The sequence below is a fragment of the Urocitellus parryii genome, chromosome 8, assembly GCF_045843805.1.
Source record: "Urocitellus parryii isolate mUroPar1 chromosome 8, mUroPar1.hap1, whole genome shotgun sequence".
Classification (NCBI taxonomy): domain Eukaryota; kingdom Metazoa; phylum Chordata; class Mammalia; order Rodentia; family Sciuridae; genus Urocitellus; species Urocitellus parryii.
The window spans coordinates 141,838,316-141,910,404 of record NC_135538.1 but is presented as its reverse complement, the minus strand read 5'-3'; the positions used below and the strand labels follow the sequence as shown (position 1 = coordinate 141,910,404).

At 39.7% G+C, this 72,089-nt stretch overlaps 1 protein-coding gene across 2 annotated transcripts; it reads right to left on the bottom strand.

The window, feature by feature from the left end:
• Positions 1–20,278: 20,278 nt before the first annotated feature.
• Tmem170b (transmembrane protein 170B) lies at positions 20,279–55,961 on the bottom strand. Of its 2 annotated transcripts, XR_003300388.2 has the most exons (4): positions 55,813–55,961; positions 36,745–36,915; positions 27,458–27,843; positions 20,279–22,406 (listed from the first exon to the last, which is right to left on the bottom strand). XR_003300388.2 is itself a non-coding variant. In XM_026384596.2 (3 exons), exons 1-3 carry the CDS (start codon positions 55,907–55,909, stop codon positions 27,713–27,715), a joined length of 399 nt encoding a protein of 132 aa, XP_026240381.1. In that variant the 5' UTR covers positions 55,910–55,961; the 3' UTR covers positions 20,279–27,712. The 2 variants fall into 2 exon arrangements, 1 of the variants encoding a protein (XP_026240381.1); XM_026384596.2 differs by having other exon boundaries at positions 20,279–27,843.
• Positions 55,962–72,089: the final 16,128 nt, after the last annotated feature.

Here is a 72,089-nt window from a genome sequence, read left to right as displayed (position 1 = left end):
GTATCTAATTATAAAATCATTCTTAATATTATTTCACAAGTAAATATAAATACAAATATCTATAGACTATCATTCTGCGAGATGACGAATGTGTGTATATATGTGTATATATACATACACATAAATGTATGATATTATATATAAATGTTAGGATATATGTGTACGTATTATTTATATATACATGTAGGTATGTGTGTATATATAGACATACATCTCCTAACATTTGTTTACTGGTAACATCCATTCTTAAGAATAGAAACTCTCTCTTGGGCCTGTAATCCCAGTGATTCAGGAGGCTTAAGGCAGGAGAATCACAAGTTCATAGTTAGCCGCAGCAATTTAGCAAGGCCCTGAGTAACTTATCGAGACCCTGTCTCAAAATAAAATATAAAAGGGGCTAAGGATGGGGCTTAATGGTTAAGCACCCCGAATTCAATGCCCAATACCAAAAAAAAAAAAGAATAGAAACTCTCATTTGTCAGTTTTCTCCCTGATGCAGTAAAATAGCAATTGAAAATTTGATTGCAATCCTCCCTCAGCAGCCTCAACTACATGCTGGATCCTCTGTTCCTGCTGGGCTTTCTTCCATGGCACTTTTAACATCTAATGTACCTTGCAATTTATCTAATGTTCAATGTTTACAATCCAGCCCCCTCTTCTCCCTCTCTCCCTTTTAATGTAAATTTAGAAGGTAACAATGTTTCATTACTATTTCCTTATATAATCCAGAACACAGGTGACTAGTACATACTAGATACTCAAAATTATTTTGAAAGAATAAACACAGCTGCCTTCATTTCCAAAACTCAAGAACACCACAAGGCGGCGTGGCGGGCTTCAGTGGTAGAGAGGTCCTGAGTTTGATCCCCAGCATCACATTAAAAAAAAAAAAATACCAGATATTTACAGGACACCAACTTCTGGTGAGTATGGACCTAAATTGAAGATTGAGTTGGGATTGACAGGGTACTTTCTGGAAGATAGATGGCTCAAATTCAGACACATAACTAAGTTGTGAAAGAAGAAGGCTGCAGGGGTATTGAACAAATAGACTGCCACAGGACAGACAGGAGACCTTGGACCACTGGGGACAAAACAGGCAAGAGCCCCTGTACACGCCAGGGTGTCTCCACCGTGAGACATCTCTGAAGCCAGACTTCACATCGAAGACAGAGAGCTCTCCAGAATCTTCCAGTGCTCTTGCTTCTCAGGGTTATGTGCATTTTGCTGTCCATCTCCTCAGGGGCAGGAATTCACACCACATCAAACCTCCTGACGATGCTGGCCTCACGGCTAACAAGAGAGAGGCTCTGGACTTGGACCAAGGAAGGATGGAGAGAAAGAGGTTAAGGTCAAAACCATGCAGGAAAGCCTGGAGAGAGAGAGAGAGTCAGGGCAGAACTGCATAGCTCACCTCTGTTTTAGGAAGGCAAGTGGCCAGTGAGAACTTTAAACAATCCTTGGGTTCTCTGAACAAGATGGACTTGTAGATGCAGATCTTCATCTGTCACAAAGACACGTGCACACGTGAGGATCACTGTTGGCATTGCGGCCAGGGGTGGGACGTGCTACCATGTGTATTTATCCTTAAGAAATGTATCCTGTCAAGAATGAGAACCACTCCTCCTTAAATCATAACTCCACACCCTCACCAGCTGCAACAAAAGAAGTCAATACAAACCAATTTATGATCAGAGATGGCCTGAAATCAAACCTGGAATAGAATTTGAGGAGGAAGGTCATTTCTGGTTTTCAAAGCCAAGCCCAGAATGAAGAAGCCCTACTTCCCGTTGGGGACACTAAGCAGAAGCAGGTAGATGACAAGCGTTTAACATTTAAACCATTTTGCTTGTGATGGGTGCTGATCACAGCATGTGAACCTGGCACACAGGTGAAGAGGTACTGGGCTGGAATCTGGAGCTAAGGACGTTTGTTTGGCAAAGTTAGCAGGCCAACCCAAAGGCCTTCCTAATAGACATAACAACCTAATTATTACTTTAATCAGAAGGCTGAGGGGTCTTAAAGGGCAGCTTCCTGCCCTTAATTTTTTCATCCAACTGGCTCCACGTACAGCTGACCCATTCTTCACAAAGTTGAGTCGGCTGTCTTGGTTACCAGAGGGCAGGTGGCCAACTGGATCTTCTAAGGCACCAGCTCTGTGCCCTGTAAACAAGATGTACTCTAATTAAAGAGGGTGGGTGGAGGAGCCTGCAAAGGGTACAGACTGGGTTGACTCAAAGGTTAACTACCCATTGACATGGAGTCTAAAAGGAGAAGTCGACCTTTCCCCAGCCCAGTTTTCATTAGGTGCTTGATCTGCAAGGAACAGAGATACCACGTCAGCTAGCACTCAGGGCAAGCCATCGGCCTTGACTCGGTGCATTGAGTCTTAGCAAGCTTGCCAAAAAAAAAAATCCAAAGGAGTTAGATGAGAGTATGTGCTTTACAAAAAGAGACTTGAATGTAAAATTAATGTACCAGATCCCACTTTAAAAAACAATCACCACATAGCTGCTATTCTGCAGTCTTCCTGCACAAAAGGTTAGCATGGCTCATTTCCAAGAACCATCTACCCTCCCACCTTGACCCAGCTACACTGCATTAAGCCCAGGGCAGCTCTTGAGAAAAAAATGCCAATTTAAGTAACATGGTTAGTATTTGTGGCTTTGTGTGTGTGTGATCTTAGTAAGAAACAAAGTTTGCTTTTTTTTTTTTTTATGAGGATTTTGTTTTACAAATTGCCTTACTTAGGCTACCTTGCGAAAACTTGAGAGTAGTGGCCTCCCCTGTCTCTGCTGCTGGGTGGTTTTCCTCAACAATGGATTTTGCAGATTGGATTTCACCCAGCTCTACCCAGAGCTTGCTTTCCTGGGAGGCTCAGGTTTTCTTTGCAGATTGTTCCCTGGAGGCCTCTGCTGCTTCCCTGGTCCTGATAGCGTCAAATTCTATTTTCAGCCACTGCACACGATAACCCTTTTGTTCTCCTGGAGCCCTGGTGCTGACACAGCATCTTTCTGTATATTTATCTCTGCAGGAATGTGGCTCCAAAGAAAGAAAAGCCAGCCACAGTGCTGTTCCTGGCAGCCCTGTGGGCTGTTTCTGTCTATACCAAGTGCCAGGGGCGAACGTGCAGCTCCAGGCCTCCCAGAAATCAAGCCAACCCACGTCAGGCACCTGAGTCAGGCTCACAGGGAACTCACAACAGATATAGTTTTCCTTTGTTTTCAAACCAATGGTGCCCATAAGTGCCCAGACTTGAGTGAGGGAAACAAAACATGAGTGTAGCGATCCTGTCTTCTTCCTTTCCCAGGGCTCCCAGGGCTCCCCCTGAACCCCAGCCTGGGAGCAGCCAGGCCAAGGGTAGGAGGTGACCCTTGAGTGTGTCCTGACCCTGAACTGGAGGACTCCAAAGGAGACCTGGGTTTGGCTGTTGTCATTCTGCCCTCGGGTTCCGGAGGTGGTGGTTCCATGCTTAGCTTTGATACAGAAGCCCTGTCTGTAGCTTTCCAGTGGTGAGCTCTTTGTAGTCTGATGCATTCCAAGCCCCTAACATAAAGTTGATGCATTGCTTAATAGGATGTTCCAAATGGAAAGTTCTAGAACAGACCCAAATCCATTGCTGTAGGCTCAGAAGCAGAATGGAGTTTTAAACCATTCTTTTTCTCCCACAGAGTCTTTTACCTACATGTGATAAAACTTTTAAAGCAAGGCAAAGTTGAGTGAGTGTAAAGAAACCAGGGCTTCCTGCCTCTAACCATGACTGAAATCAAGTGAAGCACCCACAGCACAGCTCCTGAGCCATCTGTCCTCTCCACTTCCCATGTCCCCTCCTGATTGACAGCTGCACCACAACCTGTCCAACCCCCCAAAAGAGGCTGGGCCTGGCTTCAACTTAGGAGGGCAACTTCTTGGTTTCGCTGTTATTTCTCTACTCTATCTGCTGCCATCTTGCTCAGTTACAGGTGCTTTGGCCAAGCTCTCCAGGGCAAAATCCTCATCCAAATGTCTCTTCACCAACTCCCTGGATGGAGCAGCCAAGACTTTGCAAACTTAAGGCCTGGCCACTACTAACAGTCCCAATAGCACCGCGGACAAGCAGACACTCATGGGCACCTGGAGGCTACTCTTGCCTCAGCCTCAGGGAGGCCATCAGGAAGTGATTTCAGATTGTTGGAAAAGATTTCAGAAGGAAAACTAGATCTCCCATCGCCATTTTCTCTTCCAATAAAATAACTTCTGCTTCTGAGATCCCTCTGTAGAAAGGCCCAGTCCCTGCATGTGACTTTAGAGCAAAGAGACCCCAAGAAGCAATTCTGTCATTTCTAAATGGCAGGACTAGCTTCAGGGCCCTGGTCACCGTTGCCTGGTACCAGAAGGGAGTCACTAGCTACATGGCTGCTGCTGACAGAACTCAACACGGGTGTCCTCGGAGTTGATCGATGTTGCAGGGAGCTGAGACGGGTGCAGGATGCAATCCAGCCAGCACTGCCTGCCACAGCGGTCCAGGTTAGGGGAATTCAGGGAAGCTGTATCTTAGGCCTGTACCATGCAAGAATTTGTGGCCATCACTAAAGTCATTGCAATGATAAAGATACACCGCAAATAACTCTAAGAAAGGATAGAACGTTGAATGATAATAATAACAACAACATGTAATTACAGACCCAATAAAGTTCTATGGCAGCACAAAGAAGGAAGACTTGACTTCTGTTGTTAGGGGGGCATAGAACAACAGTGGGCAGTGGGTTTCTTTACCTCATGAGTAGTCTATTGAGGAAGGGATTCTTACTGAACAAACCAAGTGAAAAGTCCTTTAGGGCGGCCCTGGCCCGGGCTACTGGCCCAGATCCTCTCTTGAAGTCTGAAGTAGTTTAAGAGGAATTTACCCCGTGAATGTGGGTTTCAGGGTTTGATTATGGATTTTGAACTATATAGGAGGAACAAGTCCTAGGCAGGAGTGACGTCCTCAATGTCAAACAACAAGTCAGTGTGTCCACCGGAAATGCGCCTACCAGAACCAATGGATACCAGTGGGCTGGGAGCCGTCCACCAAGTCCCCACTTCCAGGGGTGCAGCTGTGGGTTCCTTGAGAACCAGCCATCTATGGGGAGGGGGTAGTGGAGTTGTGCTTAGTGATATTACCACTACTTTAGGGCCTGGTTCTTCATAGCTTTTGTTTTTTAAGACAAACACTGACTTCATTGGAATAGGTATGTCTTGTTTTATCTTAAGTAATAAGGATCCCAAAATCACTGCTAATTTTAAATGAACATAAAGGTTTCAAAAGGAGAACATGGAACCTCCTCGCATCTATTAGGGTGATCACGATTTAAAAAAAATATAGGTAGCAAGTATTGATAAGGATATGGAGATATTGAAATCTTTGTACTCTGCTGGTCGGAATGTGAAGTGGTCCCACTGCTCTGGAAAGCAGTCTAGAAGTTTCTTTAAAAAACAAAAACAATTACTATATGATCCAACAATTCCATCTCTGGGCATATAGCCCCCAGGATTGGGAGGGGGACTTACCGAGAGACCGGTACACCTGGGTTCAAAGCAGCATTATCAAAAGAAGGAAGGGAGGGAGGGAGAGGGAAGAGAATGGGGAGTTTGGAAGAGATGAGGTCTAGACTCACCACTGACTTGTTATTCACAGAAGCGACAGATGAGTCAGTAACAGAAAAAAATAATAATAATAATACAAGAGCATACGCAGAGGAAAGGGATCCTAGACCAGGAGAGGAAGGGCGAGAGGAGGGGACACGGGGACACAGTAAACAGGGTGAGCTCAAGAGCAGGAGAAAAATGAAGGCAGAGAAGTGCCAACAAAATTTGCAAAACAGGAAGCTTCTAGAAGGGGATGCTAAGGAGGGGCAGGAGGATGAGGATCAGGATCCAGAGGCGGTGTTTTGGACTCATTACCAGATGGCCAAGGTGGCAGGAATCAGGGTGAGAGAGGAGGAGACCTTTGTGAATGTAGAGACTGTACTTCTAGAAGTTCCAACTTCTGGGAAGGAGAACGGGGATGTGGTGGCAGCTCAAAGGAAGGATGGTTGTGGACTTCTTTTCCAGGGTAGAAGTTTACGGAGGTGTGACACCATCCAGGAGAGATCCACAACTCACATGGCCCCACTTACCATGGCTCGGCTGGGTTTTTGACTTTACAATGGTGTGAAAGCATCACGCACTCAGCAGGAACTGGGCTGTAGGTTCAAATTGGGTTCTTTCCCTTGGCCAGCAAGGTGCCGTCTGATCCTGTCTCTGGGAAACGGCTGGCCCTCCGCAGTGCACGCTGGGGCTCAGCCGGGGTGTTCTGTGGGTCAGGTATACCAAGAGCATTTCCACCTTATGACATTTTCCATTTGCGGTGGGTGTAACTCCTTTACAAGGCGAGGAGCATCCATACAAGCAAGAAAGCACGCAAAGGATGAGACAAGGTCCATGGAAATTGCAAAGGACTCAAGGTCAAGGTCAGAGACAAAGCGGGCATTGGCCTCTAAGAGGAAGTGGAAAACACCACTCCTTGGAGGCAGGAGAGGCAGCTCTGAGTCTTGCAGGAGTGAAAAGGGTTTGGGAACCACTTTCTGGTTAAACAGGAAAGACATTACTATAGACAGGAGACCTGGACTTCAGAACTCTTGAAATAACAGCCTGTAGTCAGTCCCCGGGGGCCTGCAACAGCACAGCCTTGAGCCATCTTGTGAACTCAACAAGACTTTCTGGGAAGTGGACTTTGTGTCCATTCCAAGAATTATCCCAAGCAGCAAAGTTGGGCCACTGGATTGTCCCCTGCAGAGATGGCCACGGGCTCCCCATCTCGTCTTGGTGATCTGCCAGACCTCCCCTGTCCAGCGTTCAACCCTACTGCCCTGCCCCCATCCAGCCATGGGGTCATGACCCTGGCATGGCTGGAGGCAGCCTGATGGAAAGGAAGAGCAGGAAATTCCCTACAGGGTGGGGATAATTGAGGATGTGCTGCTTCAATTGCTTATTTCACCATTAAGAGATCTGCCCTGAGACCAAGACGGAAGAAGTGGTAACCAGGTGCGTGATGGGGTGATAGGCTAGCTTCACGGTTGTAATCATTTCACACTGTGTCTGTGCGTTGAAATTTTAGGTTGAACACCTTAAACGTATATGATTTCTATTTGCCAATCATACTTCAGTAATAATCGGGGCAGAAGGTAATCAAAAGCGGGGGAGTAACACAGTAAGGGAGGCTGGCTGACCCAGGTCGGTGGATTTCCTCCACACTACGCTTATTCCTAAAAATTCAACCCCTGTCAGCTAAGCCAGGGAATGGGAGCCGTGGAAGATCCCTGGAACAGGTCATTTTGGAAAACAGAAAAAACACACTGCTGTACTACGAATTTCCAGCTACAAGACCCGGGGTATTTGGGATTTTAGGGTGGAAAGGAAAAAAAATTGAGATGAAGCCTACAAAAAAGAGGAGGTAGAAAGAAACCCAAAGCAACCAGACCCTGCCCTCTGCAGGACGTCACTCGCAGTTGACTGGGTTTGGGGGACAATAGACCATGTTGAGAAAGAATCTACCGTCAGGGAATGTTGCAGAACACAGAATAGAATCAGCTCTGGGTTTTTTCTGGCAGAGCACTCTGCCCAGGTGGGATGGAATAAAGTTCAAGTTCTAGAAGGTGAGAGGAGAGCTAAGAGGGAAAGAGAGATGGGAATGGGGGGAAAGAGGAAGGAAAGGAGGGAGGAAGGAGGAAGGAAAGGGAGGGAGTTGTGGGGGACTATTTGGGGAATCCAGAAATGGCTCCCCAGACACGTTCCAACTGGTGGGGACTTGGTTACCCAAGAGCAAGTCCCCATAACATCAGTTCAGAGAGACCAGCGGGGGGTACCGAGGCCCCCAAAACGTACAACACCAGCTTGGCTTATCCTAACCTCTGACCTGCTCCCCCTCCTGCCTCTCTTCCAAATATTAGTCACAACATTCTTTTGATCATTTTTCCTTTTAAAGGAGATGCTACTCTTACGGAAAGGTCAACCAGCTAAAAATGTGTTGCTCGGATTTTCCATGGGCTTTTCTGCATGAATCCTTTGCTTCCAGTCTTGCCCGGAAGAAATGAGGGAATCATTTTTCCACCTGCAGGGATTCATTTTCCAGACACCAGTGCCAATGTTTGTCTTTTTTGCCTTACCCCCTTTGGTCTTATCAGTGACTTTCAGAAGAACCAAAAGAGTGATTTTATTTTTAAAGGAAGAGTCAAGCATTTCTTTGAGTTTTGAAGTTAAAGAGTCCAAGTTCTTTTTTAGTAACTCCCCTTATGATAGCAAGGCCAAGCACTGTGGTATGTGTGTTATTGGAATGACTCTCCCTTGGGCAGGATCCCCCAGGCTCAGTAGAGCACCCGACTGCCCACGGATAGGCCTGGAGGATCTGCACCGACCATGCAGTGTCCTTTGAGGGTGTCCCAAAATGGTGCCTGGAATTTCTACTTGGCAAATCACTAATCTGGGTTAAGACATGGAAGATTCCTACTCAGTGTTGTCTTCCAGGAATATCCCTTCCTCTATCAGGCAAAAAATACCCAAGATAAAGAAACTTAACAAGAGAAAGGTGCATGTGCTTTGGCTCATGGTTTTAGGGGATTCAGTCCATGGGTATTTGATTCAGTTGCCTTGGGATCTGTGGCAGCATAGACATCATGGCAGGGTGCACACTATGGAGAAGGTCACTCACCTCTAGGCATCTCTGAAGCAAAGAGAGAGACAGGAAAGGGTAAGAGCTACCCTTTAAGGACATGCCCCGCCCCCAAAGACCTAACTTCCTCCCACCAGGCTCCACCCCTTATAGGTTCTACCACTTCACAGTAGTGCCACAGGCCCGAGACCAGGCTTTAACACATAGACCTTTGAAGGACATTCCAGGTCCAAACTATCGCACAGCACAGAGTTTACATGCTCAAGAGAATGGTTCTGTCTTCTAGATTCTCAAAGCAACTGACCCCTGCTGCTCTTTCAGTAATTATTTATTTATTTGCATGCCTGTCTTTCCATGGCGCATCCCTCTTCCCGTTGGATTCTTAAGTATCTCCAGGCCTTGATCAGTCTTCTTATCTGTTAAAATCAACATTAGAACCTAAAGTGTACTATTAAAGAAAAAAATTATTATAACATTTGCTAAAATGGCCAGGAAAGCTATATTGAGTCCACTCAGTGGGGCTATTGATCAGAGGAAGAGAGAGAGAGTTCAACCAGAGAAATTGCAAAGTCAGTGTGGATTTGTGGCCAAGGAGCAGAGTGAGCAAGGGACACTGAATTGGAAATGAGGAAGAGGAGACATCAAGAGAGAGCAGGGGATCCTCACTGAACCGACAGCAGGGTCCTTGGCTAGCGCCAAAGACCCTGTCTCTAAATAAAATATAAAATAGGGCTGGGGATGTGGCTCAGTGGTCGAGTGCCTCTGAGTTCAAGCCCTGGTACCCCCTCCCTCCAAAAAGATTAGCTCATTTATTCTTGACAGGTCAAAACTTAAAAAGAAGAAACAGGAGATGAAAGAAGAAAAATGAGAAAAGATGGGAAGAGAAAGGAGAGAGGAGACAGTTTTGTAGGCCAAGGCAGAGAGGAGCAGGTATTGCTGAAGGCTCCAACCCTCTCCGGAGACGGGGTTGGATGAGAATTCTCCACGTGTCAGAAGGAAACCACTGGGCATGGTTGGTGGGAATGTAAGTCGCCACATCTATTATGGAAAACAGAATGGAGGCTCCTCAGAAAGCTACAAGTAGAAGTACCACGTGATCCAGCTCTCCCACGTCTGTTGGAGAGACCATGTTGACTGCAGCACCAGTCATTCCTGATAGACAGACATGGGAACAACCTAAGTACCCACCAATGGAGGAATGGATGAAAAAAATGTGGAAATGTTCACCACTGTTTTATCAGCTTTTCCATCACTGTGACCAAAAGACCTGACAGGAACAATTAGAGGAGGAAAAGTTTATTTTGGCTCACAGTTTCAGAGGACTCAATCCATACAGGGCCAACTCCACTGCTCTGGGCCCAAAGTGAGGCAGACATCATGGTGGAAGGGTGCGGAGGAGGAGAGCAGCTCAGGACATGACAGCAGGAAGCCGAGAGAGCTCCACTCACGAGGGACACATATAAACCCCAGTGATCTACCTCCTCCAGTCCCCTTGCCTTCCTACAGGTACCACCCAGTCAGTCCTTATCAGTGGTTTAATTCACTAATTAGGGTAAGGCTCTCCTAATCTAACCATTCCACCTCTGAAAATTCTTGCATCATCTAACACATGGGCTTTTGGGGAACAGCTCATAACAAAACCATAGCAACAATGGAATAGTATCCAGCCTTAAACAAAGGAGGATATCCATCTGACATTTACGACTACATGGAGGACATCACGTGAGTGAAGTAAGGCACAGAAATTCAAATGCCACGTGCTCTCACTTATATGCAGAATCTGAAAAAGAACAGGGAAAAGCAGAATATGGTCCCCAGGGGTTGGCGACAGAGGCAAGGGGGTCTTGCTGAGATGCTGGTCAAAGGCTATAAAAGTCCTGTTTTATAGGAAGAACATACAACATAGTGATGTATACTTGAAGAGAAAGTAGAACAATTATTCTTGCTACAAATACACATGAAGTAATGGTGTGTTAATCAAAGCATCATGCTGTGCACCATAAATATGTATCATTTTTATTTATCTTTTTGAAAAAGTTAATTCAAAAAGAAAAAGGAAAATCTGCACTGCAGAGCACCCCTGACTCCCCAGAAGTCACCTCTCAGACAATGTCCACATCAGGACACTCATCAGAATCCCGAGGTCTTGAAGATCTGTCCTCACAGGAGTTTTTATTGTAAAAAAATTATCTGCTGGTTGTCTTCAGCAATTTGCAAATGAGCTACTTAGCTGAAATCTTGCAGAGACCCAGAGAGGGCACTCTCATTTGCTCTCACTTCATAACTATTAGGTGGCACAGGGAGAGATGGTAACTAAGTTTTGCTCGCCACAGGGAACCCAGGAATCTACCTCAAGACTCCCACATTTATAGAAGGCAGTCATTCAAATACTTCCTGCGATTTCAAATAAACCCTGTGCTAGAATCAATGAGCTTACTTAGATTTTTTTTTTAACTCTAAATACCAACTGGAACTATATTATAAATGTGGGTGTACATATATATTTAATATTTTATTTGAAATAATTTAAAGTTATTGTATGTAGTTACATGCTAACGTAATACAAAGAGCTCTCGTATACTCTCTTACAAAGATACACACAATTTTAACGTCAGGCCACGTTTGCTTTATACTTCTCTGTAGCTACATGAACGGATAGATAGATATTTGCATTCTCCTAAACCATTGGAAAGTAGGTCACATACATGACTCTCCTTTATTGCTGAATACACCAATGTTTGCCTGAGGATAAGGCTTCTCAAGTTCAGGAAATTTAATGTTGATACAACACGATAATCTAATCTGCGATTCATAAAATATGGCCACAGTGTATCCCAATAGTGCAACTTTAGCTATTTTATGTCTTTAATAAAACAAAGAAAAATGTTTTACTCATTGCAGAGATGATCATGAGAACTTTCCCACCAATTTCATATTAAGAATGAATTATTTGCTCCCTAAATTATTGATTTAGTTTTTTTTAGTTTAGTTTGCTTATTGCTTTATCTCTGGAAGCCTCTAAGTACATATTTATAAATCCAGGAAGACATTCTGATAGTCCCACTCTCATCAGGTGGACGTGGACGATCCAAGATCTTGCAGCGGATGCAGTTCATCAGGAGGGAGGCTCAGGTCTAAAGGCCTTGGCAGGCATTGGGCTTCTGAGGCGTGCAAGACGTAGAGTGGGGGAGAAAGGCTCTTGGGAGAAGTCTCACTGTCACTTTAGACCAGGAAGCCCCGTGGACAGGCACAGGAGCCAACAGCTTCTCCACCAACACCCTGGCTCATGGCTCCTGCCTTGGGACAGGTCGGTCCTCTCCCTGAGTGCGTCCAGTGTGCATCATCATCTCCTAATAACACCGTGTCACTTTGGTGTGTTGATACCACCTATTCACCCTCAGCCATGCTCCCTCTTACCTCCCCTGTTCTGTGGCACTGGAAGCTACAAAGGGACTTTTGTTTGGGCCTGTAGGTAAAAATGGACCGTGAGGAGTCTATCAGCCAATGAGTTCTTCCTTCCTCCTGACTTCGTCCTTTGAGACTTGACCCCAACGGTGAACCAACCCATCAACATTCCCTCTTTTCTCTCACTGTCCCCACCTTCCTTCCTGGTCCATTGGCCTCTTTCCCCTTGACTCAAGTCTCTCCCAGGTGACACACAGGGTGACACTCACCGGAGGCACTGGAGAGATGACTCATACAAATGTAGAACAAAAGAAAGGTAAACCCAGGATGGGATACTGAGAGTATGATAAGCTACTAAGCAAACAACAAATGTCAAATGAGGCAAGAAGAAAATCTAAAGAATCTGGGATGATTTAGTCCAAGATAAAATAACAAGTCATCCTGCATACAGATCCTGCATACATGAGGAGAGAGTGAAACAATGTCCTCCGTCCAGAGAAAGAGAAGGTCAAATCCACAAGAGAGAGGGTAGGACAGAAACCAGAGATAGAGGGACATCAATATGATTTGACCACTTGCTAATCGTCTTGCAGTTTAAAATAAACTCTCCCTTCAAGTCAGTTTATTTTTACTTCTTTTGCAACACCTTGGGCCCCAGGTAATGTTCAGATAAGAGACATTGCAGAGAATTCCCATCAGGCTTTCCCTCTCCCAATTAACTAACTTGAAAAGGAAGAGAGAGGCTACAAAGGGAAGTTTTGTTTGGAGGCTCTAGGCAAAAATTGACAGTTTGGGGTCAATTGGTTTCACCTCCATCTGACCCACTTTTTTGCACCAGCAGATAATTGGACAGATTGGGTTTCAGGAAGTCAATACTCCTGGAGTCAGCCCAGGTGGCAGCTTGTGTCCCTGACAGCAGCTAATGCTACTGTAAATGAAGAAAAGAGAGATAAGGCCCCAGTAGCCACCAAATCAAGGGCAACTTCAGTTCCAAAGAACTACTTGAAGAGCGCCATTTTCTCTATCCTGTGCCATCAGGGCAGAGGGTGCTCAGGGGGTCTGGAAAAGACCAGCTGATGACCAGGTAGCTCATCTTTTGGGATATGGCACTGTTCACAGAGCAGGCTAGAGCTCTCAGCAGCAGTAAGTATATTTGTAGCCCTGTTTAATTCCAGGATCACAGTTTTTCCCAGTTTTGTCTTGGTCAAGCCTCCAGCAACCTGCTGAGGCTTTGAAACCATTTCCTACTTGAGCAAATTGAGCTTCAAGGAGATGAAGTTCTCAAGATCATTCAGCCAGGGCAGGGGTCAGGAGGCTGAGGCAGGAGGATGGAGAGTTCAAAGTCAGCCTTAGCCACAGAGAGGTGCTAAGCAACTCAGTGAGACCCTGCCTCTAAATAAAAAACAAAACAAAACAAAAATGGCTGGGGACATGGCTCAGTGGTAGAGTGCCCCTGAGTTCAATCCCTGGTACCCCCCCAGCCCCCCCCACACACAAAATAGGTCAGCCAGCCAGTAAGTGGGTTGAGGATTCTGACTGGGAAGTCTTTGAGCCTTCTCTTGAAGACCTAGAACACAGACACTGAAATGAAAAAGTCCATGTGTTGAAACTTAATCCCCAAATTCACATATTAGTGATCTCTGTGCTTTGGGAATTCATTAGGGATGGATGAGGTCATGAGGGTGAGACCTTGTGGCAGCATTAGTGGCCTTCTGAGAAAAGGACCTGAGCTGGCGCACTTGCTCTGTCTCACCATGTGACACCCTCTGCTACGTCAAGATGCCACAGGAAGGCCCTCACCAGATGCCAGTTCTGAATCATCAGGCTTCCCAGACTCCAGAACCATGAGCCAAATAAACTTCTCTTCTTTCTAAGGGACTTGGTCTCAGTGATTTTATTATAGTAACAGGAAATGGACTAAGACCCTACCCGATCCCTCACCTTCCCTTTAATTTGTGATAGAGGTATACTTTTCTTTCTCAAAAAGTTTCAATGGTTTTCTTCTGCCTATAAATAAAATTCAAGCTCATTCTCCTAGTTCCCTAGGCTCTTATATCTGGTCCCTGTTTACCTTTACATCCTACCTTCAACAATTGCTCGCATCGGCATCTCTTATCTATAACTCGCTTTGCCCGTGTTGAACCCCACGCATGGGTTTCTGTTGCTCCATCACCTGAAGAAGACAGCCATGTGCTCTTCCTCTTCAACGGGGCCCCCTGCTTCTATAAGCTCATCTTCCAAAGCCTGTCCTGTGGCCAAGTCATGTGGGAAGCCGTCCCTGATGTTCCGGCCCCCAGCGACTTGCCCCTTCATTGAAATGTCCTCACATGCTGAGAGCCACAGCCGAGTCTATATGGCTCCTGGGCATTTTGCCAACAGTATTGATTGACAGGCGAGGCATTAATATCCGCCTCTGCCGCTACTTTTGCCTTCTCGTCTGATTTTGGACTTCTTGCGCTATTTTGAGTTCTCACGGGGATTCCCCGGGGGTTCCCATTGGTTGGCGAAGGGCAGGAGGAGGGATTTCCCGGGGGAGCTTTTTCCAGCTGGGGGTTCCTGCAGGAGCCACATGGCTTTCGGGAGGATTCCCCAGGAGCATGTGTGAGGTTTTTTCTTGCAGTAAAAAAATAAAGTGTGTTCCTGCTTCAGTGGCTCATGATTTGTGCCCAGCCAGACTGCGGCACTCACATATAATCTGAACCCCTTATTTGACATTTGCCAGATGCAATCTTGGGTGTTAGGAGGGTCCCCTATCCACAGACTACCAGGTTTGGACATGAATAAAGAGTGCCAGCCTCAGGGCTTGGATCCAGGAAGTCTCAGAAGGACACACAAGTTAGGAAATTCCAGGCCTAGATTTGCCAAGCATGGAAGGTACCAGAGTCCAGGGTCCAGGCAGGATGATGACCCAGGAGGGCTATCAAGGAGCGGCACTGGGCCCTGGAGAGATTAGAAACCAAAACCCTGCTTCAGGTTTAGTGTGGCAGCCCAGAGACTTTTGGGTTGGGGAGCAGTGGCACTTTGAGAATATGATTGCAAATGCTTTCCAGAGAACCCCAGAATGAGTTAGGGAGATTTTCCTTATTGCTATTGACATTTTTCAGAGAATTCACGAAATTAAACAAAGCCAAATAGAGTCTTAACTCAGAGTGCCAAACTCTGAAGTGTTTAATATGCCATGTGTGAATTGTGACTAAGACAGGAATACAGAGGCCAGAGTCACCAAACTTTTTTGGACAGGGGATTCTTCTTCTCAAGAGCTTTTCTCCCTCTAGTGTTCTTTGGAATATACTTTAAAAAAATGTTATTTGCATTTAGTCTGACCCACATTTCTTTGTGGCTTAAAAGCGGGAACATTTTAGAGAGAGGTAGGAGCCTTACTTTAGCAGTTTTTATTATGTTAAAAAGGTAGCAGTTTGGGCAGTTTTGAACAACGAAAAAATGAGACCAGATTCCATTCAAAACAGCCGAGAGAGCCAAAGAGTTCTTGAGGAGTCCATTATAGATCTGGAATCCTGATAAATGATTTGATCCTTTTTTTCAAGTTGACATCTGGTATTTTCCAGAATCTATATTTAAGAAGAAATCATTTTTTACTAATTTTCAGCTTGCTGCTTCACACTTTAGCTTAGGAGAAAGCCCTGCTTTCCTGACAGAACTTATTTTGAGGGCTTATTTTGTTCATTTTGGGGACAGTTCTTTGGGGAAAAAGAATTTTACTGTATTCCTGTCTTAATTCTTCATCTATGTTGCAATTAAAGAAATCCTCGAGCACTTCCAGAAACAGTGAGGGAAGTCAAAGTTTATCTGCATCTGAGATAGGAATATTTTTTGAATAGCAACTAGTATGTGTAAAGTGGTTCAAATTCTTTATTTTTTTATCAATATATTATCTCAGCCTCTTGTCTCTTCTATTGTGAAGTTGACAATGTCGATCTGCTCTTTTTTATGGACACCATTGTAACTCTGAATTTCAGTTCAGGCTTTTAATAGCTTCCCTGGTCCAGTCTCTAGTGTGACAATGACTCCTGACGTGGTGGGTGGATGTTTCTGCTCCAGCTGACTCTGGGGCCACAGTCCCATCCCAGGCGACAAGCCTGCGGTGGACATTCTTGAGGCTCGCCTCCACTGTCCCTAACACTCTGTGCCACTTGTATGATATCAAAAGTGAGCCATTTTTCCTTTGCCTGTTTTGGACTCAGTTATCCGAGAAAGCTTACACAGCTGTGCTTGGACTTGGCAGCTTTTCCCCAGATAACTGGGGGTGTGCGCTGAACCAGCAACAGCGAGTCCAGATTCAGACAAGAATGTTGTTGAGGGAGTGAAAGAAATAGTCTGCTCTGTTCAGCCAGATCTTGAAAAAGAAACAAAACAACCTTAATTAAAAATGGGGGCGTGCCAACTGATTTGAGCATTACTGGTAAGGAATTTTTCACAAGTAAGATATTCCTGAAAACAGGTTAACTGTCTCCCCAAATAAGGCCTGGTGTGTGAACATTAGAGTCTTTGAGTCTTTCTGGATTTTTGTTTGTTTGTTTGTTTGTTTGAAGTGTTGGCATCAAACTCAGGGCCTCATGCATCAAGATGCCAAGCAAGTGCTCCACCTCTGAGCTGCACCTGTCTCCTTTATAAAGACTGAAAGCAAAGCTTTGTAGCAGGAGGCTGAGTTAGCCCCAGGACACCCAGGAAGTGCTCCATTTCCAAGGGATTCCTTCAGGCCCCCGAGGATCATCAGAGGACCAGCAATGGGTTGCTGGGTTGCTGTGGCCAGCTCAGGTCTGCTCTTGGAATTGACATCTGTAAAATAGCTGTCTAGTTTTCAGGAAAGACCTTTTTTTGCCCTCCCCCCAAAATATATATATTTCAGAAAAAAAATTGGGGCTACTGCTGTAGCTCATCTGTCTAGCATTCACGAGGCCTTTGGTTTGATCCTCAACACTGAAAAATAAAAGGCATTTTACTTCCCTCCAAATAAGAACAGAGTATGAGGATAAAAATGAGATGATAGATTGATAGAGTTGAATGCCAATTATTGATAATACAGGATTTACATATTTCCTCTAGATACTTGCCAACACACACACCACAACCAGAAGTTATGGTTTAGATTGAAAAGTTTCTTCCCTTCTCATTCACCTTGCAACAGATCCCCAAGTTAAACAAGTTTCAAGTATGAAGTCTGCAGGCTGATCAAAGAACACAATGGACATGCATGTATCAACTTCATGAAGCCCAGCTGGTCCTGGTCTAGGTAGGGTCCAGAAAACAGGCCCATGCTGATGCTGCCCCACTGAATTGGCAAATTCTATTTATGAGAAGACAGGAGGACTCATCTATTTCCATGTTTATTTGAAAAGAAGTTGGCACAGAGAGATGGTTCTATTGGGAGGTCTGTGTGTTCGAGGGGTCAGACCCAGGAAGATGACCGGATCCCATTCCTTCAGCACTCAGGTAGCATGCTCAGGGCTTGCAATTCCTCAGTCTCTTAAAATTGTGGTTGGCCTCAACCTGACAACAGCCCTTACTCATCTCCTGTTTTCCACATCAAAGGTAACAAGAGTGTCTTCTTATATCTCATTTCCGAGCTGACCACTGACACCAATTCCCAAAGAACGTGAAAGGGGCAGGAAAAGTTTCATGAAAATGTTTGGTCCTCTTCTCTGGTGTCCTAAGGTCAGTCCTGATTTAAGACCCAGAATGGATGGGCTCGTTTGTCTCCACACTATGCAATGGAACTTGGGCCCTGAAAAGATCAACCCTTCTTCTCTGAGTTTGGACTACAGCTTGTCTACAGAATGGTAAAGCAGAGAAGCTCACTGGCACCAGGATCTGAGGGGGCAGATGATGATATGCAGTTGACGGGTGATTCAGGACCAACCGCAGACTAATTATGTTGGCTGTTTTGACTTCCTCATCCTGTACATATCTGGCTTAGGGAATGCCAGGAATTTGCTAGATGAGCAAGTTTATCCATTCTGCTTTCTAACCAGGCTCCTTCCCGCTGAGGTAGGTTTCTAAAAAAAATTCCCTCATTAGGCTCTGTTGTAATAGTAGCAGGCCACGGTTCAAGGGGACAGTTGAAATCTGAAACAAATTCTTTCTAAAAACGCAGAACACATTTCAGCTTACTACCAAAACATGTAGAACTGTGCTGTATCAGAACACATTTCAGCTTACTACCAAAACATGTAGGACAATTCTAAAACCTCATCATCCCTCTATGTTTTGTGCAGACAAGACACGTAAGACCAAGAGGACAAAGTGGAACATGTAGGGGGTACTCACTACTGCAACATGAGATATTTGTCCTGTTTCCTGACATGAAAACTGAAGATCACACAAGTTGATTGACTTGGCCAAGCTTAAAATCAACTCTCAGGCTACTATTCAAGACTGATTGTTAGGTTATGTACCTGTCCCTAGAAGTGCCGACTATTCAATGTGGTAACAAGTCATTATGCATTAATAGATAATTCAAGAAAAAATGCATAAATCAAGCCAGAGTAATGCCTTATCAAAAATCATACTAGTGATTTTCTGACTTGCAAACAACCCTGAATCTTAACTTTCCTCAGTAAAAATCATTAGTAATTTTGCTCATGTTTGGCTTATTCTCATATATTTTAGGAAAAAAAATTGTTAGATGCATCCTACGGGAGTGAGTTCAAAAGTGCAGAGTTAATTTGTGTTCCTAGGGAAGAACTAATGCCCAAGAGCAAGGAGAGAAATAAAATAGGACTATTGTGCCATCTAGTGATGGAACTGCTGCCTTGCAAGTAGTTCACCTGATGGAACTGTTTTGCAATCAGTCTCCAGAATTTCCTGTCTGAAGAATATTCATAAACTTGGCCAAAAGAAATATCTGGTGGCAAAAAATAGTGGGAAACTAAGAGCAAATAAACAGGAGCAGTGATATGGGATAGATTCCTTCTTCTTAAGGTTTCATTAGAAGCTGGAGACAAACCCAATTTCTACTCCTGGAGGATCTGCCCTGGGTGCTTTCTACTTCCCTCTCTGTACCCTACAGCTTTTAGGTTCTATTCTGTGAATTAATGAAGGTTCCACTTCCTGGCATCAGTACCTACTCAGCAAACCTGACACATTCTTCCTCTACAAGTCTGATGAGGGGCTCAGCTGCCACCCTAAGACTGTGACAGAGGCATCATCATCCTGCATGGGGGGTAAAATCTGAACCGTGATGCCTGCACCTATTACCAAAACACTACAAAAGTATCACTTCAGGAGTCAAAGATAAAAATCAAAACAGAAAACTTGTGATCTCAAGATTTTTTTTTTTGATCCCAAGAATTTTGTGCAAGAATTTAAGATTCACGGTCAAGGAGGAAACATATTCAGTAATTTTATAACCTTATAATTGAATGAATATGTTCCCTGGGAAAAAAAAGAAAATATATTTCAATTTGGTAATGATGTGAGATAGCCATGTCAGTGTTTGTGAAAACATGTTTACTTCCATTATACTTGCACAATTTAAAAAGTTAAGCTAGTTTTTATTCCAGCAGGGCTGAGTATGTTTACAGGCACTGATTGTTGGCTCTAATCTCCTCAGGCAGGATGAGTTCTGGGCCTACTTAAGTGTCTAACACTTTCCTAAGAAATCTAACAAAAATTCAAATTATGCATAAATTTGACAATTCAACTCTCCATAATATTATCTGGTCTTTGTATATCTCATTATACACAAGAGCTTCTAGAATATTCTGTAGAAACCAACTCAGAATAATGGGGAAAAACACAGGTAACAGAGCAGGAAATCCTCAGCTCAGTAGTTGTTAGCTGTGTGGCTCTGAAGAGATTCCTACCTTCTCTGAACCTCAAAATGTGGATGGAAACCTGAATAACTACCTTTAGTGTTGAAGAATATACATGAAGTATCTACAAGATGTTAGGTAATCAAGAAATGGTTGTGCATTATTATGAAAAGTGATGGCATGCATCTTAAAACAATAATTCTTAGAACGAGATACTTATGTGGCCCAGGAGTTGACATAGGCAAATCTATAAACGAGGTCTACATTGTCATTAGATTTATTACATACCTTTTCAGCACTACCTCCAAAATCCATACATAAAACTGGCCCAGAAAAGTGACAAGAGGGCATGGAGGACACCAAACACCCTGGGTGAGTGGAGACGGTACGTCACCAAGAGTCAAACACTACATAAAGCTTTTAAAGACAGGTTTATTTATATATAAGTGCATGAAATTGAATACAGAAACTTTATTAAAATACTGTATATTACAAATTTTTAATCCAATAAATTCTGTGTAATGACAGTTAAGTGCTGGATTCACTTTTAACAGATGTTTTGTGTGTCGGCAGAGTTCACCCTGTATATTACAAAGAGGAGAGCTACACGTGGACCTCGGAAAGGGTCCCGTGATCAGACACTGGATGATATTAATTGTGCATCTTTTCTTTAAAGCAATGAACTGGAACCTAGATCTCTGTAGACCAACTTTCTAGAATCAAAAATAACTTGCGTATGTTTATTGCTGCCCTTTGAAGAAAATGAGTGGTGAAAAATAATTTAAAATGAAGATCAACATCTCTAAGGCTGACTTGATGCTTTCTGCAATTAAAATACTTAAAATTCACTGCAAAATTTGTGTTCTCCAGGAAATTATGCTATATACACAATGGGATTTGTACATGAATTGGGAAATAAAAAATTGCTTATATAAAATTAAAAATCAATAGTATACAATATTTACAGCTTGTTAGGTATTATATATAAACATAGTCTTTAAATAATCCTTCAAAATTAAACTATTATGTAAACATGCAGTACACATACTCATACAGCGTAGTTTATACTCTTGACAGAAGGGGGGAATTGTGTTCACATAATGTCAAATATGTTTTTGTTCTGTGTACTACCCCTCCAAGGTGGATCCCTCCCGTCTTGAAGCTTCACAGTACATTTAGTATTTCTATAGTAAAAATAAATCCCTGATGGTCAACATATTTCTAAAGGTTACATAAAGTGTCTGCCCTTGTACTACAATATAAAACTAACATTGCTCACACTAGAATCTCTAGTTTACAACAAAACTAAACTTTAAAGTCCCACATTTAATTTGCTTGACTACACCCCCCCCCAAATTTCATACTTGGAAAAAGAAAAAAGTGGAGGAAAATGCCACATCATGAAAACATAATGAAAGCAGCTGTCATCTGGCGCTCACACCACACCATAAGGAGTCGGTGGCCAACACCCGTGTCAACAACACCCTTCCTGAACTCTGGATTCCCATTCATAGGTGACGTACCCCAAGCCAACTCATCGGTGCCAATCCTGAATCTCTAAATTCACTTTGCAAGAGTATCTTAACTTTCAAGGCACTAAGGTATCATTTAGCTTTTACGAACGGTACTGTGATTTAACTAAATGATTCGTCAGTGGTCTGAGAGTTAGCACAATTTGAAAGTGAGTCTTAATACCTGTCAGGTAAATTGTACTTTTACTATTTAAATAAAGACATTTTAGTAGTTGCTCCCCTCATTCCAGAATGACTGGAGTCAGGGGCTAATACTCAAGAGTAAAATTAGATGAATTTTACCAAGTTACATAGCTAAAATGAAAAACACTGTGAATTTTCCTATTTGTTCATCTAAACACGTAGAGCTCATGTCAGAAGGTGCGTGTGCTGAGGGCCAGGTTGTTCTTCAGCTCCTCCACGGTCATTTGATGTCACCAACACCAGGAAAGGGCCAGAGGTCAGACTCCCAGCTCACCTAGTACTAAGGGGAAGTCATTTTCACTGCCCTTGAACAGGGGCCTCGACTTATTGTCTATGAAGAAAACTTCAAAATGTTCTATCCCAAAGTGACTTAATGATTGAGTGCACCCACTTTAATTTAAAAGGTGAGGGGTAACTTTTCATCATTAGTAGTACTCTCAAGCTAACATTCATTTAATGGGGCTCTAAAAAATAAGTGATGTTTTTTAGTGATCACAATATGTGTTTAAGAGAAAAGGCATCAAAGTGATGGGATTCAGGTGACCATGCACTACGGTGACTCTTCCTGTGTCTTTGAGTCACACTACTTTCCAGTTTCGGTTTAAGACCTAAATTCCCCAAAAGGGAACAGTCAAGTTACTACAAAGGAGGGATATACTGTGAATGTGTACAGTATAGAATCTTAAAAAAAAAAAAAAAATGTGCAGAGGTTCATGCTATCCGGACTTGCCCAGTTATTTTTCAGTAACAGTTGCATAACCACAGGTGTGGAAAATTCTCTTCTGAACCAGCACTTCCTCTTCCATCAACAAGCTGTGCGTGTGTCTAAACCATGACATATGGCATCTGTTTGGGAAAAGGAGGAAGATTTTAAAGAAACTGCTAAATAAGTTCTCAAAATCAAGGAAGGGCTATTATGTAAGCTCAACATATGTTCAAGGGATGTAAAGAATGTCAAAACGAACCCCCTCAATGAGGGAGAAGGGATCAGAGTTCACAGCTCAGCTCAGAGACTTGAGCATCGCCACTAATTTAATCAAGAATTAACCAGCATATCTCCACATTTACTGAAAATACTTCATGTAGTATTGCCCCAAACAAATTCACAGATGTGTGTTAAGATAACTCACTCAACAACGTCCTGAACAACACTGTACTGCCCATGACCACCAGACCCTCCAGTCGGAGGGGTGACCTAGCACCACATGCTGCTTCAGTGCAGCCCACATACAAAGGTACACGTGCTGTGTAAACAGGTGGCACACACTCTTGCACAGGGTAGCTCCAGCCTAACAGAAGGAGGGAGCTAGAGTCACGTGTCACAGGTTTGTCCTGTGGCCCCTTAATATTTCCTATCTTTAAACTTCCTCCTGCTAAAAAGTGGTACCACATATTTTAAAAGCCATAACTCCTAATCAAATGATGTTCCTTCTACCTGGAGAGTTTCAGAAAGACGGGAAATTATGGTAGATAATGAGACATTCAATGACTCGTCCATTTTAACCACGGAGAATCTCACTCCTGATTATCATGACAGGACTTTACCCAGCTATCCAACATGTGTCACCAAACTTCTCGGCAATCTAAGTCTACTAGAATTTCTTCAGTGACTTTTTGCATGTTCCTCTTAATCTTGAAAACAAAATAAATAAGGATGTTTAAAGAAGTTGTTTGAGACTTTCTGAGAAAACTTGGGGACAGTAAAAATGAAGTAGTTTGAGAATATTTCCAAAAGTGCTCTTAGTATCTTGTTACTTCCTGAATTATAAAATGAACATACATTTAAAATAATGGTCAAAACCAACAACAACAAAAAACCCAACCAGTAAACAAAACAACGACAACAGCCAGGACCCCAATCCACCGTGGTCCATGGAAGAAAGGGTGACATATGTGACAGAGGGGATGACTCTTACCCACTTTTCTGTCTCCAAAACCAGGATAATAATTTGCATACAACAGAGAGTTAATGAATATCCTAAATGAATCGGAGGAAAAATGCTGGTCACCTCCATTCTTGTCCCACTTCTACCTGTGGCACTGAACCTGTAACTCAATCCTGCTTGCCCTGGCCACTCCCACCACCACTGAAGCCCAGAGGCTTTCTCAGATAAATATCTGCTGATTTTAAAAACAAAGGGGTAGAGAAAATGTGAAGGACTAGGTTTATAACCTAGTCTCTTATAAAAAGACTTTTTTTTCTTCTTTTAGTTTTCATGTTAAAAATGTAGGTAAAATGTAGAAATAAATGAAAATAGGTGAATTTCATAAAACATATGCAACTGGGTTTTGCAAAATGTTAATTAAGAAAAATTCAGGCAACTACCTAAGGATCATTTACTGTCAAATACATATTACTTTGCCTGAATTTGTAAATAATCTCACATAATCCTCACAAAACCATAAGCAGTATTGATCACACTTCACACTGTATGAACAGAAGCTCAGAGATGTTAAGTGATTTGTTCACATCAAAAAGTCGACAAGCTACAGGGCCTGGACTCAAGCCAAAGTCGCTGGCTGAGAGTCCAGTCCTCTCCTGCACCACGGCGATGACAACTCAGTTACTGAAATTTCTTTTAGTGGATGAAGTGGGAAAATCAGAATCACAGCGCAGGCAACAGGATCAGACTCTAACTAGAATCAGGAAGCCAACAGTCCCAACGTTTTAGGATTGGCAATTGTCTCTAAGCCAGCTCTTGGTGGACTGGAGGACAGGAATCCCCTCCTGGTCATCTCTGCTGTACAGCAGACAACACTTGGTCCAGCATTTTACATACCCTAGATCTGCAAAAAGTCTTTACAAAACTGCATGAGCTGGTCGTGAGCATGACCCGGGCATGTTAATGCAGCAGGCCCACCCCCTCATCTTCCTCAGGGTGCTCCAAGACCTTTTCCAAAAAACTCTTTGATTTTAAATCATCCCTATTCCTTTATCACCAATAGAAAATATACAGGCCAATTCATTTCTTTCTGTCACTTAAAATACAAACAGAAATGATATGGGTTTGGAAATGTAGCAGTGAAAATGTGTGCTACAAATATGAGGAAAGGAGATGGGGAAACAAACTACCACACTGTTTGGTAAGCAGTATGATCTAAAATAAAAATTAAGCTGTGAGCAGGGAACATGGCCATCATTTAGGACTTTCTCAACCCTAGGTGACCAAAGAACTATGCCAGGGGACAGACCACTTGTACCTCCCTTCTTCTAAAGTTTCTAAATTGGTAGCTTGCACGAGGCTCCTGGCTAACACATCTATGGCCATGTCTAACCAGTATGTTAAGAAATAACTTTGGGTTTGTAGAGTTCCTTCTTTGGGGAATTGATTTACTATCAGCAATATTTTACTGAACATTTTTAAAATAAAGGAGTGTCAACAGCAGAGGATTTACCCCTTCCTTCTCGAACTTTGTCACAAAGAAAATTTACTGCTAAATCACATACAAATCTTAAGAAATTGTAACCCAACTATGTCAATAAGGACTTTTGTCATGTCCCAAACAAGGGTCTCCGGCACTATTAAACCAAGAAAACTTTTCCAAAATTCACGAATCTCAAACATCCTCTATGTATAAGATCATTCAACTAAACAAATATATCAAATTCTCCACTAGAACATGAAAGTATTCATTAACAAAAGCTTTCCAGTTAGACTGTATTCATATATAGCTCTCTATATATGTATATAATGATATATATGTGTACACATACATATCATTAAACATCTCGTCTCTATAGGAAAACTACTCACTTTTAAAAAACCTTAGCATATAAATAGCTATTAAAACAATTTCATAAATTCATACTATTCAACTGCATTTCAAAACATGAAAAGAGTGCCAGTTCTACAAAATCCCTATGGGAATAACTGAGAACAGCAACGGAAACAAAAATATCCCCCCAAATTAAAAGTGCACACACATACACACACATATACACCCAAACCTTAATGTAAGTCAACTTGATAATGAGATAGCTGCAGGACAACTACAGACTAACTATTAACCACTGAGTTATACTTTCATTCTAGAGTACAAACAAGAGTTCAGATCTCTTTGGTCCACATATTCATATATTCAATGTCCATGTTATTTTCTGACTAATTTTGGATTATGAACCATGTGCTCCATATTACCATGGTAATTTTCTTAAATCATAAAATTGCCATATGTTTAAAAAATTCATTCTGTACTTCTAAAACAATATTCACGTTATTGGTGATTCCTCTAGAATACAAATGCTTTAAATTATTGATAGGATAGCCAAAGTAAAGAAATAATACAATTCAAGTCCAACAGAAAAGGAGAAATCAAATTGACCTGGAAAAGTTATGTCTAAATTTAATTTGAGGAAACATTAGAAATAAAAAGAACACATAAATTAATAGTAGACTTGTACAAAATAAAAAGAATCAATTTTAAAATTTATTTCAAAGATCTTTAAGATTGAATATTTGCTAATTGGTTGTTGCTGTCTGAACAAATTTCTAAGCTAGTGACAGTAAACCCTTAAAACTGGCTTCCATATAGGTAAAAGTATCCTCCTTCCCAACTCTCACATTAAATTAATATATTCTTTTTGATGGAGGAAAAGTAGCATAGGTAACAGGAGTCTTAAATTTGAATGGGATCTAAATTGAACCTACATTTTTAAAAGTCGACTTAAATAAAGAAGCGAGGGGACTCTTTTGTCTGAACTGTTCTCTATATTCTCTATAATGGCTGCTCCTTTGAGTTAGCATGTTTATAATTGGAACTGGCCAAAAAAGTCTCATTAGGAGATTCAACCAGACTAGGGTCTGTGTTTTCTTACTTCTTGTCTTCTTACAAACAATTATGTATTGACAGAATCTCTTAAAATGCTTTACAAAGGATAGTGCCACTTTTAATACATGTGATCTTATTTCAGTAAACTTAAATTGTAACTTAAAAACTGAACATCTGAAATGAAATCACTCAAATATATATATATGTATACATATATACACACATATACATATATGTACTTCACTGATTTAAGACTGCCAAGTTTTAAAATTATTTATTGTATTCCCCAATTTTTACTTAGCAGAATCATGACATTGCCACATATCCAAAGTAAGAAGAGTTTATTATTCTTCCTAAATAACTTACTTGGTACTTATATACAAACGAGCCTTTTTATTTCCAGAGCCTAATTTAGGCCACTCTTTCAGTATAGTTAATACTCCAGAATGAAAGATTGTTTTGTCAAAAATCAAGACAGATGCAACAAGTAATATAATCCCACTGCTGCTAATGACAAAGATGTTGTCTCCATGAGATACAAGGCAAACTTTCTTTAGAAGGGTCAAAGAATGCAACATGCATTTCAGACTTTTTCTTACAAAATTCATAAGAAAAATTTCAAATCATAGTTTTATGACACATAAGTGACAATATGTGTGACCCATAAAGTTTTTTAATTCATATAAATAAAATATTTATGCATGAGGAAAACTATTAAAAGGGTGTCCAGTTAGTGAAAAGTATGCACCCTACAGGTCTACTTTGAATCCTTAAAACAGTTTAGCTCATCTTCCATTAAGAAGACTATTATTTTCCACATAAATTAAATAATAATGCCTAAAAAGCCCTAAATCCCAGAAACGCTCCACATTAAAACCAAATAATTTCTCCCATATTAAATGAGTTATTTAGCACTCATAGGGGATTCAGCATTACAAAACAAAATCTTACCACATGACCTGAATTCATGTCAAATATGTTCACAGCACTCATCTACATCTACACTTGCAAACTGTCACATGATCAATGTCAAAAAGAAAAGTTTGGCACATATATCAATTCCTCAAAACGTCCCTGTAACTTAACACAACACTGTTAAGAACAATGATTTCAACACCAATGTTAACCTGATTGGCAGCTAAACAAGGTGCTTTTTCTTGAGGCTTCACGTGGGTCTTGTGCACCTTGCCTGGGACGGAGGCACGTAAGGTGCAGTGCGGTAGTGCAATCACTTGGACGCCAGAGGGCAGTCTTTCCACACAGCGCAAGGTCTGTCTTCCTTCGGTTTCGACTGGCTGGGTCCACAGCTCCTTCACAATGCCATTTTCAGGGAATCTGTACATCTGCTTCCTTATGTGAAATAAGATATTCCCTCAGAAACCTCAAAGTGTGGCGAGGATCCTTGAAAAGGAGATGATTAATGTCAATACGGTCTGCCCAACGCCCCAAACCAGCGCTTCCAGCGGGGCCATGTTCTTCCCTGCCACTCGGTAGATGCCGGCCACCGCGGCACCTGGAGGAGAGAGGGGAGAAGGACAAAGCGCGCTGCTTAACTCCACCGCGACAGGACCCCTGCGCATTCATCAAAGCAGAAAGCCCCTCACTCTCCTCATGAGGTAAACTGTTTGGGTTTCTAGGTGATTGGTAAAAACTACCTTTAGCATACTACATTTACCCATTTAACCACTTAACTGAAAAGATGCCTTTTCTATCCAACCCAAAGACATGCAGGTGCAGCTTAGGTGCATAATACCAAAGACGTCTGTAAAAACTGGAGATCCATTATCGTCATCTTTCTCCTGGACATTCAACTGCTTGGACCTGATCAGCCTTTCTACAAATATGCCACATAACATGTTGATAATTATAAATGATAATGCAGAGAAACTACATAATTTAATTTCCAAATTTTAAAAGAAAATTTTAAAATTGTCCCTTTTTTACTTGAGTAAAATTAATTCATTCTTCAGTATCATATAAAATATAACAATGCATTTCACCATATAAAATAATTTCACCTATAAAATAATTTACTGATTTTTTAAAAGAAACACACAACTGTAAAATTATTTGGAAGACTAGTAAAAGTAAAAGATAAACTTGATATCTTTTCTAGAAAATATTTTAGATTATGCACCCTTCCCAGAATGAGAGAATCTCAGAGTTATGAAGAGACTCAGGGCCTAATTCAATACTTCATGTTAACATATTACATATAATGACGAAGAATTTTTTTAAAAAAAATTCAGTTTTAGATGGACATAATACCTTTATTTTGTTTAGGCATTTTTATTTGGGGCTGAGGATGGAACCCAGTTAGTCTCACATGTGCCAGGCAAGTGCTCTACCACTGAGCTACACTCCCAGCCTCCTAAGTGGCTAATTTTAAAAGCACATTTTGAAATCATAAAGGAGGAAACATTTAAATTATTATATATAATAGACTGAGATATATTAAAACTACTTCTCTAGGAAAAACCTGTCTACATATCCTAGGATGGTTAAACAAATGAACATAAGAAAAAGAACAGAAATACATTTTTCAAAGACACTGAATTGACAATTAAGATAGAAACCTACTCAGAAAAATTAGATAAGGATGAAATTATTACTTGTCAATTTAAAAACAACTAGCAAAGTATTGACTCTTTGAGCGTAACCTAAAATCTCCCAAATATACTGGGGATTGAAATGGAGCAAATTATATGCATTCATTAGTATGTATTTATGAATATTTCAAAATGAACCCCCTCTCTTGGTGCATAACTATAATGCACTCAAGATTTTTTAAAAATCTCCCAAATAATAGTTATTATATCCCTCAGAGTAGTTCTTTATAAGAGATATGAATGGGAAAAGCAAATCACCAATCTATGCCAAGGGCTTCATATGCATGTTTTAAAAGTAAATTAAGATAGCATATTTACCACATATTATGTATCTTGCTAGCAAATTTACAAATATTATCTTATTTAAATATCATACCACCCCCTAAGTATTATAACCTAATTTAGAGATGCAAAAAACAGAGGTTCAGAGAGGTTTAATTACTAACTCAAGGAAATACATAAGCACAACAGCTAGGATCTCAATGCAGGACAATCTGGTTAAAAATCTCTAAATCATTCTACCATTTATTTTATGCTAAGGTACAAGAGAACAAAGAATTCAGAAAAATCATGAAGCAACTGATAGTAATTTCAATATTAAATAAAACACCAATATTTACTTATCAAGTGATAAAATCACTTGTACTACTGGTCATATGCCCAAGTTTTAGAACTAGATGAAATTCTCAAAAAATTTAAAAGATCTTCTGCCTTCTTTTTTATCAAAAATTATGTCAAAATAAACCTGAGAAATAATACTCTGGTGTTTTTTGTTTTTTTTTTTTTTTCTTTTATGGCAAACAAAGGATAAATTCAAACCTTTCTGGTTTTACCTAAGGTCTAGAGCCTGGGGTTTGAAGCTGGGCTCAAGGGTTAAAATCCAAGTTTCTCTTCTTAGCTGCCTGCTACATAGGAGAATCATCACCCGCTCAGCTGTAAAATGTGGGGGTGCGGGCAGGTGGGGGTTGACCTTTAGGAGATAATACTACTATAACATTGCCTGGAACAGCGGCTGGTCAAACAAGTATTCCAAAAATCTGGGCTAGTAGTCAAAATCCCAATTAGAGGATCAATCTTTACAAGTGGTGTTGAACAAGTGGGTAGTCTGGGTCCCTACTTCACATCATTCCCCAAAACAAATTTCAGAACTAAATGCTCAAAATAAAACCACAAATATAAACCAAAATATAGGTAAGTATATTTAGGACCTTCCAAAAAGAGACCCTCTTAAGACTACAAATAAAGAGCCCAAAATCATAAAGGTTTGACGTCAAGGAAGACTAGAAAAATATCTGCTAAGTGTAAAACAAACGGATGATTAGAATTCAGGACAGACACACATGTATATCCATGTACATGCATGTAAGTATCAGTGCAGTGCTTTCTGTCAACAAAAGCAAAACTGCTGCTCATCAGCTCGAGGATGCATAAACCATACCAAGTCCACACCAAGGACCTCACAATTTCAAAAGAAAAATATGAGGGGGCTGAAGGAATGTAGGAGGGATAGGAAAAGGAAGACAGTTTTAAATCTAATTTTAGTATTTAACTTGCCTAAACTTCCCTATAATTCCAAGAAATTTTCATGATAACGGCCAAAATATCAATCATCTTTTTCAAAAAAAATATTTATACAGTAAAAATGTTTACTGAAATCTTGATTTTAAGTAACAGGAAATGCATTTACTTGTAACAGAGAATAATGAATGTGACTGAACTTTCATGTGCACATAATAAATGCAGCACAATGAATCCCAACATCAAGTATCTCCATCCACAAGACACTAATTAAAAAAAAAATAAATGAATTTCAGAAAGATCAGTAGAGTAGAGTGAGGGGAGCAGAGAGAGGGGCAACAGGGAAGTGCTGGGTAGCACTTTATATTCCATGCTCTCGTAATTATGTCAAAATGAATCCTAATATTATATATAAAAATAATAAAAAATTAAAAATTAAAAATAAAAACACATAAGCTGACATAGAATCAGTTATACAAGAAAGAAAATAAAACAAAACAATAAACACTACGCACCAGTGCAAACATACATACACATATTGGTTGAATATAACGCAGAAACTGAACCTGGGGGAAATACATCAAACTCAAAATAGGGATTAATTTTGAGAAGAGCACATGTTTGATAGTGTTAGTCAAAGAACTTTATCCATATTTTTTAACATGGCAAATAAAGTGACATATTATTTATATAACTAAAACATTTTAAAATTAATTTTAGTATCTAAATTGCCTAAAATTCCCTATAATTCCAAGAAATTTTCATGATAGAGGCCAAAGTATCATTCAATCATATTTTTCAAACAAAAACATTTATACAGTAAAAAAGTTTACTGAACTCTTGATTTTAAGTAGCAGGAAATACATTTACTTGTAACAGAGAATAAATACATTCCCTTGGATGTAGCTGTGGTTTATTCCTTTCCTGAGGTTGGAGAGAATTTCGAGTATCAATGTGCCAGAGCTCCCCCATTTTTCTACTGGTGACCTCTGTTCCCAACACTTAACTCACAAACACTAACCTCATCAACACTCCCATACTTGACCCCTGAGCCACAAATGCAGTCAATGATTTCTTAGCAATCCATTCTTCACAGTGCCCTGGTGGGATGGGCATATTTGACCCCACCAGGCAATGTCAAATAGCTTTCCTGAATTAGCTATACCAACCTAATCCCAGGTACTCCATATCAAGAATAGAAGGAGTTCATGTGTTGATACCTTAATCTTTTTCTCTTTTGTCAATCTGGTAGGGAAATGATGTTATCTTTATGATTATTTTACAATCCCCTGACAATTAATGTGATTAAGCTTTTCTTTATAAACTATTGGCCATGAGGATTTCTACTCCTATGAAACACCTGTCAAATATTTCATCCATTTTTCTACTGGGTTATTTTTTTCTGATTTAACTCAGAAAAAACAGGGTTTTTTTGTTGTTGTTAAAAATACAGCTTGGATATTAATCTTTTTTACATTTATATATGTTGACAAATAGCTTTCCCCAACATACACTGTAGTTTTCCCTCTCTCTAAGGTGTCTTTGCTGGTCAACAGACAGTTGAAAGAATACACATGGACTTCACTTTCTTGGTGAAACATGAGGCTAAATTCATATACAAAAATGAAAAAGACAGAAGTTAGACAGGGTGCTCAGAATAAATGATAGATGTCTGGAACTTCCACTGTGAACAATGGCAGAAAATTTAGAAATACATCCCCAAAGCATGAAGGGGCAAGACCAGACTGGCACAGTGGATATGAAGTAAAGAAAACAACACAGCAAATTCGCTCTGCAGATGAGTAAAGGGTGTAAACCTAGGAAGGGAGGACAGTCATTGGTGGTGAAGAGTGTCACCAAAGAACAGCACAAACTGCTGCAGGGGTATTCCACGGAAAAGCAATGGGATGTGCCCAGCATATTTCCTCACAGCAATAAAAAAAGGGGGGCACAATTCATTTTAATAGTGTGCTGAATTTATCAATTCATAAAGTTGGATCAGGGGTGGGTATCCTGTAATCCACAGGCCAAATCTGGCCAAACTTGTTTTTGTGCAGCATGAAAGCTGGGAATGGTTTTCACATATCTAAATGGATTAAAAGAAAATCTACAGAATACTTGTGATATAGGGAAATTATATAAAATTCAAATGTTGCTATCTATACATAATGTTTTATTGGAATAATTAACCCATTCTGACACTGAACCCTCTCTACAATCCAAGACAACATTCACAAGGTAAATGAGTCTAAACATGTCTCTTCTCTTCTCATGTAGTTTTCATCATGAGTAGCAACTGGCTCACGCTGGCCTCAGCAAATAATCTATGCAAAACTTTCATTTTTTCTGTAAAATTTGGATAAAGTATGAATTGACTATTCCTTGAATATTTGGTAGAACTCACCTGCAAATCCTAGTTAAATCTGGAGAGTCTTTACCACTTAAATTGTTTAAAAAATAATCACTGTTCTAATCATATTTTCCATTTTTACTTATAACAATCTTGACATTTCATGTTTAGAAATATGTAGCTGTTCATAAAACTATTTTTATGATTCCTTATTTTATCTTTATTACTAAAAAGTTATTTCATCTATTATATCTATATTTTACACTTTCTTAGTATGCCAGCAGTCTATTCATCTATCTCTGTGACATACCAGTTTTTTGTTAACCTTTCATAAGCACAACTTTCAAAACTTCATAAGACTAAACAATGTAGTTTTAAAAGATACCATGCACAATAGCCATAAAATCAAAAGTAATCATGAATTACCTTACTCCAAAATATGGAACCTTCCTATTAGAATAAAACATTTAAACTCTAATAAAACACAAGGAAGATATCAACAAATGGAGAGATACTGCACGTTCTTGGGTGACATAATTTGATATGACAATTCCTCCAAAATTAACCTTCACATCCAATGAAGTCCTAATAAAATCACAGACATACTTTTTTAGGGATTCAGTAGACATTAAAAATTTATATGAAAGAATAATGGTCCTGAGTAGTTATATTAACTTTGAAAAAGAAAAGTAACAAGAAAGGCCCTATCCTTGACAGATACTAATACATATGACAAAATTAGAGGCTTAAAAAATGTAGCCCTGTTGCAACGACAGAGTTTGGAGACAGACCCTGCACATAGAGAACACAATGCACAGTGAAGATGACACTTCAAATCAATGAAGAAATGAAAGACTTCCAGAGGATGAACTGACTTACTATGTGAGAGGGGAAAAGGCCCACCTAGAATCTAAATAACACCAAAGATAAAGGTCACTCAAAATGGAGGGGAGGGGGATATGATTACGACCGCAATGCCAGATGCCACATCCATCCGTTTCCATATGCCTATGCTTCCTTTCGCTTTAAATGGTAGGGGTAAACAGTGCTACAGGCACCACTGGCTGACAAAGTCTAAAATATTTACTGCCTGGCCCTTTAAGAAAGTGTCTGCTGACTCCTGCTCTAGATGAATTAGAAACCTTAATATAAAAGGTGAAACTACAAAATTAACAGAAGTAAATACATCAGGATATCTTTTGATCTTGGTATTGGGCAAAAACTTCTGAAATAAGACCCTAAATTATAAAAGAGAATAACCTCTTTAAGCTAATTACAGGCCCTTCTACTCAATAAATGACATTGTGGGTAAAGGTAACTGATAAAAGAATGAGAAAGTTATCTGTAAAGTCCAAAATCAACAGGAGACCAATATCCCTGATCCAACTTAATAGGGAAATAAGAACATCCAAAGAAAATCACAGAATTTTAAAAAGCACTGTGCAGAAAAGGAAATCTAAATATATAAATAAGCATAAGAGATGCTGAACTGCATCAGTAATCTGAGAAATGCAAATTCAACCATCACTGAGATGTCTCTTTACACCTTTAGAATAGCTAAAATAAACAGCTAAAATTAGGCACTATTTTGAAAGAAAGCCATTTTTTTTTTTGCCAATTCCACATTAACTACCAATACTAACTAAAATGAAAAAAGCTACTCTTTTGGAAATAAAATTCAAGGAGTAACAAGTGTTAACAGATATGGATTAAAACTCAGTGTCTTATTGAATATGGATCTTCAGCACTTGCTTGCTGAACTGAATATACAGACATGAGTAAGCTGGCACTCATGACCTGCATTTAGGGAAAAAAATACAACTAAATATTCATATTGACTAGTTTTCTCAATTTAAGTATTTGCAAGTCCAATAGCCAAAGAAATATGAATGTTTTATTGGTAATGTGGGCACAAATTTTTACTTCAAGTTCTATAAGACTTTCATACTTTTAATGATTTTAAAATATAACAGTGCAGTTTCTAAAATCACTGGCTCATTTTATTCTTGACTAAATTGAAAGTGGGTTATATGTGCATACACATCATTAGAGACAAATGGAAGTGGAATTACATTCTTCACACTCTCTGAAGTTTGACAGTAGCACACATATGTGCATACTGCTTACAACTCCTGAGAAGCTGTTCCTCCTCCTCCTCCTCCTCCTCCTCCTCCTCCTCCTCCTCCTCCTCCTCCTCCACTCATGGTTCCAGTTACAACACAAGCCCTCATCAAAGGCACGGGTGGCCCCCATCATGTGTTTCTAAATACCTCCACAGGGACTAATAACAGATTTGGATTTTTTGTCCTTTGTCACAGTTCTTACATCAACTCCTTCCTTTCCAACCCCAGCTGTTACTCTATCTCAGATCTTGAACACAGGCTCACTAGTAATTCCTCTTGATTCTCTCTCCTTTAATTTTCCGCCTCCTTCTTCCCTGCTCCCTTCCTTCTTTTCCCCCCTCATACTCTTTGGACATCTATCATGCTTTTAATCTTTTAAAGTTGGGGGTATAGCAGTGATGAAGATGGACAAAGCCTCTGTCCTTCCAGACTTTCTTCTTGGTTTTTTACATATACTCTATATTTAGCAATCAAACAAATTTTGAATTTTGAATTACGATGTCCCTTGTCAGCCCCATTCAAAAATATCTACTTGTCTCCAATGGACAGCAGGATAAAGCTTCAAACTTTCCAGCTGGCCTTCTAAGGCCCTCTAGGTCCTGGCTCTATTCTCTCTTTCCAGCTGAATCTCCTACCACCCCATTATGCATGCCCTGTGCTTTGGCTCAAAGTTCCTGTTTGAAATCCTATGTATGGCAAAATAGGTGAGGCATCATGTGACAAAATTATAGCTAATGAGAAACAACAAAAGCAAAAACAAAAACTTAACAAAGACAGAAAAAACAAATTTATTAAAATTCTTCATTTAGTATGAAGAAAGGATAAGAAAAGAGACTACCTGATAATTTCCACGAGTATTTTATGATTGTCTTATCAGTGCCATTGGATACACACACACACACACACACACACACACACACACACACACACACGGGAGTAGGGCTTTCCTCTCAAGGCCAGGAGGGCAACCACTTCAAAAGAAGTAAAGGAGGGAGGCCCTTAACTATAAAGATAAGGCCTTTCTCTTATTTCTGGGGCAAAAATCAACTGAAAGGAAGAAGCCTCTCATAAAGACAGATCCAGTGGTAGCTATGAGCTGCCCCAAACATCTGGAAGCAGGCCAGAAGGGAACATGCTATAAGCCTCCATTACCTATTAGCAGGGACAGAATCAACGGCAGCACAGAGAAGCAGCCAGTCGCCAACAGAGCCATACCAAAGAAACAGCATGGCACTTCAGAGTCTGGATACATCCAAGTTCTGTCAACTAGCAGCTGCAGAAACCAGAACTAATTCTGAAGCCAAAGTTAGAGCTGGGGTCCAAGTTCAGTGTCAAGAGAAGCCCAGGAGGACAAAAGTGGAATGCACAAGGTGGTCTCGCAGAACACTTATAGTGGTCGCTAGAGGGCACTCTGAAGTGGTTAATTTCTAGCTGGCTAAAGATCTGTCACAAAACTTTAGGTACTTCTAAAAAGAAATGTAATTATATTTTGCAGCCACAGGCAGATACCACCAAAGACCCAGTGGCCATACTTTTACTATTTTTTATGACAATTATCACTTTCATATTTTTGTGCCTAGCTTTCTTCTTTTCTAGATAATGAGAAGCTACAATAACTATAAGATAAATATTACCATTGAACTGCTTTGCCCAGTGCCAATTTTTCTGAGTATTTCTAATTCCCACAAAACCATGCATAATGACTCTTCAAATAGTAAAGCACAACTATCTATAACACTTACAATGAGAATACTTACCCAAATGATAAGTACATAAAAAAATATATGCCCTGAAACAAAACAAAACCTACTTACTGGTAATCATTGCTCCGGTTACAGAAGCCAAAAACCCAATGCTGACAGCAATGACGGAGATGACTCTTCCCTGCCTGTGCCTCTGCAGCATCACAAACATCAACACTCCTGCAGCACCATGGACAAACAGAGAGGAGAAGAGAGCCCACAGGAAGATCCAGTACCACATCTCTGAAAGGAAAAGCAAAGGATTAACCATTCTGTTAACACGTCTTAGAAAATTCACTTAACAGTGAGCACCCATGGTTTGGGGAAAGGTTGAATGAGATGATGGATGTGAAAAATTCCTAGCACAGCACCTGACATATAGTGGTACTAACTAAATCCTGATGATTACAAGCACGCTTTTCATTCTCTTTCCCCTGGTACCCTGTTGCGTTCCAGTCAGTCCACAAGTTTGCCATAAATATTGATGCTCTGTTCTTGTAGATTCATCTCCCTGGTTATACTTGTGAGGTACAATTTTGGCCAGCAATGGATCCAAGCTGGGCCAATGATTCTCCTCCCTTGGGAATTCAAGATTGGGACCAACTGAGAGTCTCCTTGGACCTTGAATAGCTGAAGCCAAATCAATTTCCTCGTCATGCAATGAAGCCACGATAAAGGAAGAAAGAAAAACAGATCCTCCAAAAACAAGAGACAACCAAGTCCCTTATTTCAGTAATTTTTAAGTCCTGTCACATTACTATTTTAAAACATAACACCCCAGTTTCTTTGTTTAAAAAATTCTTTGTTTTATTTAAATGGATTAAGGTAAATTTTCTATTACTAATAACTGAAAAGAGCTGATTTCAAAATGTTTCACTGTCACCAGGAAGATCATCCTTGGTATATATACATTGTATAATGCAATGGATCTCATCTACTCTTTGTGCTAAGCATTCACTAGTAAGCGTAAAAGTCAATAAATAAAGAGCACAAAAATAAATTAGTTAAATGTATTTTATCCAATCCAATTATCATTAAAGTACCAATATATAATGTTGGTGGGAATTTAAAATGGGTGCAACTGCTATAAAAAACAGTATGGCAGTTCCTCAAAAAAGTAAAAATAGAATTACCATATGATACAGCAATCCCTCTTCTGGGTATATAGCCAAAAGGACTAAAAGTAGAATCTCCAGGAGATACTGGCACAACCATGCTCAAAGTGGCATTATTCACAATAGCCAAGTGCTGGAAGCAATCCAAGAGTCCATCAATGGATAAATGGATAAACAAAATGTGGCATATACATATAATGAAAAATTATTTAGTTTTTAAAGGTCACATGGTTCAACATGGAGGAACCTTGAGGACATAATACTCAGAGAAATGCTCCAGTCACAAAAGGCCTAATACTGCACCATTCCACTTGCATGACTATCTAGAGTAGTCAAATTCACACAAACAGAAAATGCAGTGGTTGATGCCAGGAGCTGAGAGCAGGAGGAAGGGTGAGTTACTGGATCTGAGAGGTGCAGAGTTTCAGTTTTGAAAGATAAAAAAAAGTCTGGAGATTGGTTGCAAAACAACGTAAATATACATAATATTCACCCAACAACTATACATTAAAAATGGTAGCTTTTATTTGGTGAAATAAAAAATATACTTGGTCTCTGACATGTTTGCTGGCACAGAGCTACTAAAACCCTTGGAATTTCCTGACAAAGGTGCCTTTTGCTATTTATAAGTAGTTTTTTCATATTCTATTTGAGTTTATGCCAGTGAGGTGACTGAGGCACCCATACAGCCTCCTGAGGTACTTACTGGTCACCAGGAGGACCATGAAATTATAAAAACTGGCAGTATCCACCTCCAGGAAGGAGGGAGGAGGTCTGGAGGCTAAGCTCTACAAAATTCCTAAATTTGTTAAGTTTGGGGTTGCTGAACACATGAAGGCGCTGTGAGGGTGGCATGCCCAGAAAGCACAGCAGCCCCATGACTCGCACTTCTCCACTCCCTGCCCCATGCACCTCTTTCATCTGGCTGTTCCCCAAGTTGTGTCCTTCATAATAAGTGAGTTTTAAAAAGTGTTCCCTTAAGTTCTGTGAGCCACTAAGCAAGTGATCAAGCTCCATGAGAAGGGCATGGGAATCCTATGTAAAGCAGGGTAGAAGGATTGGAAGTTCAGACTTGGAACTGGCAGTCTTGTGGGACTAAGACCCACATCAACCTGTGAGGGTGACCCTTACTTTCTAAAGAAAGCTTCAGGATTACACTGAATTACAGGATACCCAGGGGGTATACTGACACACTGTAGTTATCATGGAAAAAACTGAACTCTGCTGAGAATATTTAGTTTCACTAGTTTTCTTATTACTACTATTATTGGGAATTACCTGATAGATCAATGTAACTCTGTTGTGAACGGGCCTGTAGAGATCTTGGCCACTCTGGGTAAGCAAGTCCGAGGACCTACTTGTAAGTGGCAATCACATGAAACCTGTGACTAGTTAAAGTGAAGACAGCTGCAGGATCCTGAGGGTAGAGCAAGAGGGGTACCCATGAACCTCAGTGGGAGAAGAAACAACAGGACAGGAGGGGATACCACAGCCTCTCTGAATCTGTTGGCTTCACTGAACAATTTGTCTCTAGAATTTAATCAATTGAAGAATTTGCCCCTGTATATCTGTACTAAAACATTCTAAAGCCAAACGTTAAAACATTATATCAGTTAACAGGACAACATTCTGACATATGCAGTAAAAGGGAATCTGAAAGCATTATCTCCAAATGGATTGCATCATGTAAATTCAGCCAAATATGAGCCCTGAATAACTTGAGGACCTCCTCTCATGGTCTTGTACTTAACTTTACATTTGTTCCAATAGGACTCATGGCTTGGGTATATATGGCAAGAGGGGACACAAAACGGAACCTGGGATCATTACGGTAGTAGCCTCCAAACAACACTAGAAATAGCTCTGCTCCCAATCTGCAACTGTCATCAGCCCCAATTACAAAGTCATTCACCAATTATCTTCTGTGCTTTTTAAAAATCTCTCAAAAATGCAGTTATGAGAAATGAATTTCTCTAAATGTCTAAAAATATTGTATGAAAACAAATCAAAAAAATGGTAGATATTGAACAGTCCTACTTGTTATAAACAAATAGATTTAGCAACAACTTTCATAGATGAGATGGCAGATGGATGATATTATTTTATACATCCCTATTTAGCCAGTTTGAAATACCTTTAAGAATGTTTACTTCAAATATATTGTTTTTTCATTATCATGATCAATTCTGCAATACTAGAGATTGAACCGAAGGGTGCTTCACCACTGAGCTATATCCCTCGCTCTTTTTTCAGTTTGAAAGGGTCTTGCTAAGTTCCTGAGGCTGGCTTCAAACTTGCAATGGTCCTGCAGGCATGCACCACTGTGCCCAGTTAATATATTATTTTTTAAATTAGTTTTCACTTTATCTTTGAATCCATCAAAGAAGAAGATGCTTAACTAGACCAATGGTTGCTCCTGAGAATTACTTAAAACGCAACTAAACAATCTTTGGAGATGAAACCTAAACATTTATATTTTTATCAAATCTCTTAAATAGTCATAATATACAGTACTTTGGAAAATCACTACTCCAGGTTTTATAAGAGATACTTATTAAAATGTCCTAAAGTCATAAAAACAAAACCTATCTCAGGAATTAAATACTTTCTTTAATCCTCACAGAGTACCCAGTGTTTCTAATATGGTCATTAGTAGGCTGATAGCAAAAACTCAATATATACTCAACATACTCTATGCATCAAGATGAAAACACCACACCTGTAAAAGACTACATCTGGGGTTTGTTCACAATTTCCTTCCTTCTTATAGAAATCATATTATATTTTTAAATACTCTGTGTTTGAATTAGGTGATCAAGATTTTTCCATTCTAGATTTTATTAGAATCTCTGGTACATGATGAACTTATAATTTGGAAAGGTCTTCTAGATCACGGATTGGCAGAGTAAGTATGATCCATGAGCCATATCTGACCAGCCACCTTTTTCTGTATTGTCTATGACCTAAGAATGATTTTTACATTTAGCAAAGTTTAAAAAATTAATACTATTTTGTGACAGGTTAAAATTACACAAAACTCCAATAATTACACAAAATCCATAAAGTTCTATTGGGAATAAAACCTGCTGTGTTCAATGACTACTTTCATTCCAGGATGGTAGAATCAAGTAGTTGGGACAGAGACCATATGGCTTGGCCCAGGAAGCCAAGAATGTTTGCTGTATTTACTAAAACCTTCTTTTATTTTTATTTTTTGCAGTGCTGGGGATTGACCCAGGGTCTTGTATATGCCAGGCAAGTGCTCTACCATTGACTACTGAGTTAAATCCCCAATCCCCAAAATATTTTTCTTTTGCTATTTACTAAAAATAAACACTAGTACTAAAACTACAATATTTTACTCATTTATAGAAAATGTTTACTGACTCTTGGTCTGGATGACTTAATAAATGTCCTTGGAGGCTAGGCTTTCCTACCCATCCCCATTGAAAATTACTCACAGTACTTCTATATTTTATCAAGAGTTAGCATTTCTAATTTAATCAACGATACTCTGATGGCTTATATTCTAATGCATCCAGTTTTTTAGAGCACAGCATATCACTGATATTATGGGATACACAGTCCTCAGTGAGTGGGAAGGTCCAAGAAAGATCTCAAGAGGAGACACTGTCACAGTAAATTTTTTAAAAAGTAAACAGAAATTAACCAACACCACCACCCTTCCAAAAAAAAAAGGTGATGCCTCGATATTACTCCCAGAAACTCTGGTTTAATTGGTCTTGGATGCAGATTAGGCACTGGCATTTTTTTAAGTTCCCCAGGGATTCTCATGCAAAGCCAGGTATGAGAAATCACTGCTCTTAAGACAGGTCATCTGAATCATGCAGCTGTGTGTGCCTGCAAAAACTCTGGCACGGACAAAGCCAAAACTGCAGAGAACAGGATTACAAAGAATAGAGGTGTGCAGGAGTCAGAGCAATTGTGGGGTGGGGAGCACCCAAAGAATATGAACTTTGCTGTGGAGGTTATGGGAAACCAAAAGAGATGATCTATAAATAAAAATATTTTACAATCAAATTTGCCATTTAAAATATTACTCAGGTAGATATAGGAAAGTGAGACTGGAAGAGATGAGCGATAGTAAGACTATGTCAAGAGTCCAAAGAGAAATTAAGGCCTAGACTTAGGCATCAACCTTTGGATTGAAAACAATTTGAGAAATAATCAGGAGGACTGATGGCATATGCTGGATGACGGGCAAGGGAGAGGTCACATCTGGCCTTCCAGATTTCTGGTGAGAGCAGCTGGATAGATGATAATGCCAAGATTTACAAGCATAGAAAAGTATGTTTGGTCCATCTACAATACAATCCAAATGTTTGGGAGGAGGGAATAAAGAAACTAAAAGCAGGGAAATGTCAAGTAGAAATCTGTGGATATCATCCACATATTCATGCCAGTGCCCAAATGAATAAATCTCAAGTTTGTAGTGTCTGTACATTTTTCCCAAATGTATTATTTATTGTCAAATTTAAAAATCAATGATTATTAAAAGTTATTATATTTAAATTTTAATCAGAATTGAGGATACAGAAAACTGCAAAGAACATCACTCCCACCTAGTGAGAAAGACATAACTCGCAGAATCATAACTCTTCCTCATCCCATCATGAGGATGCAAGACAACAAAGCAACACAGATTCAAAAGAGGGACATACAAAGGAGAAAGGGGACATACACAACGTGCTACCTAGGCACAGCACAGGAGTTGGAGATGGTCACCATACAAGGGCGTAAGAAGAAATCAACCACAACTGTCATTTAAGACCAAATCGGCTAACGAGTCCACCTGATACAAGGACATCCACACTTATTTCCTACTGGCCACTCATGGACACTCCCTGGAAAGACTGAGTGGTAGGCAGGAGACCCAGGAGACATACCTCTGGAAACAGAGGATAGTAAATCCTGTTACCCAGGGCACAGCAAAAACCCACTGTAGCTATGGTTTAGGGAAGGGTAGAAGAAAAAATTCTCTGTCCTTAGGGGTGAAGTAGAAAACCACTCAGGACAGGCAGGTGACTGCTAAGGGAAGAAGGGGAAACTCCTGCCCAAGCCCCCTCACAAACACTAGGGGAAGTGTGGTCACCTAGGAAGGCAGGAAAGCTGGCAAGGCCCTGCCTGGAGACTCTAGTACACAGAGCATGTCTAAGATTGAAACAAGACCAGGACAGCCCCCCAACAGTCTGATACAAGTAACAAGCAATGCAGTCCACCACTGGGAAGGACAGTGTGTGGGAGACCCTTCTGTGGGGAGGAGTATACAGCTGGCGAGAAGCTGACAACAGAGCACTAGCACTGAAACTTACAACCCCGTGGCACCCGGCTCCCATCCTAAGCATAAGGCACCACCAGTAACCTCTAGAGAACCTGAAGCACACAGTGTACTGAAGGTAACCTAGCAACAGTGAAACTCAGACTCAGCTCAACTCCTGAGTAGGTTAAATCAACTTTTCATACTACTGGTCTAACAGAAGCCATCCATTTCCAGGAATAATATGTACCTCAGTCTCCAATGTTCTATATACCATGTGCTATGTTCAACAACAAAAAATTATGGGAGGCATTTAAAAAAAGGAAAAAGAGCCCACTATTGGAAGATAAAGCAATCAACAGAACTTGACTGAGACAGCCCAACTAGTAGAACCACTAAATAGGGACTTTAAAGTAGCTACCATTGGTATGTTAAAGGCTCAGGAGAATGGGGGAACACAGGAACAAATGGAGAATTTCAGCAGATGGAAACAAGAAAAGTGAAAAGGAAATGCTAGAAACAGTTTAAAAAAAAAGGTCAGAAATGAAGAATTCTTTTAACAGGCTCATCCAAAAACCTGAGATACAGGTAAGCAAAAAAATCACTAACTTAAAGATAAACCAAAAGAAATTACTAAAATTAAAATAGAAGAGAAAAAAGGGAGGGGAGAAAGAGGAGGAAAGAATATCCAAGAGTTAGGGAACAATCTGAAATGGTTTATCATTTATGTAACTGGAATCCCAGAAGAGAAAAAAGGAAGGAATGAGAAGAAGATACTTGCAGAGACAGTGTCTAAAAATTTTCCAAAAATAATGAGACACACCAAACCACATTTCTAAGAGTCTCGGAGAATCCAAAGCAAGATAATTCAGCCCCTTCTCCCCCAAAACATCCTGAACAAGTGCACTATATTAAACCTGAAAAACACTAACAGAACAAAAGTAAACCACATACATAAAACACATACCTTGACACACTAAAGTGAAATGACTAAAAACCAAAGATAAAGGGGAAATACAGAGGGCTCTCAGAGGAAAAGACATACTGCACACATCAGAATAAAGATAAGGAAGCACATTTCTCAGTACAAAGTATCAATTTGGAAGATGTCATGGTTTAGATATTAGGTGTCCCCCAAAAGTTCATGTGTGAGATAATGCAAGAACATTCAGAAGTGAAATGACTAGGTTATGGAGTCTTAACCCAATCAATGATTAATCCCGGTGGGAATTAACTGAGTGATAACTGAAGGGTGTGCCTTTGGGGTTTACATTTTGCATCTGCTGAGTGGAGTCTCGCTGCTTCCTGACCGGCATTCTCCCACCATGATGTTTTGCCTCACCTTGAGCCCCAAGGATTGGAGTTGGCTGTCTGTGAACAGAGATCTCTGAAACAGTAAGCCCCAAATTAACTTTTCCTCCTTAAAAGTGTTCTTGTCAGGTCTTTTAGTCACAGCAGCGAAAATTCTAACTAAAACAGAAGAAAATAGTCACATCTTTAAAAATACTAAAAATTTAAAAAAGCAGTAAAGCCAGAAATTTACATCCAACAAAAGTATCTTAGAAAACTGAAGGTGAAATGAAGACTTCTTCAAAGAGGAAAAGCTGGGAGAATCAACTGCCAGCAGACCTGCATCATAAATCATACTAAAGAAAGTCTCTGGACAGCAGTGGGAACCTAACTCTAGTAAAGAAGTGAGCCTCAAAGGAGGTTAAATTAAGGGAAAATAAAAGGTATCTTTCTTATTTTTTATCACAAAAATTAAATTCTTGCATTTGTCCACTTGAAACTTCATTCAACAAATAAGTTAAAGCTACTGGAGGCCCTAATAGCTATATAATTCTGCAGCTTGAGGGCAAAAACACTAGTTTTCAAAATCAACTGAGATACCTTCAAGAGCTGCTTTAACATGTTGCCTCTTAAAACTTTTGACAATACTGTTTATTACTCACTTAGGCTCAATTACCCTTTGCTTACTAATTGTATAAAATTGAAAATTACAAAGCCACCGTTGAATAGTAAAAGAGAGTTCTTAAAAAAGCAGTTTCCTAATTTAAAACAATCAAAATATCATTTTCTATAAAGAAATCATGTTAAAGGTTTTTTTAAAATAGCTTAAAATTATTTTACATGTAAGCCATAGCACAATATTCCTAAAATTTGTTCTTCCTCATAACTGATTAGTTTACTCAGTTATTAAAAAGGATAAGAATTAAATGTGAAAATATAAATCTACTCTGAAGTTATAACAGAGGAATTACACAGTACTTTCATTATTATTATTACTTATATATCCTCAAGCTACTTAAATTATACATGGGGTATGAAAAAAACACATTTTTTGGAATCAGATACTGACCTAAAAATATGAACAATGAATAAAATGATTCACAATTTCATGATATAATATTCCAAGGGATATATTCTGAATGCTAAAAAAATGAACTTTTAATGACAATGAGTATAACTTTTAATGAATCTCTCAATATAACACCCCAAATTAAATCTAAATATGGGACCAAATAAATGAATGGTAGATCAGAAAATAAAAGCACAATCAGGAAAACCTAGTGAGCAATGCAAAGCAAGGTCCTAATAGGAACAACTTAAATGTTATTCTGAAACCAATCCTGAGGAAGCAATTATGCTGCACTGGCATTTAAAAAACAAACACTAACTTTCAGAACTGGAAGGGATCATTAGATATTAAATCCAGAGGTTTCAAACCAAATTTAAAGCCTAATTAAATTCTAAGAACCACTAAATGGTGTTCAGAAAAATAAAATTTTTATTGGTTCTACAGTTTACCCTACAAATAAGCATATTAAAGGTCTGAAAAAGGCCCTCTTAAAAAAGAAGTATCAAAAAATTGGTCTGTTTAAGTCAGAAGAGGACATACAATCAATCAACAAATACATGAAAAAATGCTCACCATCTCTAGCAATCAGAGAAATGCAAATTAAAACTACTCTAAGATACCATCTCACTCCAATAAGAATGACAACCATTATGAAGTCAAACAACAATAAGTGCTGGTGAGGATGTGGAAAAAAGGTACACTCATACATTGCTGGTGGTACTGCAAATTAGTGCAACCAATTTGGAAAGCAGTATTGAAGATTCCTTGGAAAGCTGGGAATGGAACCACCATTTGACCCAGCTATTCCCCTTCTCGGACTATACCCAAAAGACCTAAAAAGAGCATACTACAGGGACACAGCCACATCAATGTTTATAGCAGCACAATTTACAATAGCTTGACTGTGGAACCAACCTAGATGTCCTTCAATTGATGAATGGATAAAAAAAATGTGGCATTTATACACAATAGAATATTACTCATCACTAAAAAATAACAAGATTATGGCATTTGCAGGGAAATGGATGGCACTAGAGCAGACTATACTAAGTGAAGTTAGCCAATCCCTAAAAAACAAATGCCGGATGTCTTCTCTGTTATAAGGGAGGTGACTCAAAATGGGATAGGGAGGAAGAGCATGAGAAGAAGATTACTACTAAATAGGGAAGAGAGGTAGGAAGAAAAAGGAGGGAGAAGGGGAATTGCACGGAAGATGGAAGGAGACCCTTATCGTTATACAGAATACATGTTTGATGTTGAGGAGAAAAAAAAAAGAAGTATGTCACATTAGATTGGGTAGAGAGATGTGATGGGAGGGGAGGGGAGGGGAAAGGGGGATAGGAAGGGCAGCAGAATAAAATAGACATTATTATTGCTGTATGTATATGGGTGAATGTATGACCACTGTGATTCTGCAAACTGTACAATCAGAAAAATGAGAAATTATATCCCATTTGATTCAAATGTATGAATTGTCAAGATCATCTTACTGTCATGTGTAACTAATAAAAAAAAAAGAATGAAATCTTGTGGTTTGCAGAAAATGGATGAAATTGGAAGATATTATATTAAATAAAATAAGCCAGATATAGAAAGTTAAAAAAACAAGTATCAAAAATTAAAGAAATAAACTTATATGCAAATGAATAAATTATTTCCCGAACTTTTACTAAGATTTCTAACTTTTTTTTTAACTCTTTAAGAAAAGGAACTTCTAGTTTCCCCTAGTATCAATGTGGAAATTAGGGGCATCAGATGGTATTGCAGATGAAGAAGTTGGGCCTGGGAAATAGGTGGTTTGTCTAAAGTAAAAAAGCTAGCTAGCAGCAGTCAAGGACAAACTGTTTCTGGACTCATATTCCTTTACTCCTTTAGACTATTGGCAGACAAAAATCTATCAGACCCTCTGTTACCCAAGAGGGGGAAATTCCAATAACTACTACCTTATGTAAGTATTTACACAAATATTTTTAACATTTAATTCTTCCATATACTTCAAATTTAATAAAACTAAATCAGTTACAATTTTAAAATACTATCATATAGTGGGATAATTTTCTATGGGTAATAGTTCATAAATGAAGAAAATGTTTTTAAAAGATGAAGTGTGACATGATCCTCTAATGTTAAAATATAGTCATTTTTTTAAAAAAACTACATTATCATACCCTTTTGGAAATAAATGGGGCACTTAACATTGAAATTTTAATGTCTTTAGCCATACTAAATATTCCACATTATTTTTATTATATAAAAAACATAGCTACAAATTGATCACCAAAAATTTCTAATGTTTTTATAAAATCAGATATTCCAAATCCCTGTGCACTCTATATAAAAATCATCTAAGAACTGGTTTAAAATGCAGCTTCCTAGGCCCTGTTCTCAGATTTTATTTTGATTCCATAAACAGGACAGGGGACTTTGAGCTGTATAACCAGTCCAGGCTATTCTGATGTGTGGCAAGGCGTAGAAGCCAAGACAGATTAAAAGTAATTCACCACAGGGGATAGAGAAGAGAACGTTATTGTGTAATGAAAATCCAATTTCACATTACTATGAACTTCTTTGCAAGACACAGGCATCCAAGAGCAGCATATGATAACTTTAGACCTAATGAAATCCTGGCAGCACATACTCACTAGTGGTCCATTCCACAAACAATTCGCCTCTCCAGTCCCTATCACCCCATACAAAGGTACTTTTTCCACTCTCTGTCTCTTCTTTTGTTATCATCAAAATCCCACTGCCTGGCTCTTCCTGAATTCAATAAGCCATGAAAATTAGGAGAGCTTCTTCTAGACCACGAGCAACTATGGGCAATGATTGGTATTTTCATCTTTGTTCATCAGTGTTTACCACAAAGACTGGCACAGGACTCATAATGAAGAAATAACCAGGACTGCTGGGTTCAGTGGTGCACACCTGTAATCCCAGCAGCTCAGGAGGCCGAGGCAGGAGGACTGCAAGTTCAAAAACAGCCTAAAGCAATTTAGTGAGATCCTGTCTCAAAATAAAAAATAAAAAACAGACTGGGGATGTGGCTCAATGGTTAAGCACCCCTAGGTTCAATCCCTGGAATCAAAAAAGATATAACAAAGATTAACCCTTCAAAGTGCTAGAAACTGCTATTTTATATAATAGTTCTAACAATCAAACAGCTTTTTTTCTGTCACCTTCTGTTCCTGTTTTTCTTGCAGATCCTTCATCCCCTTCACCCTCTGTTGTCTCTGGTCTTCCCCTATTGGCCTCATTTCTTTTTCCCACACCTGCCCTATAAGACTGTTAAGACCAGCTTCCAGCAGCCCCCCAGGGATCCCCACCACAGCCCCCTGTGGTTCTGGAGCTGGTCTTCGGAGCCAACCGGATCCACTGTGAGACGGGGAAAACACTTTCAAGATTAGGTTACAGAAGACTGTGGCTTGGTCTTCTATATTGCTTTCCCTCACTTTCTCTCCAGTCTTTTGCTCCAGGAAAATCCGTGTTGTGAGCAGACCTGTGGAGTGGCCCTCCATCTCCAGCCAAGTGCCACACAAACATGGCTAGAAGCTGGCCGTCCAGCCCACGCCAGTCTGCAGAGCACACAGCAGGACTGGACCCTGAAAGAGCCCAGCCAGAAGAGCATTTCTGAACATCAGATACTGGGAGAACTGGAAGTAATAATGGTGCCTACCTCATGGGATTATTCTTGAGGATCAAATAAAATACACACAATGTTTCTTGGAACAATGTCCAGTACACTGAAAAGAGTTAGAGAAATGTTAACTACAAAAAGTAGAATTTCTAAAAAAAAAAATATGTATCACTTATAGTACTTATAGTACTCTTCTTCCTCAGTACTGAAATCCTGCGTATGAATTGCTTTATATGCTAATTATTTACAACCATGGTGAATTATGGAAAAATAAAAAAAAATTAAAAATATTTTAAGTTGTAGATGGATACAATCTTTATTTATTTTTATGTAGTGCTGAGGATCGAACCTAATGCCTCATGTGTGTGAGACAGACGCTCCACCACTGAGCTAGATAGCCTCAGTCCCCCCCAAAAAATTGAAAATTAATGTGCAAATACATGGGACAGAGTAAGAGATGAAGGGCAATAATGGAATATGTTGATAAGCCATATTAATTGATACAGCAATCTACATTCCTCAAAACCTTTCTCATTTTTTCAAGTCCTAGTTCAGTACATATACGTATGCTCCTAGATTACATTCTAAGATTTAGATTATCATATAGGCAACTGGATTCCATGAAAACTATGATTCTTCCTTCTTGCATAAAGTCTGTAAAAAGTCTCTTTTTCTTTCAAGGCTTAATCAACTTAGCTCAAGGTCACTAGATGGAATTTGATAGTCTAATGAGACCTCTTCCAAATGTGCTGCCACAGCCATTGTACAGTCTATGATTAATTTTTATTGCTAAATACTGGGTCATTAAAATACATAATTAACCTATCACATCTTATATAATCATATACATGAGATAAGATAATAAATTATACGGTCACTGTAATTATTTGAAGTGAGATACATGGGAAATGCTTTATGTAGTACCTGACACATAATGAGTGTTGAATAAATATAGCCATGATTAGAACTATTCATCCGATACTATGTAAATCCAACGCCACACTCTCTGGGCTCTCTTCTTAACACACAGCCATTTTTAATTCCAATTTCCTCTCCTGGTTCCAATTCCTCCATCTTCTTCTATTTTAAGTTTCCTTTTTATAGGAAAATACCTCTAGTAACTCTGACTCCTCTTCATGATTATCTTACTTTCTTGGACCTTCCTTTTAATCACTAAACAAACATAAGTAAATCTTTATTTTGAGAGTTAACTACTAAAGAATCAAAATTAGAGTTTAAGTACTTGCAGGATTAATCTAGAAACTGCATTAGGTTAAGAAATGTCATATGGACCTTGAAATTCATATTGCCAAAGGATATGAATTTATACATGATTCAAAAATAATGGATGGCAACCAAGAAAGTAAAAACCTGATGATAATTCTTATTTTTTAAATTTATAGTATCTTATTTCAAATATACAGGTGAGCACTGTAAAAAGTTAAATGCAATAAAGTATTATCAAGTGCAATAAATGTTTATCAAGTGGCTTTGTACCACAAAAAGTAAGGAATTTTTCACAAAAAAATAAAAATTAAATTTCAGAAAAAGTAAATTCTGGCATCTAGCACAATGAGAAGCAACACATGTAATTAAGGCTACATTTACAAAACATCAGTAGACAACTGAAATAACTCTGTCTACATAAGCTGACCTCTAAAAGAGGATTTGGGAGGAGGAAGCTAACCAAATAGATGGAACACAGGGTGACAGAGAAAACTGCTTGGCAACACTACTACAGGAAGGTACCGGCTACACCGCTATGTGTGAACTATTCCAAATATGTGTGGTAGGTACCAACTTTCTCCCCCTTTCTACTGACACTGAATATTAATACTAAAATGCCTTAGCAATTGTAAACTCCAGAAGGGAATGATTACATTTATGAAGATCCTATAAAATAAGCCAGCACACACACACACACACACACACACACACACACACACACACACATATATATATATATATATATATGCAGTCCCAAATGCTAATGACTTATGATTTTTCAACTTAATGATGGTACAAAAGCATACGCATACACACAGTTTTCCACTGTCAATAATAAACTATATGAGATAGCACTTTTTTTTATAAAACAGATTTTCTGTTAGATGGTTTTGCACAATTGTAGGCTAATGGAAGTGTTCTGAGGATATTTAAGGTAGGCTGGGCTACACTATGGTGTTTGATAGACGTATTAAATACATTTTCAATGTACAATGGGAAGTTGAGGAGCATCTGTGTATACATCTTACATCTACATACCTAAATAAATGTAGACATATATACCACCCCTTTTACCCTTCATTGCAATCTGAATATAGTTTAAGAAAAGAAATAGAAGACTAACTTGGCAGAATTTCTAAAACTAGATATATAATTTAGATCACTAACTTTTACAAAGGTGATGGCATTTTCCAAATGTCATTTGTAAATAAACTAACACACACATACAAATGTAATAAATTTTAGGAAGCATTATTTTTCAAAATCTTACTTTTTCCAGCATTCTCTATTTAGTGGAAAAATTATGGTGGTCCTCCTTATTCAAAGTTTCATCTTCTGCAGTTTGTTACCTGAGGTCAAACGCAATTCAAAAATATCAAATGGAAATGCCAGAAATTAACAATTCCTAAGCTTTAAATTGGTCCCTGTTCTGAGTAGCATGATGATACCTTGTGTTGTCCTGCTCCTTCCCACCCAAGACAAGTCATGCCTCTGTCCAGTGTATTCACACTACGTCTTGGTTATTAGATCAACTGTCATGGTACTGCAGTGCTTGAGCTCAGGTAACCCGTATTTTACTTAATAATGGTCCCAAAGCTCAAGAGTAGTGATGTTGCTGGAAATTTTATTACAGTAGATTATTACAATTGTCCTATTTTATTATTAGTTATTATTTTTAATCTCTTACTGTGCCTAACTTAATTTATAAGAGATTAACTTATAAATTAAACTTGATCATAAATATGTATGTATAGGAAACAGGTTACCTTGTTCCTGTATCCCATGCATAAGTTGGTACTATCTGTGGTTTCAGGTATCCATTGGGGTCTTGGAATGTATCCCCTCAGAATAAGGGGGATACATTTACACATTCTAGTTCCATTTACACATTCTCCAGCTCACTGAGGCAAACAGCTTACCAAGCTAATTTTAAGTACTGCAAGATTCACAATTTCTCATACCTGTTTGAGTGAAGAAGATGTATGGCACAGAACTATGAGTCAGGAGACCCTGGGTCTAGTCCTATCTTTGCCATTAAAAAACGGAAGGATTGATACTGCAATATTTCTAAAATGAAATAGCTCTAGCTCTAACGTTTTAGGATGCTTCTAGTTCTCATTATTTTTTAAATTCATTTTTATCAAAGTAATCCATATGCAAAGCTACTTTCTAAAGGTCAGTCTCTAAGATTAAAAGGTTAATATATTTGCCGCTTTGCCTATAAGATACAAAGAGATGAATCTCACATCTGTTATGCGTATATATTCTTTAAAAAGACATGAATGCACATTTCCCTTTTATATTGGCATTTAATTAACCAGAATACCTATTACCAGATTTATGGTAATTCCTTCAGTCATTTCTTAAACACAAGTTAGTCTGGTTCTATATTATGCTCCTTTCTATTATCTGTTTCATTTCCAAATTTATTATGATGATAAAAAATGTTCTCTGACATGACAGTATGCCCTGTAATTTGAAAGAAATGACTTTTTCACTTATTAGCTATAAAACAGAAGCAAGTTACTCTTTGCTTCAATGTCTGATAATAATTCCTTTAAAGATTATTGAAAAGATTAAATAAAATACATGAAATCAGAGTACCCAGCACAACAAAATAACTATTCAACAAGCATGTGTGTATTTTAGAGATACATGTGACAATTCTCTGTAATAAACATCTCTATTCATTCCTGCATAAACATCTCATATTCATTCCTGCATACTCAGGAGATGCAGCTGAAAAACAATGCCACAAAGAATGTTTAAATTATGTAAGCATGCAGTAATATTTTTAAAATTCCACTCAATAAACAGGTATTTAGCATTTGTGATAAGCTAGAATTTAAGAACTCAAAGACGAGTAAGACAACAGCCCTACTCTCCAAAAGCTCATAGTCTAGAAAGAATAGAAATTTTAGTGTAATTAAAATATATAATAAAAAATATATACAAGGAGCAGAAGTAGCAAGATGAAGCAAGAAATTAATTCTGCCTGAAGGAGTAAAGATGAAGTAGCTAAATAAAGTAGCATAGTAGAGGGGAAAGGAGGAGTTGCGGAGGCACTGTCTTGGGTCTAACGCTTAGCTCACCATTTACTAGCTATACGATCTGGGCAGCTTAATTTACCAGTGTTTCCTTGCAAATATACTTTAGAGTTATTCTTAAGATTAGAAATAATATACATAAACATACTCTAATATATTGTAATGTAAGTGTAAAGTACCTAGTATATAGCAGGCACTCAGTAAACTGTAATTGTCTTGTTTTAGAAAGAGCGGTGTTTGCTTGTTTTTAACAGACTGGGTTGAAATGGCACTGTAGGTAGAATCTCTTGACTAATGGTCAAATTACACAAGCTATCACTAAGGTCATGAGGAAGCACATCCATCGGGATATGTCCACTTATAGGCCACTTTCTGTAAGCAATGTGTGGCTCCTATCATGTGGGGTTCTACACTTGCTAGTAAAGCATGTTTCTTTCTGCACTTTCACCCTGACCACACAGAATGTGGCATATTCAAACCTTAGCTATTTCCTACTAAAGGTTACCTTGTTCCTCTAACCCACATCTCAGTCTTGGTGTTGACTGTTCAGTGTGTCCTTTATAAAACGAAAATGACCGATGAGCAAATGGCAATTATTAAGATCATACTGGGAGATAACTAAAGCTAACCCTGCTTTGATAACTATTAAGAACCTAATGGTCTCGATGTGTGGAATTGAAATCAATTTAGGATGAGAATCTTCTACATTTTAAAATACTGTTGAATCTGGCCACGAGGTAAGTTACATTTACATGCTTCCAAAACTAACTTTCTCTAAATACCCTATGATGAGCTAAGCTAGTCATTAATATATACAAATACACATTTCTGTTAAGTCCTTACTTATTTCAGTCTAATAAACATAACTGATACTTTTGAAGTGTGAAATTGTGCATAAATACAAGGAAAGCCATAAGTAAGATAATGCTGTCTACTTCTAAATCATGAAATTGTCTTTACGTCAATTTAATTTTTCTGAAGTATAAAAACATGTTCCACCAGGGGCCATGGCACACGACTGTAATCCCAGCTGCTTAGGAGGCCGAGGCAGGAGGATCACAAGTTCAAGGCCAGCCTCAGCAACTAAGCAAGGACATAAGCAACTTAGCTTGACCCTGTCTCAAAATTTAAAAAAATAAAATAAAGAAAAGAGCTGGGGATGTGGTTCAGTGGTTAAGTGCCCCTGATTCAATTCTCAGTACCAAAAAACTAAACTAAACAAAAAACATGTTCTTGACCTGCAGCCACCAAGTAAAGGCTGTGTGCTCAAACTTAAACTACACCTTAAAAGTGAGGATAACATGAATAAACCAGAACCTTCCTTAATTGTGTAGTTTCCACATTCAAGGAAATTATTGCCCTTAAAGTTGTCTTTGTGGTATATAAGCCCATTAAATTTTGATCTATGAATATGTGAATTTTTTATATAGAAACCTAAGTACATTTGTATGTTTTAAAAGTATACAAATGCATAGATACTTATATGTAATATACATTATTAACCAATTTGACATTATGTATTTTGAAACATTAATGTTCATTTGAAATTAACAGTGTTACACATATTCGAGAATTAAATCCTGAATATGGTTTTAAGTTTTTTCTCCTTTGCAGAGTGGCTCCTGAGGACTCACCAAATTGCAAATGAATCTATTTTTTAAAATTCGTAACTCAAAAGTACTTCCACGTTAACAAACCCAGAAGTTTCTTCACAGAGTAAACCTACACATTAGATAAAAATAATTATCTGTATTATGTCTATTCTAATAAATGTAAATTGATGTTAAAATTTAGCGAAGTCCAATTCCTGATAATCTTGACGAACGAGGGGAAACATACAAAATTATCAAATGTCACAGAAGCAGCAGCTTGAAGCTGGTGGAAGAGAAACAGACAAAAGGAAATGAGAGGGAGAGAGGACAGATAAAGCTAAAATGCTTAAAAGCACTAGACCTTGGCCCAGCCCCTGACCCACTATAATCTACTTGGTCATCTCTATCGCTTAAAAAAAAAAAATGGAAAATAACGGTGGAAGCAAATGGATCATTGTGAGCAGGGAATTTATGTCCTGCATTAGGTTTGAGATTTGCCAGAAAAAGAGCTACACCAGAAAAAGATCTAAACAGCAAAAAGCGAGGTGTGAGTGCAAGTGTGCATGAAAGGGGGAAGGTGAAGACATAAAAGCTAACTGTGCTCAAGTCTCAGCACTAACGCTACTCCGCGCGTACTACACCGGCTGGGCAGCCTCCGGGAGCCGGGCAGGAGGCGGGGGTCGCGGATGCACCCCGACGCTTCAGCAAACGGTGTAAGGCGCCGGCGCCCCCGGAACCCGCACACAGCGGATCCCATTAACACCTTCGTCGCCGGGACCCGGGCCGTGGCTCCGAGAGGGGCGCGCACGGGGGTGGGGCGGCGCGGACGGGAGGCAGCAGGCGAGGGGCGGCACCGCCTCCCGTCCCCAGCCCGGGCGCATCAATTACCCGTGAGGTTCCTCAGCACCGTCCCGTGGGCCCAGAGGCTCAGGACCTGCTGCACCGACAGGTTGATCATGGAGTGGTCGCCCCCCTCCGCCTTCATCTTCCCCGGGGGGCGCCCGCCGCCCTCTCCTGGGGCGCCGGGCGGCGGCGGCTGCGAGGCTCGGGGGGCGGCGGCGGGTGCGCGGCTCCTCCAGGCCGCCGCCGCCGGCGGAGGCTGCGGGGCGCCGGGCTGGGCGCTGCTGCTGCCGCCAACGAGCCTCCGGGGGGGGCCGCTCAGCGTGTCTCCCAGGCAGCCCCCTCCCCGCCGGGGAGACATTGAGGACAGCGGCCGGGGAGGGGAGGGGGCCGGGCGCTGTCCCCGCGCGGCCCCCGAGCGAGCACTCGGGGCGGAGAGGCCGCCGCCGCTCCCTCTCAGGGGCAGCGCCGCGCCGCGGGGGCCCGACACGCGACGAGGCCGAGGTCACACCGGCAGGCCCAGGGTGATGGGCAGCCAGCAGGTGCAGCCCCCGAGGGGGCCCAGCTCATCGCCGCGGGAGGACGAGGAGATGCGGGGCCGGGAGGAGGCTGCGGCGGCGGCCGCGGCGGCACCTGCCGCCCGCCTGCACGCCCTCGGGTCGCCGACACTAGAGGAACCGCCCCCTCCACCCGCGGCCGCCGGCGGGGCTCTCGTGCGCGCGCGCGCGCGCGCGCGCCTGCTCATCCCGGCCCCTCCTCCCCCGCCCTCCCAGGAGCGGCTGCGCATGCTCATTGCGCCCGCTCCCCGCGACCCGCCGTCCTGCGACAGCCGGCGGGTCCCAAAGCCCTCCTTCTCTCTCTCCCCTCGCGCTCGAGCTCGCGTGGCTGACAGCGCCGAGCGTCCGCCCGCAGTGGGGCGGAGGGAAGCGCGGCCTACGTCACTGGCGCCACCGCCGGGCCTCGCTGCCGATTGGGTGCTCCAAGGGAACCGCCTCCACGCCCCTCGCCCCCGGGTCCCTGGGCGCGCGCCCTGGGAGAGCTGGAGCTTTTGGGCTGGGCTGGGCTGTGCGCGCTGGGTGTAGGGCAGCTCTGGCCCGCCCTGAGGGCTGCTAAACTTGGTGAGATGATGCTCTGACAATTCATGAACTGTCACCTTCGAATGAAAGGTGTTTGGATGCAACTTTTTTTTAAGGTGTAAATATCTCAACATTTAGATTTCTTAATTTGAGTGTTTTTTTTTTTTTTTCCTGTGAGTTCTGCGACATGGGAAAGTCTCTTACTGGCAGAATACATGTGAAAGCCACTAAGAAATAGATCCGCTTGGTCATTCAGCCGGCCTTTCTACCTGCAGCGAGAACTTGGGCCTCCCCAGGTACTGAGATCAGTAATCACCTATTGATGCCAGGCTCAGCAGGTGTCCTAATCCTCAAGGCCTTCAGGGGCTCTAACTCAGGGTAATAGTCTTTCTATCCAAAGTGTAAGTCTCTGTTATTTTTCCCTCAGCACTTAACCTAGATCTCTCTCCCCACCCAGGTTTGCTCTTTCTTCATGTCCAGGTTAGCCCGAGGAGCACCTTCTGTTCAGCTACACAAGTTGAACTCCTCCTTGAAGTTTGAAACCTTTTAAAAATTAAGATTTGGCAATAACATAAATATGCACTAGACCACCCCTGCTCCAACTCCATCTTTTTTCAAGTCCCTCTGACATCCGGTGAGAAAATTTACAAAAGGCAGTGAAGAAATACATACTGTAGCAAAGTCAAGTATATTTGGCAAAGCACTAAAGGATTGAGTGGCCTGTCAACTGCTGCTCTTGGTGATTACTTTAAAAATAATAATGACATACACACATTCTTATTTATTTATATGTATTGTCTTTTTGATCTCACAACAGGAAAAGAAAATTTTGAGATCATTAATAAGAATTGAACCAAAACTCATAATAGAGTTTGCCTTACTCCTCAAATTTAGAACTAATTAGGTCTGTTACTTTAGGATTATGGAATATCATACATAAAAAGGCCTTAACGGTTTTCTAGTTATTTTTATTTTACACACAGGAAAATGATTTTAAAGAATTAATTAACTCGATAGAGGTGACACTGTTTTAGAACTCAGTGTCTGAATTCCCAGTCCATTTTTCTTTGTAGCAACCACACTACCTGTCAACTCAATATTAAATCCCTAACATTAAAGTTCTGAATGGGAACGTGCAAATTACTTAATGGTACCACTGCAGGATTTGACTCACATGAAGGGCTCATAGCAGAATCTGAACAGGAGCTCATGAAACTCATATCAGAAAGTTAGTGAGCCAGTGTGGTCTTTGGATGTTCTAACATTACATAATGATGTTCAAACCATGGTGGCATGCATTTAAAACATTCAGAACTTGGGACAATGCTTCAAGCAAGATGCTCCATAAATATTTGTTGAATGAATGATTGAATGAATGTCATTAAAAAGTTAGCATTTTCTTGTTTTGCATGATTTTTTTTTTGATGGAATCCAAGTGTTGATGACTGGAAATGAGATAGAAGACTTGAGTAAATAATGCTCTTTGGTAACCAGACCACTCTTCACCCAGTTTTCAGTTCAATTTAAGTTAATAAGCATTTATTGCATCTACTATCTGTAATGTTCTGTGCGAGGCATTATCTGTAGGATTGGAAGATTAATAAGGTACTACTCTCTAGGGTAATTAATTACATTTAATTTTTGTTTGCCTTGATAATGCAAACCATACCCTCTATGTTGGAAACCCATATCCTTAAGAGAATTGAACATTGTCCCAAGAGTCAGAGTTAAGAAAACCAAAACTGAGTCAATACAGAAGTGTCCGGTGTTGCAATGAACAGGAGCTGGGCAGGACCCTTAGCCTTGAGTGATGGAGGTGTGCAACTGGCTTCTGCTTGGGAGCAGGTGGACCCCACCTCCGCTGTGCTTTCTCTCTCTCTTGTCTGCCTCTCTTGCTTCCCTTGTGGGAACTGGGGCTGAGGAGCCATCACTGAAACCCAAGAAAAAGGTATTTTTTCTGTCTCTGTGTGATTATTTTGTGCCAACCCAATTCACCTGGAGTGGCCCTGATTGATTTAGTCGAGAGTGGCACACAAATGAAAGTTGTGACTGCCTTTCCTTGCAGATTTTTGATATTGAGTTAAGACACCATCAATCCAGGAATGGTTTAGTCACATTTCTGCAAGAAATCAGGGAACATCCCAGATGAATCCTAAGAGGGTTGAACCCTGTGCCCTTGAGAATGCAATAGACAATTCACAAGCAGTTCTTAGTTTATTTCTTGCCTATACATGAGAGACACCCATAGTCTTTTCTGTTGTCTAGAGAGAGCTGAGAAGGATGTTTTTACAATCAATTTGAAGACTCAATGGTATTGATCTTTTAAGGAAAACACTGACTCTCAAGGACATCTTCTCTCTCTACCTTTCCTGCTCTACTCTTTTTCAGCAGTATCAAACCCTGGGTAGGTTCAGTGGATCCGCATCTGGGAAGTATGATTTGATCACGGGCTCCAACCCTTACTAGGAATAGGAATAATCATAGTATCTCTTCAAATTTTTGTACTGTTTTTAAATATAACATGTGCCGCTATCTGACACAGTGGCACATGCCTGTAATCCCAGCTACTAAGGAGATTGAGAAGAGGATCACAAGTTCCAAGCCAACCTTGGCAACTTAGCAAGACCTTTTCTCAAAAATAAATTAATTAATTAAAAGGACTGGGGATGTAGCTCAATGGTAGAGCATCACTGGGTTCAATCCCCAGTACTGCAAATAAATATAGTAATATCACACAGTTCCTTTGTCATGCCAGGCATTGCACCAAGTACTATATTAGCTCATTTAATTTTTAAAAGGATAGTGTTAAAACTCCACAACATCATTAGATGATTGTTTTTCTAATGACACACCCCCATATTTCTACCCAAATCCTGTTCCTATGCATATTCCGCCCCCCTCTCCATTTCTCCATCTCTCCCTCCCTCCCTTCATCTCTCTCTCTCATACACAGATGATACACACAAAAAAATTCTATTGGTTGTCTTTTGAGGAAGAAAATAAAATTAGCTGGGTGAAATGACAGATATGAGAGGAAGAAGAAATATGCATATTATTCTAAAACATAGGCTACACTAAAATTCACGTGTTGAAATGTTTCTCAAAACACCTATTAAAGTCAAGAGGTATTTCCATCACATGACATCCAAGAAACAAGATAAATGGTATTTTCTCCCTCTGAAAGTGCCAATGTTAAAAAAAAAAAAAGATAGAAATGTGGAAATTGGATGTATTTAGTCTGCCTACCAAAAGTAGGATCATTCCAAGTTGTCCTCCTCGGGAATTTAAGAACTGAAATTTCTGGGACCAGGAAATAAAGATATAACCTGTTTTATCTCTCCAGTAGGCAGTGTCTCTGGTAGGGTATCAGGCTACCATCTGGGGGCTGCTGAAGGATCCCACCCAACCTAGAAAAGGTAGAGGGGTAGCTCTATGTTGGTGATAGGATTTGACCTTCATCTGCAATCTTGAAAAACAGGGGGATGTTTGAGATGAAAGGACAGATAGATAGTTGCCTCTCTCTCCATTTTCCCCTCTACTTTGTTAAAATTTTTGTTTTAATTAGTTACACATGACAATAGAATGCATTTTGAAACATCATACATAAATGGAGTGTAACTTCTCATTCTTTTGGATGTCCATGATGTAGAATCACACCGGTTGCGTAATCATTTATGTACATATGGTCATAATGTACGATTGATTCATTCTATTTTCCTTCCAACCCCTATACCCCCTCCCATCCCTTCACTCCCCTTGGCTTAATCCAAAGTACCTCTGTTCTTCCCTAGCCCCCACCCTTATTATAAATTAGCATCTGAATATCAGACAAAACGTTCAGCCTTTGGTTCTTGGAGATTGACACTTTACTTGTGCTTCAAACCACTTACATTCCATCTCCTGCCTGGGGACCTCCCTCTCTCAACATAGCTCCTGCCCATCATCGCAACTCTTAAAAAGAGAGAGCATATAAGAATTTATACTCTTGAATGTAAGCGTAAAAATGCTACAATCATACACACATACACACACTTCTGATATAACACCACCAGAAGAATCATGATCCAAACCTCACAGGGGATTAGGTTTTTAAAATTATTTGGTTTTTGAGCTAAACATAAGAAAACATTGCATGCCATGCACGAAATGGCGAAAGTGGCATTTTCCTGATTTTAAGTGATTTAAAAATTTTAAGTAATTTTTTTCAACATTTGCAGTACCTTTTCTAAATATTTATGCTTTTGCCCCTTCTTATTTTGTGTAATTTATCTTTTAAAAAAATGATGCATAGGCGCTTTCATATCATTAACAAGTTAACCATTTGTGAGTTGTGCTGGATAGATCTTTAACAGTTGGCCATTTGCCTTTTACCTTTAACAGATACTTTTGCAAAAAGTCTTAACATTTATGCCATCAGTATTTTCTTTCATGGTATCTGAGTCTTGTATCATGTTTTTAAAACATCTTTTCTCAGACTTGATATCTTAAAGTCTTCTACAATTTTCTAAAAATGTTATGGGTTTCCTTTTTCTGTTTTTTAATTTTTTTTTTTATGCTCACACCTTTGGTCCACCTGGAATTTTTTAATGTCAGGAGTTGGGTACAGGTTCTGATTTTTTTTAGATGATTACTCAATTGTTCCTGAATTGAATAAATCATCATTTTCTCACCATTCTAAAGTACCAGCTATGTCATGTACAAAAGTCACATAGAATTAAGCTTTTTTCTGGACTTTCAATTCCATTCCACCTATCTGTCTAACATGTGTTACCCCACATTATTCTTATTTTCTTCAACTGTATAATATACAGCTAACATAGCTCCCCCTTTTTCATTTGCCATTTTAATTTTTTCTAATTGATCTTGAATGTATATTGTTCCAGAGGAACTTTAAAATCAGTATCCTAATTCTAAAAACATTACTGTTGAATATATTTTATTTTAATTGAAATCATATAACATTTATAAATAAATTTCAGAGAAATTAATAATATTTAAACTATTGCTATTTAATTAAGAATTTTGATTTTGAAAGGTTGTTCAACATGTCTTTTTGACATCTAAAGATTCAACCATATGATTTTTCTTTTGGTTCCATATACACAGTTAATTTTGCTTCCTTTGAATTGCTGGAATTAATGCCACTTGGTCAGGACTTCATGTTCTTTTAATATGCTACTAAATTCTGTGTCTCAAATGAGTATTAGAATTTGTCCATCAATATTTATTGTAAATTAAATTAATCTGTTTTTTTTCTCTTTAGAGTCATTTAATTTAGTGAGTCTTTTTTTCAATTGATGTTGTGTTAGCTGTATACAACATAATTAGGAACCTTTCCTTATTTAGATTTATCTTTTTAAAAAATGTTTGGTGAAGTTCAATTGTGAAATTGTTCTCAATGCTTTGGGGAAGGAAGTGCTTTACCAACTTTTTCTGTTTAGTATCACACTCTCCATCACCCTGTGGCAATTGGTCCATTTGTATTTTTTTCCCTTCTTAGTTCCTTTTATAATTTTTCATTTTTACATACTTTTATGTGATATAATTTTTAAAGTTATTTGAAGTGTAAATCAAAGCCCCCACAATATTTTTAATTAATTTTTAAAATTTATATATGACAGCAGAATGCATTATAATGCATTATAATTCTTATTACACATAGCACAATTTTCCATATCTCTGGTTGTATACAAAGTATATTCACACCAATTCGTGTCTTCATACATGTACTTTGGATAATAATGATCATCACATTCCACCCTCATTTCTAACCCCATGCCCCCTCCCTTCCCCTCCCACCCCTCTGCCCTATCTAGAGTTTGTCTAATACTCCCATGCTCTCTCTCCCTACCTGACTATGAATCAGCCTCCTTATATCAAAGAAATTATTCAGCATTTGGTTATTTGGGATTAGCTAACTTCACTTAGCATTATCTTCTCTAACTCTATCCATTTACCTGCAAATGCCATGATTTTATTCTCTTTTATTGCTGATGTGTATATATGCCACATTTTTTTTTTTATCCATTCATCTATTGAAGGGCATCTAGGTTGGTTCCACAGTTTAGCTATTGTGAATTGTGCTGCAATACACATTGATGTGACTGTCCCTGTAGTATGCTGTTTTTAAGTCCTTTGGGTATAGACCAAGGAGAGGGATAGCTGGGTCAAGTGGTGGTTCCATTCCCAATTTTCCAACAAGTCTCCATACTGCTTTCCATATTGGCTGCACCAATTTGCAGCCCACCAGCAGTGTATGAGTGTACCTTTTCCCCCACATCCTCACCAACACTTATTGTTGTTTGTCTTCATAATAGCTGCCATTCTGACTGAAGTGAGATGAAATCTTAGAGTAGTTTTGATTTGCATTTCTCTAATTGCTAGCAATGATGAACATTTTTTTTTCATATATTTGTTGGTTGATTGGATAGCATCTTCTGAGTAGTGTCTGTTCAGGTACTTGGCCCATTTATTGATTGGGTTATTTGGGGATTTTTTGTTTGTTTGTTTGTTTGTTTTTTGTGCTTAGCTTTTTAGTTCTTTTTAGTTCATTTCTTTTTTAGTTCTTTTTAGTTTTTTGTGCTTAGCTTTTCAGTTCTTGCTTCCACAGTCCATGTGAGTGATATGACTTTATATACCCTAGAGATTAGTGATCTAACTGATGTGTGAGGGGTAAAGATTTGCTCCCAAGATGTAGGCTCTCTATTCACCTCACAGATTGTTTCTTTTGCTGAGAAGAAATTTTTTAGTTTGATTCCATCCCATTTATTGATTCTTGGTTTTAATTCTTGTGCCATAGGAGTCTTATTAAGGAAGCTGGGGCCTAATCCCACATGATGGAGACTAGGGCCTACTTTTTCTTCTATTAGACACAGGGTCTCTGGTTTTATTCCTAGGTTCCTGACCCATTTTGAGTTGAGTTTTGTGCATGGTGAGAGACTTAATTTCAGGGTTTATTTCATTTTGTTGCATATGGATTTCTAATTTTCCCAGCTCCATTCATTGAAGAGACTATCTTTTCTCCAATGCATGATTTTGGCACCTTTGTCTAATATAATTGTAATTTTTTGGGTTAGTCTCTGTGTCCTCTATTCTGTATATACCCTGCTGTTTTTGTTACTATTGTTCTGTAGTATAGTTTAAGGTCTGCCATAGTGATGCCACCTGCTTCACTCTTCCCGCTAAGGATTGTTTTAGCTATTCTGGGTCTCTTATTTTTCCAGATGAATTTCATGACTCCTTTTTCTATTTCTATGAGGAATGTCTTTGGGATTTTTATCAGAATTGCGTTAAATGTATATAGTGGTATTATGGTAGTATGGTCATTTTGATATTTTTAATTCTGTCTATCCAAGAGCAAGGTAGATCTTTCTATCTTCTAGGTCTTCTTTAATTTCTTTCTTTAGGGTTATGTAATTTTCATTATATAGATATTTCACCTCTTTTGTTGATTCCCAAGTTGTTTTTTTTTTTTTGAGGCTATTGTAAATGGGGTAGTGTTCCTTTCAGAGGATTTGTCACTGACATACAGAAATGACTTTGACTTTTGGTTTTGATTTTATATCCTGCTACTTTGCTGAATTAATTTACTAGTTCTAGAAGTTTTTTTGGTGAATTTTTTTGGGTCTTCTAGGTATAGAATCATATTGTCAGCAAATAATGCTAGTTTGAGTTCTTCTTTTCCTATGTGTACCCCTATAATTTCTTTCATCTGTCTAATTGCTCTGGCAAGTGTTTCAAGAACTACATTAAATAGAAGTGATGAAAGAGGGCATCCCTATCTTGTTCCAGGTTTTAGAGGGAATGCCTTCAATTTTTCTCCATTTAGAATGATGTTGGCCTGGGGCTTAACATACATAGCCTTTATAATGTTGAGATATGTTCCTGTTATCCCTAATTTTTCTAGCATTTTGAACATGAAAAGATGCTGTATTTTGTCAAATGTCTTTTTCTGCATCTATTGAGATGATAATATGGTTCTTATCTTTAAGTCTATTGATGTGATGAATTACATTTATTGATTTCTGTTTGTTGAAACAAACTTGCATCCCTGTTATGAATCCCACTTGATCATGGTGCACAATCTTTTGATGTGTTTTTGTATTTGATTTGCCAGAATTTTATTGAGAATTTTTTGCATCTATGTTCATTAGAGATATTGGTCTGAAGTGTATTTTTTTTATGTGTCTTTGCCAGTTTTGGAATCAGGGTGACATTGGCCTCATATAATGTTTTGGAATCAGGGTGACATTGGCCTCATAGAATGAATTTGGAAGTGCTCCTTCTTTTTCTATTTCCTGAAATAAATTGAAGAGTATTGTATTAGTTCTTCTTTAAAGATCTTGTAGAACTCAGCTGTGTATCTGACTGGTCCTGGGCTTTTCTTGGTTGGTAGATTTTTTTATGGCCTCTACTATTTTATCACTTGAAATCAACTGTTTAAATTGTGTATATCATCCTGATTCAATTTGGGCAAATCATATGACTCTAAAAATTTATCGATGCCTTTGATATTTTCTATTTTATTGGAGTACAAGTTTTCAAAATAATTTCTAATTATCTTCTGTATTTCCGTAGTGTCTGTCGTGATATTTCCTTTTTCATCACATATGTTAGTAATTTCAGTTTTCTCTCTTCTCTTCGTTAGCATGGCTAAAGGTCTGTCAATTTTATTTATTTTTTCAAAGAACCAACTTTTTGTTCTGACAATTTTTCAATTGTTTCTTTTGTTTCAATTGCAGTGATTTCAGCTCTGATTTGAATTATTTCCTGTCTTCTACTGCTTTTGGTTTAGATTTGTTCTTCTTTTTCTAAGGCTTTGAGATGTAATGTGAAGTCATTTATTTATTGACTTTTTCTTATTTTAAGGAATGAACTCCATGCAATGAACTTTACTCTTAGAACTGCTTTCATGGTGTCCCAGAGATTTCAGTAAATTGTACCTGTGTTCTCATTTACCTCTGAAAATTTTTTAATCTCTTCCTTGATGTCTTCTGCAACCCATTGTTCAGTCAATAGCATATTATTTAGTCTTCAGGTGTTCAAGTTGCTTTTATTTCTTATTTTATCATTGATTTCTAATTTCATTCCTTATGATCTGGTAGAATACAGGGTAGTATCTCAACTTTTTTATTTTTGCTAAGAGTTGCTTTCTCTAAAATATATGATCTGTTTTAGAGAAGGATCCATGTGCTGCTGAGAAGAAAATGTATTCGCTCATTGAAGGATGAAATATTCTACATATGTCAATTAAGTCTAAGTTATTGATTGTATTATTGAGTTCTATAGTTTCTTTGTTCAGTTTTGTTTGAAAGATCTATCTAGTAATGAAAGAGGTATGTTAAAGTCACCAAAAATTATTGTGTTGTGGTCTATTTGACTCTTGAACTTGAGTAGAGTTTATTTGATGAATGTAGATGCTCCACTGTTTGGGGCACATATATTTATAATTGTTAAGTCTTGTTGGTATATGGTTCCCTTGAGCAGTATGTAGTGTCTTTCTTTATCCCTTTTGATTAACTTTAGTTTGAAATCTACTTTATTTGATATGAGGATGGAAACCCCGGCTTGCTTCCACAGTCCATGTGAGTGATATGACTTTTCCCAACCCTTCACCTTCAGTCTGTGGATGTCTTTTCCTATGAGATGATTCTCTTAGAGGCAGCATATTGTTGGGTCTTTTTTTGATCCAATCTGCTAGTCTGTGTCTTTTGATTGGTGAATTTAGGCCATTAATATTCAGGGTTATTATTGAGACATGATTTGTATTCCCAAACATTTTTGTTTATTTGGGGTATTTAACATGACTTGGTTTCTCCTCTGATTAGATTATCCTTCAGTGTAGTACCTCCCTCTGCTGATTTTCGTCATTGTTTTTCATTTCTTCTTTGTGGAATATTTGCTGAAGATGTTTTGTAATGAAGGCTTTCTAGCTGTAAATTCTTTTAAAACTTTTGTTTATCATGGAAGGTTTTTATTTCATCATCAAATCTAAAGCTTAATTTTGCTGATATAAGATTCTTGCTTGGCATCTGTATTCTTTTTAGGGCTTGGTATATGTTGTTCTGTGATCTCCTGGCTTTGAGGGTCTGGGTTGAAAAATCTGCTGAGATACGAATTGGTCTCCCCCTGTGTGAGATCTGCTTCCTCTCTCTTGCAGCTGTTAAGATCCTATCCTTATTCTGTGTGCCAGGCATTTTCATTATAATGTGCCTTGGTGTAGGTCTGTTGTAATTTTGTACATTTGGTGTCCTGTAAGCCTCTTGTATTTGGTTTTCCAATTCGTTCTTCGTGCTTGGGAAATTTTCTGATATTATCTCATTGAAGAGATTGTTCGTTCCTTTGGTTTGAAACTTTCTGCCTTCCTCTATCCCAGTCTTAGATTTGGTCTTTTGACACTGTCCCATAAGTCTTGGATATTCTGTTCATGGTTTCTTATCATCTTCACTATGTGATCCACTTTATTTTCCAGATTGTATACTTTGTCTTCATTATCTGACGTTCTTTCTTCCAAGTGATCTAGTCTGTTGGTTATGCTTTCTATTGAGTTTTTTATTTGTTTTTTTTTTTGTATCCTTCACTTCAAGGATTTCTGACTGTTTTTTAAATATTTTATTTATTTATTTATAATAGTGGAATGCATTACAATTCTTATTACACATATAGAGCACAATTTTCCATATCTCTGGTTGTATACAAAGTATATTCACACCAATTTGTGTCTTCATACATGTACTTTGGATAATAATGACCCTCATATTCCACTATCATTCCTAACCCTATGCCCTCTCTCTTCCCCTCCCACCCCTCTGCCCTATCTAGAGTTTGTCTATTCCTCCCATACTCCCTCTTCCTATCCTACTATGAATCAGGGTTATTATTCATATATCAAAGAAAACATTCAGCACTTGGTTATTTGGGATTGGCTAACTTCACTTAGCATGATCTTCTCTAACTCCATCCATTTACCTGCAAATGCCATGATTTTATTCTCTTTTATTGCTGAATAATATTCCATTATGTATATATCCCACATTTTTTTATCCATTCATCAATTTTATTCAGAGTCTTTATCTCTTTCTTGAAGTAATCTTTTGTTACCTGTATTTGCTCTCTTATTTCTTTGTTGGAGTGATTAATTTTTGCCTGTATTTGCTCATTTAGGTCATTCTTCAATTCACAGATCATTTTAGTTATGAACTTTCTGAACTCCTTCTCTGACATTTCATCAAACTTCACTATCCACCGGTTCTGTTTTTATAGTATCCTGGTTTGTTTGGGGCACTTTCCTCCCTAGATTTTTCATGTTGTCTATGTGTTTTCCTTTCTTGCAGTGTGGATCTGAGATATTACTGTTTCTAACCTATAGTCTTGTAGTACCCATGCAGATTGGGTACCTTGTTGTTGTACCCTGCTGGTGTCCCTCAGTGAATGCTACTGTATCTAAAGGTGACGGTGGCAATAGCCGAGTTAACTTGAGATAATAATTGAGGTGTCCCAAGATGGAAGCAATGTCTTACAGAGATGGGGCTGAAAGGGTGGGCCTCACACTCTCTTTGGGATGCCTGCTCTGAGATGCAGCTGCATCTAGGCCCTGTCTGTTGTCAAAAAGTCAGGGGCTACTGTGTGGGGGAGGCTATGGCCATGACTGCAGTGTCCCAAGATGGAAGTGGATTAGGCTTAGGCTCCCAGGTGGTGGGTGGGGGTAGCAAACTTGGACCTATCCTGGACCCGGGTCCTGTGCAAGTTGGTGTGGGGGGATCTGGGCCGGTGTGGGCGGATCTGGGCTGGCCTGGGCTCCTGCAGTAGTCTGAAGTAGTTGGAAGGGGGTGGTTGGGTGTCCCACGGTGGAGGGATGAACCTGAGCCTACTGTGAGTCTTGGTCCCACACAGGCCAGTGTGGGCGGATCTCCCCCCTCACAATTCTTTTAACTTCCTCAACATATTGCTTATTTTGTGAATTTATATTTTCTTTTTCATCATTGACTTTAAGGACACGGATGGAAATGATGGTTTAGTCCTTGAAGTTTTATTGTTGTTGTTGCTTTGGCTTTACCTTTGAATGAAAGAAAAAGATAAAAATTCACAGTGCTACAAAACAGGCCTGAACTTCCCATGACTTTCCCTGGCCTGGACAGAAGACAACACAAAACCCTGGCATGACCATTGGTACCAAGAACAGAGCTCACTGTGGTTGAGATCTGGGATGTCTCCCGAAGGCCTGTGGGTTGAAGGCTTAGTCCTCTGCCTGGCCCTCTTAGGAAACCAGGTGGAAATGTTATCAGGTGGGTCCTGGTGGGAGTCATTGGGAGTGAGCCCTTAAAGGGGACAGTGGGACCCCAGCCCCTTGTTTTCTTCTCTCTCTGGTTCATTCTTGGCCACAAGGTAAGCCCTTGTATCAGAGTGGCCAGCGCCCTGACAGAGCAGGGGCCTGCTCAGGAGGTGTGAGTCACCTGGGAAAATAGAAGTCTGATACAATCAGTAAGAAATAAAGACAGAGCCAAAGGCCAGATTTTCAAAAAGCAGAGCACTTGATGGATCTTCCAGTCCTGATAGGAGCTGGAACTGAAAAACTGAAAAAGGCCCTGATTCTTTATTTAAGGGGAATACATCCAAGGCAGAGGTAAGGTTTCAATGGGTGGAGTCTGGTTTCACACTTGCTTCTTGGTGTGGCAGGGGTCTTGCAGTAAACAGGTTGATTGGCGTTGGACAAGCTACACCCATCTCTGGGAGACTATGCTTGAACTTGAGTGGTGAGCTAGAACAGGGCACCAGGTGATTTAGGCATCTCCAACCAGTGGATTCCTACTGGGAGTTCCCCGAACCAGGCTTCCCTGACTAATGGCTCAAACATTGCTCAGTCCACGCAGGGCGACGTTCACATGCCGGTCAGGGATGGGCTTGGGCACCACTTCCTCTGCCATGCACTCTCATCACTACCTACTACTGTACCACAATGGGGCCAACCAATCACAAAACGAAATCTCCAAAATTATGAGTCCAAATAAACCTTTTCATTTTGTAAGCTGTTATCCCAGGTGTTTGTTACACCTTACCAGGGTACATTTCAAGGTTACATTCTCCAGAGAGTAGGTTGTTATCAAGCAAGGTCACCCCATGAACTTGGCCTTTTCCACCTGTGTCCAGTTCCCTTTCCATTTCTTCTCTTCCATGTTGTGAAGCAGCTGAGGGGGCTGGGGTGGGACCACTTGCCAGAAACCCAACAGATGAGGCTACTCACTCAATCTTAAATTTCCAGCCTCTGAAATGATAAATATATAAAGTCTCATCTCAAGTATTTTGTTCTAGCAACAGAAAATGGACCAATGTATATAATAATACACATATTACATATACTTTTATATTATATCCAATGTGTGTACTCAGTAAATATTTTTCATATATTACATAATACACATAGGTGTGTTTTCCTGTGTATACTCAGTCACAGACAGAGGTATGTATCTATTTTCCATAAATGCCAAGGGGGTCATAAAAATAGGACAAGGCAAACATGTGGCCCACTGTAAAGGTATGAGGTTGAAGACCTTCCTCATAGGCATGCAATCCAATTCCAAGTCTGAGACACAGTCAGATCAATTAAATTAGACAGTCTATTCCTGAGTGTCTTCATCTTTCCTGATGACCAAAGGAATGGAGACAGTGCTTAAAAATCAAATGAACTCATATTTGTTGAGCAAGACTCCGAGCTAGGCAATGGCTGAACAGGTGCCATATCTCAGAATTAGGCCAGGCGCTCCCTGTCACCAACCAGTTGCACAACAAATGCAACTTCCTCCCGGCAACCGGAGCGTTTCTTGCTTCTCAGAGTCTGGCTGCCAAGGGAGCCTCTCCTTTTATGTTCAACTTCCAATAAAGTACAATATAGCATTTTAGTGTAAGCTGTGGTGCACACAGGTGCAGGAGAGGGATGAATAGGAATTTAATTTATGCAAGAGTGAGATTAGGCACTGACAAATTCTTGGTCTATGTGAAATGAGACACCCATTTACAAAGACCCCATTGTTTAAGAATAGACTTCATGTTAAATGTTCTCCTAAATTTTTATTTTAAAGAAAGAAAAAATTATCCCATTGTGCCCCGCTCCCCTTCCCAGTGCTGGGGCGGGAACCTGGGGCTCACACCTGCTGGGTAAGTCCTTGGCCATTGGCCACTGAGCTGTGTCCCTGCCTTCATTGTTAATTTGATCAATGGTCCTTCTCACCCCTCTGGAACATCTGTGGAAGTCACTTAAAGAAGGGACAAATTTTAGAAGTCCTGTTGGCCTTCACTCATCCTCCCCCCCCCTTCTCGAAGTAGGAATGCCATGTGAACAGGTGATTGAATATTTTCACATCACTCATTCTGTTCTTCAGAACCCTTTGAAAAGCAATTCCATTTCCTTCTTACACATACTGAGGCCTAAACGATGATGAGGAAAAAAATAAGTTTGTGGGCGGAAATTGGTCAATTACTTTCAAGCTGCTGAGTAGACCTCAATTAGAAACTCGCCTGTGAGCTCCTCCTCGTTGCCTGCCCTGGCTTGCAGCTGTGTGACCCCGATCTCCACCTCTGTCGTCACATGGGCATCTTGCCTGCCTGGTTCTCTCCTCCTCTTATAAAGACACCACTCACGTTGCATTATGGGCCCACCTTTCTCCAGGATAACCTCACCCTGACTAATTAGATCTGCAGTGACCTGATTTCCAGTTAAGGTCACCTTCTGGGGTGCTGAGAAGGACATGTATTTGAGGGGCACCATTCAACTCAGTGCTCTGAGACTTGGGTCAACTTGTGCAAGTTAATTGTTCGGCACCAAGATTCAAGAAGATGGGTCACTAGGGCCCCAGCTCACCCTGCCTCATTGTCCTGCCTGTGTCTGCGGGTTCATCGCCTCCCCACTCCTTCCCTTCTTCATCTGCATGATTTGGTTTCCAGGCCCAGGTCACTTTTGAAACTCTCCTCCTAAATGTCCTCATCTTCTTGATCATTCAGTTGCTTCCAGCACGGGTGACATCCTGCTCCTGGGCCCTCTCTTGTCCCTCAGTTCTCTGGCAGCACCGGTTCTCCCATCCCAGCCTGCGTGTTCCCTCTGACGTCAGTCCTATGCCCTAAATGTGGCTGCAACCAACCCACCTTTCTCTCTTCCTCACTTCACATTCTCTTTATTAAAATCTGTTGGACTCTTTGGGCCAGTTCTGTGCCATTGACGACTGTGTCTATGTCAATCTGCGTCTCAGGCTGCCCTCT

Bases quoted from the DNA above. Each gene is read 5' to 3' on its own strand.
- Tmem170b (XM_026384596.2), bottom strand. From the start codon at position 55,909: ATGAAGGCGGAGGGGGGCGACCACTCCATGATCAACCTGTCGGTGCAG. The intron at 36,916-55,812 runs GTAATTGATGCG...TTTTCCTTTCAG, and splicing joins GGTGCTGAGGAACCTCACGG to AGATGTGGTACTGGATCTTC. The intron at 27,844-36,744 runs GTAAGTAGGTTT...TCTCTCCTCCAG, and splicing joins AACCGGAGCAATGATTACCA to GTGCCGCGGTGGCCGGCATC.